The 72,089-nt window shown below is 40.3% G+C and overlaps 1 protein-coding gene and 1 long non-coding RNA gene across 2 annotated transcripts; both read left to right on the top strand.

The window, feature by feature from the left end:
- The first annotated feature begins 36,613 nt into the window (after positions 1-36,613).
- LOC144322978 (olfactory receptor 6C2-like) lies at positions 36,614-37,546 on the top strand. The gene has a single exon (XM_077913190.1). The coding sequence runs from the start codon at positions 36,614-36,616 to the stop codon at positions 37,544-37,546; it is 933 nt and encodes a 310-aa protein (XP_077769316.1).
- A 10,642-nt stretch (positions 37,547-48,188) lies between these two features.
- Positions 48,189-64,052, top strand: LOC144323455 (uncharacterized). Its single transcript, XR_013388883.1, has 5 exons — positions 48,189-48,350; positions 52,364-53,877; positions 60,905-61,069; positions 61,554-61,661; positions 62,814-64,052. It is a non-coding gene; the product is annotated as an uncharacterized LOC144323455 (long non-coding RNA).
- Positions 64,053-72,089: the final 8,037 nt, after the last annotated feature.

Raw genomic sequence — 72,089 nt, 5'->3', positions numbered from 1 at the left:
TGCAAGATGGAGTTAAGATTATCATTACTCCTACAAATAGATATGACATAATAACTACTTAATATTAAATAAACATTATGTATCTAAATAAAATGGCAAAATATGCATTTACATAAAATATACAATAATGAATTTATATAATCAATATTACTAATCACCAATGCAGGACTAAATCACACCCGGGATGAAATTTGTTTGGAACTTACTATAGGAAAAGAATTAGAACAGAGTGTGGTAAAAAGTGGAAGGAAAAGGTAAGGATAATTCAAATTTTTGACTGTGCATACTGTGTTTATTTAACCCAGTTAAAGCAGCTTTTAGTAAAGGAGCACATTGGCATATGTGAAGCTATGTCACAGGGAGTAACTCCCTTGTCTACTGTATTCATATTTTTCTCAGCTTTACTGACATATAATTGACACATAACATTGATTAAGTTTGAAGGGTATGATGTGTTAATTTTATACATTTGTTCATTGTGACATGATTACCATGAAAGGGTTAGTTAACACATTTATCATTTGTATTTTTTATTTATTTTTAATTTTTTACATCTTTATTTTTTATTGGAGTTTGATATGCCAACATGTTGCATATTAACCAGTGCTCAGCCTGTCGAGTGCCCCCCTCAGTGCCCGTCACAGAGACACCCTGTCCTCCCCGAACAACTCCCCTTCCACTACCCCTTGTTTGTTTCCCACAGTTAGGAGACTCTAATGTTCTGTCACCCTCACTGATATTTCCCACTCATTTCCTTTCCTTTCTCCTCGAATCCTATTCACTATATCTTATATTCCCCGTATGAATGAAGCCATATAATGATTGTCCTTCTCTGATTGACTTTCTGCACTCAGCATAATACCCTCCAATTCTACCTACATTGAAGCAAATGGTGGGGATTTGTGTTTCTAATGGCTGAGTAATATTCCATTGAATATATACACCACATCTTTATCCATCATCTTTCGATGGACACCAAGAAGCCTTCCACAGTTTGGCTATTGTGGACATTGCTGCTGTAAACACTGTGGCGCAGGGGTGTCACTCTTTCACTGCACCTGAATCTTTGGGGTAAAACCGAGTAGTGCAATTGCTGGATCATAGGCTAGCTCTATTTTTAACTTGTTAAGGAACCTCCACACAGTTTTCCAGAGTGGCTGCAACATTTCACATTCCCTACAACAGTGTAAGAGGGTTCCCTTTTCTCCGCATCCTCTCCAATATTTGTGGTTTCCTGCCTTGTTAGTTCTCCCCATTCTCACTGGTGTGAGGTGGTATCTCATTGTGGTTTTGATTTGTGTTTCCCTGATGGCCAGTGATGTGGAGCATTTTCTCATGTGCTTGTTGGCCATGTCTATGTCTTCCTCTGTGAGATTTCTGTTTGTGTCTTTTGCCCATTTCATGACTGGACTGTCTGTGTCTTTCCTGTTGAGTTACATAAGTTCTTTATAGATCTTGGATATTAGCCCTTTATTTGATATATCATTTGCAAATATCTTCTCCCACTCTGTAGTTTGTCTTTTTTTGGTGATTGTTTCTCTTGCTATGCAGAAGTTTTTTATCTAATTAAATCCCAACAGTTTATTTTTGCTTTAGATTGCCTTGCCTTCATAGATGTATCTTGCAAGAAGTTGCTGTGCCCAAGTTCAAAAAGGGTGTTGCCTGTGTTCTCCTCTAGGATTTCGATGGAATCTTGTCTCACATTTAGATCTTTCAGCCATTTAGACTTTATCTTTGTATATGGTGTAAGAGAGTGGTCTAGTTTCATTCTTCTGCACGTGGCTGTCCAATTTTCCTAGTACCATTTATTGAACAGACTGTCTTTTTTCAGTGGATAGTCTTTCCTGCTCTGTTGAATACTAGTGGACCATAGAGTTGAGGGGCCATTTCTGGATTTTCTATTCTGTTCCATTGATCTATGTGACTGTTTTTGTGTCAGTACCGCACTGTCTTGATCAGAGCTTTGTAGTACAACCTGAAATCTGGCATTGTGATGTCCCCAGATCTGGTTTTCATTTTCAATATTCGCCTGGCTATTCAGGGCCTTTTCTGATTCCATACAAATCTTAAGATGATTTATTCTAACTCTCTGAAGAAAGTCCATGGCATTTTGATAGGGATTGCATTAAAAGTGAATTGCCCTGGGTAGCACTGACATTTTCACAATACTAATTCTATAGTATTAATATTTTCACAATGTTAACTCTTCCAATCCATAAGCATGGAATATTTTTCCATCTTTTTGTATCTTCCTCAATTTCTTTCAGAAGTGTTCTGTAGTTTTTAGAGTATAGATCCTTTACCTCTTTGGTTAGGTTTATTCCTAGGTATCTGATGCTTTGGGTGAAATTATAAAAGAGAGTGATTCCTTCATTTCTCTTTCTTCAGTCCCATTGTTAGTGTATAGAAATGTCACTGATTTCTGGGCATTGATTTTGTATCCTACCACGCCACCGAATTGCCGTATGAGTTCTAGCAAGTGTTCTAGCAAGTGTATGTACAGCTCTTGTTTCTTTGGAGATGTTGTGCTTAGAGGATCTGTCATTTGCAGAAAGTGCCATGTTGAAATCTCCCAGTATCAGTGTATCTTTATCTAAGAATGTCTTAACTTTCCTTATTAATTGATTGATGTACTTGTCAGCTCTCACATTAAGGACATAAATACTCATGATTGTTAGGTCCTCTTGTTGGATAGATCCTTTAAGTATGATATAGTGTCCCTCTTCATCTCTTACTACAGTCTTTGGAATAAACTTTAATTTATCTGATATGAGGATGACTACCACTGCTTTACTTTGAGGACCAGTTGAATGGCAAAAGTTTCTCCAGTCTTTAATTTTCAGCCTGTAGGTGTCCTTTGGTCTAAAACTAGTCTCTTGTAGACAGCAAATAGATGGGTCTTGCTTTTTATCCAGTCTGAAAGCCTACACCTTTTGATGGGATCATTAAGCCCATTCACGTTCAGAGTTGCTATTGAAAGATGTGAATTTAGTGTCATCATAATACCTATTCATCCCTGTTTTTGTGGATTATTTCTTTGGGATTCCTCTTTTACACGGTCTCCCTTAATATTTCTTGCAGAGATGGTTTGGTGGTCACATATTCTTTAAGTTTCTGCCTTTCTTGGAAGCTCTTTATCTCCACTTCAGTTCTAAATGAGAGCCATGCTGGATAGAGTATCTTGGCTGCATGCTCTTCTCATTTAGGACCCTGAATAGATCCTGCCAGCCCATTCTGGCCCGCCAGGTCTCTGTGGAAAAGTGTGATGTTAATCTAATAGTTCTTCCTATATGAGTTAGGGATCTCTTGTCTCTTGCTGCTTTAAGGATTTTCTCTTTATCTTTGGAATATGCAAGTTTCACCATTAAATGTAGAGATGTTGAACACATTTTATTGATTTGGGGGGAGAACCTCTCTATTTCCTGGATATGAATGCCCGTTTCCCTCCCGAAATTAGGGAAGTTCTCAGCGAGGATTTGTTCAAATATGCTTGCTGGTCCTCTGTCCTTCTCGGCACCCTCTCAACCTCTATTATATGTAGATTTTTCCTTCCGAGGCTGTAATTAATTTCCCTTAACCTTCCCTCATGGTGTTGTTTTTTTATTCTTTTTTCCTCAGCTTCCTTCCTGCCATCAACTTGTCATCTATGTCACTCACTCTTTCTTCAACCTCTTTAATCCTGGTCGTTAGGGCCTCCAGTTTGGATTGCATCTCACTTAATTGAGTTTTCATTTCAGCCTGATTAGATCTAAATTATGCAATCATGAAGTCTTTTGAATCCCTTATGCCTTTTTTCCAGAGCCACCAGTAGATTTATAATTGTACTTCTGACTTGGCTTTCTGACATCGAATTTAATCCAAATTCTGTAACTCTGTGGGAGAGAGTACTGTTTGTGATTCTTTCGTTTGTGGTGAGTTCTTCTTTCTAGTCATTTTTCTCAGTGGAGTGTGGCTCTATGAGTCGCCTGCATCAAGAATATCAACCATGGAGGGGCAGGGCAAGATTGCAGAATAGTAGGGTCCTGAAGTCACCTGTCCAAACATATTATGGTCTCATTCATTTGGGAAGTATAAAAAATAGAGAAAAGGAATAAAGGGGAAAAGAGAAAATGAGTGGGAAATATCAGTGTGGATGACAGAACACAGGAGACTCCTAACTCTGGGAAATGAGCAAGAGTTAATGGAAGGGGAGTTGGATGGGGGATTGGGGTGACTGGATGATGGGCACTGAGGGGGGCACTTGACGGTATCAGCACTGGGTGTTATGCTATATGTTGGCAAATTTAACTCCAATCAAAATAAATAAATAAAGAATGAATATCAAGCATGAAAAGAAGTAAAAGATTAAAAAAAAGAAGAATACCCACTATGGGAGGAGGAGCAAGATGGTGGAAGAGTAGGGCCCCCAAATCACCTGTCCCCACCAAATTACCTAGATAACCTTCAAATCATCCTGAAAATATACGAATTCGGCCTGAGATTTAAGGAGAGAACAGCTGAAACGCTACAGTGAGAAGAGATCGTGCTTCTATAAGGTAGGAAAACGGGGAAAAAGAAATAAAGAAACAAAAGGCATCCAAGGGGGAGGGGCCCCGCGAGGAGCCGGGCTAAGGCTGGGGTGAGTGCCCCCAGGACAGGAGAGCCCCGACCCGGAGAAGCAGGAGCTGCACCAACCTTCCCGGGTGGAAAGGCACCCGCAGGGAGTTAGAGCAGGACCCAGGAGGGCGGGGAGGCCCTCTGGCTCCCTGGGACACTAACACACCTGCGGCGCATGCAGGAGAGTGCGCCGAGCTCCCTAAGGGCTGCAGCACGCTGGGCGGGGCCCGGAGCAGCTCAGAGGGGCTCGGGCGGCGGCTCCGCAGAGGGGGCTGAGCGGCCTGGGAGCAGCTCGGCCGGGGCGGCTCTGGCAGAGGAAGAGACTCCATGCGAAGGGGGCTGCGGGGCAGGAGCAGCTCGGAAGGACTCGGGCAGAGGCTCCTCAGAAGTGGCTGCGTGGCCGGGAGCGCGAATCCAACAGTGGGGCCCCGGAGCACAGGGCGCCGGGACACAGCCCAGGATCCGGCCTCCCCCGGGACAGGCAGAGGCCGGGAGGGCCCAGGACAGCAAGGACGCTCCTGCCCCGAGCTGAGCAGATCAGCGGCCCCGCCCCGGAGCCTCCCGGAGCCTCCAGGCCCTGCAGACAGAGAGCTCAGGAGTTCCTGCGGGAGCTGAATCCAGGTTTCCAGAGCTGCAGCAACCACTGGGGTTGTTCCTCCTACGGCCTCACAGGGTAAACAACCCCCACTGAGCCCTGCACCAGTCAGGGGGCAGAGCAGCTCCCCCAAGAGCTAACACATGACAATCAGCACAACAGGCTCCTCCCCCAGAAGACCAGCTAGACGGACAAGTTCGGGGGGGGGGGCAAGAGACTTAAAGTATACAGAATCAGAAGATACTCCCCCGTGGTTTTTTATTTTTTTTTTTGATTTTTGACTGCTTCCCCCACCATTTTTCCACCTTTCTTTCTTTTTCTTTCTCTTTTTCTTCTCTTTTTTCCTTTTTTTCTTCCTTTTTTCTTTTTCTCTTTTCTTTCCTTCTCTCTCTCTCTTTTTCTCTTTTTACCAATACAACTTGTTTTTGGCCACTCTTCACTGAGCAAAATGACTAGAAGGAAAACCTCACCTCAAAAGAAAGAATCAGAAACAGTCCTCTCTCTCACAGAGTTACAAAATCTGGATTACAATTCAATGTCAGAAAGCCAATTCAGAAGCACTATTATACAGCTACTGGTGGCTCTAGAAAAAAGCATAAAGGACTCAAGAGACTTCATGACTGCAGAATTTAGATCTAATCAGGCAGAAATTAAAAATCAATTGAATGAGATGCAATCCAAACTAGAAGTCCTAACGATGAGGGTTAGCGAGGTGGAAGAAGGAGTGAGTGACATAGAAGACAAGTTGATGGCAAAGAGGGAAACTGAGGAAAAAAGACACAGACAATTAAAAGACCGTGAAGATAGATTAAGGGAAATAAACGACAGCCTGAGGAAGAAAAACCTAGTTTAATTGGGGTTCCCGAGGGCGCCGAAAGGGCCAGAGGGCCAGAATACGTATTTGAACAATTCCTAGTTGAAAACTTTACTAATCTGAGAAAGGAAACAGGCATTCAGATCCAGGAAATAGAGAGGTCGCCCGCTAAAATAAATAAAAACCGTTCAACACCTCGACATTTAATAGTGAAGCTTGCAAATTCCAAAGATAAAGAGAAGATCGTTCAAGCAGCAAAAGACAAGAAAGCCCTGACTTTTATGGGGAGGAATATTAGGGTAACAACAGACCTTTCCACAGAGACCTGGCAGGCCAGAGAGGGCTGGCAGGATATATTCAGGGTCCTAAATGAGAAGAACATGCAACCAAGGATACTTTAAGCAGCAAGGCTCTCATTCAAAATGGAAGGAGAGATAAAGAGCTTCCAAGACAGACAGGAACTGAAAGAATATGTGACCTCCAAACCAGCTCTGCAAGAAATTTTAAGGTGGACTTTTAAAATTCCCCTTTAAGAAGAAGTTCAGTGGAACAATACAGAAAAACAAGGACTGAATAGATATCATGATGACACTAAACTCATATCTGTCAATAGTAACTCTGAACATGAAGGGGCTTAATGACCCCATCAAAAGGCGCAGGGTATCAGACTGGATAAAAAAGCAGGACCCATCTATTTGCTGTCTACAAGAGACTCATTTTAGACAGAAGGACACCTACAACCTGAAAATAAAAGGTTGGAGAACCATTTACCATTCAAATGGTCCTCAAAAGAAAGCAGGGGTAGCCATCCTTATATCAGATAAACTAAAATTTACCCCAAAGACTGTAGTGAGAGATGAAGAGGGACACTATCTCTTACTTAAAGGATCTATCCAACAAGAGGACTTAACAATCATCAATATATATGCCCCGAATGTGGGAGCTGCCAAATATTTAAACCAATTAATAACCAAAGTGAAGAAATACTTAGATAATAATACACTTATACTTGGTGACTTCAATCTAGCTCTTTCTATGCTCGATAGGTCTTCTAAGCACAACATCTCCAAATAAATGAGAGCTTTAAATGACACACTGGACCAGATGGATTTCACAGATATCTACAGAACTTTATATCCAAACTCAACTGAATACACATTCTTCTCAAATGCACATGGAACTTTCTCCAGAATAGACCACATACTGGGTCACAAATCGGGTCTGAACTGATACCAAAAGATTGGGATCATCCCTGCATATTCTCAGACCATAATGCCTTGAAATTAGAACTAAATCACAACAAGAAGTTTGGAAGGACCTCAAACACGTGGAGGTTAAGGACCATCCTGCTAAAAGATGAAAGGGTCAACCAGGAAATTAAGGAAGAATTAAAAAGATTCATGGAAACTAATGAGAATGAAGATACAACCGTTCTAAATCTTTGGAATGCAGCAAAAGCAGTCCTAAGGGGGAAATACATCGCAATACAAACATCCATTCAAAAACTGGAAAGAATTCAAATACAAAAGCTAACCTTACACCTGAAGGAGCTAGAGAAAAAACAGCAGATTGACCCCACACCCAGCAGAAGAAGAGAGTTAATTAAAATTGAGCAGAACTCAACGAAATCGAGACCAGAAGAACTGTGGAACAGATCAACAGAACCAGGAGTTGGTTCTTTGAAAGAATTAATAAGATAGATAAACCATTAGCCAACCTTATTAAAAAGAAGAGAGAGGAGACTCAAATTAATAAAATCTTGAATGAGAATGGAGAGATCACTACCAACACCAAGGAAATACAAACGATTTTAAAAACATATTATGAACAGCTATACGGCAATAAATTAGGCAATCTAGAAGAAATGGATGAATTCCTGGAAAGCCACAAACTACCAAAACTGGAACTGGTAAAAATAGAAAACCTGATCAGGCCAATAACCAGGGAGGAAATTGAAGCAGTCATCAAAAACCTCCCAAGATACAAGAGTCCAGGGCCAGATGGCTTCCCAGGGGAATTATATCAAATGTTTAAAGAAAACATACCTATTCTACTAAAGCTGTTTGGAAAGATAGAAAGAGATGGAGTACTTCCAAATTCGTTCTATGAGGCCAGCATCACCTTAATTCTAAAACCAGACAAAGACGCCACCAAAAAGGAGAATTACAGACCAATATCCCTGATGAACATGGATGCAAAATTTCTCCACAAGACACTAGCCAATAGGATCCAACGGCACATTAAGAAAATTATTCACCATGACCAAGTAGGATTTATCCCTGGGACACAAGGCTGGTTCAACACTCGTAAAACAATCAATGTGATTCATCATATCAGCAAGAGAAAACCCAAGAATCATATGATCCTCTCATTAGATGCAGAGAAAGCATTTGACAAAATACAGCATCCAGTCCTGATCAAAACCCTTCAGAGTGTAGGGATAGAGGGAACTTTTCTCGACATCTTAAAAGCCATATACGAAAAGCCTACAGCAAATATCATTCTCAATGGGGAAGCACTGGGAGCCTTTCCCCTAAGATCAGGAACAAGACAGGGATGTCCACTCTCACCACTGCCATTCAACATAGTGTTGGAAGTCCTAGCCTCAGCAATCAGACAACAAAAAGACATTAAAGGCATTCGAATTGGGAAAGAAGAAATCAAACTCTCCCTCTTCGCCAATGACATGATACTCTACATAGAAAACCCAAAAGCCTCCACCCCAAGATTGCTAGAACTCATACAGCAATTTGGTAGCGTGGCAGGATACAAAATCAATGCCCAGAAATCAATGGCATTTCTATAAACTAACAATGGGACTGAAGAAAGAGAAATTAAGGAGTCAGTCCCATTTACAATTGCATCCAAAAGCATAAAATACCTAGGAATAAACCTAACCAAAGAGGTAAAGGATCTATACCCTAAAAACTATAGAACACTTCTGAAAGAAATTGAGGAAGACACAAAGAATGGAAAAATATTCCATGCTCATGGATTGGCAGAATTAATATTGTGAAAATGTCAATGTTACCCAGAGCAATTTACAGGTTTAATGCAATCCGTATCAAAATATCATGGACTTTCTTCAGAGAGTTAGAACAAATTATTTTAAGATTTGTGTGGAATCAGAAAAGACCCTGAATAGCCAGGGGAATTTTAAAAAAGAAAAACATAGCTGGGGGTATCACAATGCCAGATTTCAGGTTGTACGAGAAAGCTGTGATCATCAAGACAGTGTGGTCATCAAGACAGGTCATCAAGACACAAGACTGTTTTTGTACTGGCACAAAAACAGATACATAGATCAATGGAACAGAATAGAGAACTGAGAAGTGGACCCTGAACTTTATGGCCAACTAATATTTGATAAAGGAGGAAAGACTATCCATTGGAAGAAAGACAGTCTCTTCAATAAATGGTGCTGGGAAAATTGGACATCCACATGCAGAAGAATGAAACTAGACCACTCTCTTTCACCATACACAAAGATAAACTCACAATGGATGAAAGATCTAAATGTGAGACAAGATTCCATCAAAATCCTAGCGGAGAACACAGGCAACACCCTTTTTGAACTCAGCCACAGTAACTTCTTGCAAGATACATCCACGAAGGCAAAAGAAACAAAAGCAAAAATGAAATATTGGGACTTCATCAAGATAAGAAGCTTTTGCACAGCAAAGGATACAGTCAACAAAACTAAAAGACAACCTACAGAATGGGAGAAGATCTTTGCAAATGACGTATCAGATAAAGGGCTAGTTTCCAAGATCTATAAAGAACTTCTTAAACTCAACACCAAAGAAACAAACAATGAAATCATGAAATGGGCAAAAGACATGAAGAGAAATCTCACAGAGGAAGACATAGTCATGGGCCAACATGCACATGAGAAAATGCTCTGTATCCCTTGCCATCAGGGAAATACAAATCAAAACCACAATGAGATAACACCTCACACCAGTGAGAATGGGGCAAATTAACAAGGCAGGAAGCCAAAAATGTTGGAGAGGATGTGGAGAAAAGGGAACCCTCTTAACACTGTTGGTGGGAATGTGAACTGGTGTAGCCACTCTGGAAAACTGTGTGGAGGTTCCTCAAAGAGTTAAAAATATACCTGTCCTACGACCCAGCAATTGCACTGTTGGGGATTTACCCCAAAGATTCAGATGCAATGAAATGCTGGGACACCTGCACCCCGATGTTTCTATCAGCAATGTCCACAATAGCCAAACTATGGACGGAGCCTCAGTGTCCATCAAAAGATGAATGGATAAAGAAGATGTGGTTTATGTATATAATGGAATATTACTCAGCTATTAGAAATGACAAATACCCACCATTTGCCTCAACGTGGATGGAACTGGAGGGTATTATGCTGAGTGAAGTAAGTCAATCGGAGAAGGAGAAACGGTGTATATTCTCATTCATTTGGGGAATATAAATAATAGTGAAAGGGAATATAAGGGAAGGGAGAAGAAATGTGTGGGAAATATCAGAAAGGGAGACAGAACATAAAGACTCCTAATTCTGGGAAACGAACTAGAGGTGATGGAAGAGGAGTAGGGCGGGGGGTAGGGGTGAGTGGGTGACGGGCACTGAGGGGGACACTTGACGGGATGAGCACTGGCTGTTATTCTGTATGTTGGTAAATTGAACACCAATAAAAATTACTTTATTAAAAAAAAAAGAATACCCACTATGACCTAAGTAAATATCACCCTAGATTATTCTACTGAGCTCAGAGACCCGAAATTGAAAACATCAGAAAAAAGTAAACAAAGGACCACTAATGTGGAAAATACAATCCATGAACATGGAATATTTTTCCATCTCTTTGTGTCTTCCTCAATTTCTTTCAGAAGTCTTCTGTAGATTTAAAGGTATAGATCCTTTACCTCTTTCGTTGGGTTTATTCCTAGGTATCTTATGCTTTTGGGTGCAATTGTCAATGGGATTGACTCAATTTCTCTTTCTTCAGTCTTATTGTTAGTGTATAGAAATGCCACTGACTTCTGGGCATTGATTTTGTATCCCACCATGCTGCCAAATTGCTGTATGAGTTCTGGGAATCTTGGGGTGGAACGTTTTGGGTTTTCTATGTAGAGTATCATGTCATTGGCGAAGAGGAAGAGTTTGACTTTTTCTTTGCCAATTTGAATGCCTTTAATTAAAAAACAAATTTTAAAACAAAGTAGTAAAAAACAAAATGCCAGGATTCCTAAAGAAGAAGAGGAAAGAAAAGAAAAAAGAAGAAGAAAAAAGGGGGGACGGGGAGATGGTGGTGGTGAAGAAGTTGTAGTGGAGGGAGAGTACAGTCTACCTGAGGTTTTCTAGAGGGTGATCGTCTTGGTTCTGAGTATATTAAGTTCTGTATGTTAGAAGATGTTCAGTCCAAAATTTATATAAGCCAAAAATACTTGTAGAAGGCCCCAACATTGACCACCAAAACATAAATGAGATAAAAGAGGGGGGCAGAATGGGTTGAGGAATCTCACATGATGAACCAGCATGGTATACCACTTAGTTCTGGGTGCATGTTGGTCATGTTTTAGAAGGTATTATCTTCCCTCATTGTAGAACAAAATGAGGCAGAGAAAACAAAAAACACAAAACAATAAATCATATCTTGTATATCTCCCAAAAGTAAGTTGAGTATGTTGAAGGGAATCTAGAAGTTGAAATATATCTAGGACCTATAATTGTAGAAATGTGAAAGACAAAAAGGAAGAATCTTGAAATTGAAGAGGTGGTAAAATATTGTACTTAGGATAAGAAAAAATGGAAATTTACAGTATGATATAAAAATGAATCATACTGGAAAAAGGAAGAGAAAAAAACGGAGGGGTATCCTCTGGTTCTATATACTGTAACACCTCGACTTCTGCTGGAGCTTTCCAGCGCTGCTGGCTCCAGAACTTGCTCTTCCCCTGTCCTTCCAGCTGGTCTTCTCAGGGAGGGGCTCTTTGCAGATTCTCAGATGTGTGTAACTGGGGGAGCTTCCCTGCCCCCTGCCTGGTGCTGGGCTCACTGAGGCTGTTGACCCCATGAGCCCTCTGTTCCCTGGGGCCCTGCCCCTCCCAGCCACAGGGTGATACCAGGAGGAACAACCACACTGGTGGGGCCAGGTCTCCAGCCCTGGAATCAGCTCCCCCAGTAACCACCGCAGTTTTCCAGTGCACACTGGCCCAGATACTCCAGGGTCGGGGGGCACTGACCTGCACAGCCTGGGGTGCCCAGAGGCAGGAGCATCCTTGCTGTCCTGTGCCCTCCCCACCCCTGCCTGTCCTGGGTGGAAGCACAGGATCCTGGGCTGTGTCCCCTGGCGCCCTGGGCTGCAGGGCCTGTGCTGCTGGAATCATGCTCCCAGGGACCCAGCTCCCAAAGACAGCAGGGCACAGCCCCCTCTGCCCGGAGCCCCGCCTGGCCCACCGGCTTCTCCCCGAGGCCCCTCGAGGTGCATTCCAGCCCTTTACTGAGATCAGCCCACAGTCTGTGGTGCGGCCTCTCCTGAGCGCACCTCTTCTATTAGTGACTCCGGATAACTAGAAGCCTCACTGCCCCACTTGCGGTCCTGCCGGAGTTCCCTGCTGAGAGCCTTTCCATCGGGGAAGAATCCAGTATGGATTTTTAAAATTCCTGCCTCTCTGGGGATGGGCTTTCCTGTCCCCGAGGCTTTGGCTACCCCCCTTGGCCCTGCTCCTCCCCCGCCCCTCACTGACTTGATTCTTTTTTTTTTCCTGCCTTCCTACCATGTTAGAAGTGAAAACCCTTCTCTGTAGCTTTCCAGCTGTTCTCTCTTCAAATCTGAGGTCGAATTTGTAGGTTTTCCAGATAATTTGAAAGTTATCTAGGTAACTTGGTGGGGCCAGGTGATTTGTAGACCCTATTCATCTGCCATCTTACCCTCCCCCACACACACACAAAGAGCATCCATTCCTCATCAAAATTCTTCAGAGTGTAGGAATAGATGGAACATTCCTCAACATCTTAAAAGCCATCTATGAAAAGCCCACAGCAAATATCATTCTCAATGGGGAATCACTGGGAGACTTTCCCCTAAGATCAGGAACAAGACAAGGATGTCCACTCTCACCACTGCTATTCAACATAGTATTAGAAGTCTGGGCCTCAACAATCAGGCAACAAAAAGAAATAAAAGGCATTTAAACTAGCAAAGAAGAAGTCAAACTCCCCTCTTCACAGAAGACATGATTCTATACGTAGAAAACCCAAAAGACTCCACCCCAAGATTGCTAGAACTCATACAGAAATTCAGCAGTGTGGCAGGATGCAAAACCAATGCCCAGAAGTCAGTGGCATTTCTACACACTAACAATGAGACTGAAGAAAGAGAAATTAAGAAGTCAATCCCATTTACAATTGCCCCCAAAAGCATAAGATACCTAGGAATAAACCTAACCAAAGAGGTAAAGGATCTATACCCTAAAAACTATAGAACACTTCTGAAAGAAATTGAGGAAGACACAAAGAGACAGATAAATATTCCATGCTCATAGATTGGAAGAATTAATATTGTGAAAATGTCAATGTTACCCAGGGCAATTTACACGTTTAATGCAAAACCGATCAAAATACCAGGGACTTTCTTCAGAGAGTTAGAACAAATTATTTTAAGATTTGTGTGGAATCAAGATGAATTCATAAAGAAGATGTGGTTTATGTATACGATGGAATATGACTGAGCCATTAGAAATGACAAATATCCACCATTTGCTTCGACATGGATGGAACTGGAGGGTATTATGCTGAGTGAAATAAGTCAGTCAGAGAAGGACAAACATTATATGTTCTCATTCATTTTGGGAATATAAAAAATAGTGAAAGGGAATAAAGGGGAAAGGAGAAAAATGAGTGGGAAATATCAGAAATGGAGACAGAACATGAAAGACTCCTAACTCTGGGAAACGAACTAGGCGTGATGGAAGGGGAGGTGGGTGAGGGGTGGGGGTGACTGGGTGACAGGCACTGAGGTGGACATTTGACAGGATGAGCGCTGGGTGTTGTCTATATGTTGGCAAATTGAACACCAATAAAAAATAAAGTTAAATAAAAAAAGAATCTAGGAATGCAGGCAGAAGTGAATGAGACTTCTAATAAAGATTTTGGAGAAAAAAGTACATTACAGTTTTAAGGTGAGAATCCACTACTATGAGAATGATGATGGTCAGGTTTCCAGTTACACCCAACATGTAGGTGATAAGTAGAAATGTAAAAAATAAGAATCTGTGTTTGAGGGTTATTGGTCAATCCCAGAAGGATGAAACTGCTTATTGATGTATTGTTTCTCAGTCCTGGGTCCTGACTTCTATCCAATCTGCACATAAAACTGAGGGACTCAAGATCTGAGAAGAGGGTGGAAAAAAATATGTCACAATGGACTTGTTTAGAAAAGCCAAGGAATGTATTTTTATATGTATTTTGTTTTCCTTGATAGTAAATATGTTTTTGAAAATTCACACTCTCAGCTCTGCTGACATGTCATTGGATAGCTTTGAAACTCAGCTTTCAAATATTTTGACCACAACAAATGGCAAGATGTACATTTTATATTGTAGTCCAATGTATATGCACACACAAATACATACACACATAAATAGACACATGCATGTTAGTGAAACAAAACATTTCCAAAAAAGAATATTTATCTACCTTGCTCTCTGATGCTTTCTATTCTAATTTATCTCATGAAAAATAAATGCAAATATCATCAAATTGACTTTATACTCTACTAAGTGGTCATGACTTGTATTTTAGAAAAATAATTTTTTAGGGATTCTTTAAATAACATAGTCCAAGTAAAACATATTTTTTGTATGATTTTTAAGTGCACACTATCCTTTTACTGTATATTTTGGACTAGATTTATTCATAGCACACTTCCTTACCCTGGGGGCAGTGAAATCATGAACTTTAAGGTATCCTTTTTTTCTAAGAATATTTCCCTTATCACTAACTGAAACTTTACTCAGTTTCATTATCTGCTTGAAGCTTTTTTTTCCTGGATAAATTGGAACCACATGAGGAGTGGTTATGGCACAAGGTGTTTCTATATCCATCTACCAAAGCAACTGACATGACTTCAACTGCCATGACCAAACCTATAATTCTATAAGACCTTTGCCACATAAAAATCCTTTCCTACTTCTTTCCCAGTATTTTCTCAAATTATTCTTGCCTTCACCTGATTTTTACTGGTTGCCCACTTTGGCACAGAGCAGTTAGCATTTTGATACACAAAAAATGAACATATGAGTGAAAAAATATTCTGTACATAACTGAAGAATATTAGACTTATCATTTTGTAACTTAGGCTGATATTTGTCAGACTGAAAACTTAGAGACCTTCCTATTAAGTCACTGATGTTGTCGTCAGCTCTGTAAGCATTTAATACATTCACAAATCAGACTTCTACCTTTAGATTCTTTTTTTGTATATTTTTTATTAGAGTTCGATTTGCCAACATATAGCGTAACACCTACTGCTCGCTGCATCAAGTGCCCTGTTCAGTGCCCATCACCCAGTCACCCCAACCCCTGCTCACCTCCCCTTCTACTACCCCTTATTCATTTCCAGGAGTTAGGAGTCTCTCATGTTCTGTCACCCTCCCTGATATTTCCCGCTCATTTTCTCTCCATCCCTCCATAATCCCTTTCACTATTTTTTATATTCCCCTATGAATGAAACTGTATAATGTTGTCCATCTCCAATTGACTTACTTCGCTCAGCATAATACCCTCCAGTTCCATCCATGTTGAAGCAAATGGTGGGTATTCATCATTTCTAATGGCTGAGTAATATTCCATTGTATACATAGACCACAGCTGATTTATCCATTCATCTTTCCATGGACACTGAGGCTCCTTCCACAGTTGGCTATTGTGGACATTGCTGCTATAAACATGGGGAGCAGGTGTCCTGCAATTTCACTGCATTTGTATCTATGCGGTAAAACTCAGTAGTGCAATTGCCGGGTCATAGAGTAGCTCTAATTTTAACGTTTTTTAAAGATTTTATTTATTGTTTCATGAGACACACACACACACACAGAGAGAGAGAGAGAGAGAGAGAGAGAGAGGCAGAGACACAAGTAGAGGTAGAAGCAGGCTTGATGCAGGTAGTCTGATTTGGAACTTGATCCTGGGTCCCCAGGATCAGGCCCTGGGCTGGGGACAGTGCTAACCGAGCCAGGCTGGCCTATTTTTAACTCTTTGAGGAACCTTCACACAGTTTCCCTGAGAGGCTGTACCACGTCATATTCCCACCAACAGGGCAAGAGGGTTCTCCTTTCTCCACATCCTCTCCAACATTTGCTGTTTCCTGTCTTGCCAATTTTCCCCATTCTCACCAGTGTGAGGTGGTATCTCATTGTGGTTTTGATTTGTATTTCCCTGATGGCAAGTAATGCGGAGCATTTTCTCATGTGCTTGTTGGCCATGTCTATGTCTTCCTCTGTGAGATTTCTCTTCATGTCTTTTGCCCATTTCATGATTGGATTGTTTGTTTCTTTGGTGTTGAGTTTCAAAAGTTCTTTGTAGATCTTGGAAACTGGCCCTTTATCTGATACATCATTTGCAAATATCTTCTCCCATCTGTAGGTTGTCTTTTAGTTTTGTTGACTGTTTCTTTTGCTGTGCAAAAGCTTCTGATCTTGATGAAGTCTCAATAGTTCATTTTTGCTTTTGTTTCCCTTGCCTTCATGGATGTATCTTACAAGAAGTTGCTGTGGCCAAGTTCAAAAAGCATGTTACCTGTGTTCTTCCCTAGGACTTTGATGTAATCTTGTCTCACATTTAGATCTCTCATCCATTTTGACTTGACCTTAGTGTCGGTGTAAGACAATGGTCCAGTTTCATTCTTCTACATGTCGAATTTTCCCCCCACCATTTATTGAAGAGACTGTCTTTTTTTCCAGTGGACAGTCTTTCCTGCTTTGTCAAATATTAGTCGACCATAAAAATGAGGGTCCAGTTCTGGATCTCTATTCTGTTCCATTGATCTATGTGTCTGTTTTTGTGCCAGTACCACATTGTCTTGATGACAACAGCTTTGTAGTACAAACTGAAATCGGTATTGTGGTGCCCCACGTGCTGGTTTTCTTTTTTAATATTCCTCTGGCTATTCGGGGACTTTTCTGATTCCATACAAATCTTAAGATGGTTTGTTCCAACTCTCTGAAGAAAGTCCATGGTATTTTGATAGAGATTACATTAAACTTGTAAATTGCCCTGGCTAACATTGACATTGTCACAATATTAATTCTGCCAATCCATGAGCATGGAATATTTTTCCATTCTTTGTGTCTTCCTCAATTTCTTTCAGAAGTGTTCTATAGTTTTTAGGGTACAGATCCTTTACCTCTATGGTTAGGTTTATTCCTAGGTATCTTATGCTTTTGGGTGCAATTGTAAATGGGATTTACTTCTTAATTTCTCTTTCTTCAGTCTCATTGTTAGTGTGTAGAAATGCCACTGACTTCTGGGCATTGATTTTGTATCCTGCTATACTGCCAAATTGCCGTATGAGTTCTAGTAATCTTCAGGTGGAAGCTTTTGGGTTTTCTATGTATAGTGTCATGTCATTGGTGAAGACGGAGAGTTTGACTTCTTCTTTGCCAATTTGAATGCCTTTAATGTCTTTTTGTTGTCTGATTGCTGAGGCTAGGACTTCCAATACTATGTTGAATAGCAGTGGTGAGAGTGGACATCCCTGTCTTGTTTCTGATCTTAGGGGAAAGGCTCCCAGTGCTTCCCCATTGAGAATTATATTTGCTGTGGGCTTTTTGTAGATGGCTTTTAAGATGTTGAGGAATGTTCCCTCTATCCCTACATTGTGAAGAGTTTTGATCAGGAATGGATGCTGTATTTTGTCAAATGCTTTCTCTGCATCTAATGAGAGGATCATATGATTCTTGGGTTTTCTCTTGCTGATATGATGAATCACATTGATTGTTTTACAAATGTTGAAGCAGTCTTGTGTCCCAGGAATAAATCCTACTTGGTCATGGTGAATAATTTTCTTAATGTATTGTTGGATCCTATTGGCTAGTATCTTGTTGAGAATTTTTGCATCCTTGTTCATCAGGGATATTGGTCTATAATTCTTCTTTAGGAACGTTTTCAGCTATTATTTGTTCAAATGCATATTCTGGCCCTCTGTCCCTTTCGGCTCCCTCAGGAACCCCAATTAAACATATATTTTTCTTCCTCAGGCTGTCATTCATTCTCCTTAATATATTCTCATGATCTTTTGTTTGTCCTTTTGTCCTCAGTTTCCCTCTTTGCCATCAACTCGTCTTCCATGTCACTCACTCGTTCTTCTACCTCATTAACCCTTGTCGTTAGGACCTCTAGTTTGGATTGCATCTCATTTAATTGATTTTTACTTTCTGCCTGATTAGATCTAAATTCTGCAGTCATGAAGTCTCTTGAGTCCTTTATGCTTTTTTCTAGAGCCACCAGTAGCTTTATAATAATGCTTCTGAATTGGCTTTCTGACACTGAATTGTAATCCAAACTGTAACTCTGTGGGAGAGAGGACTTTTTCTGATTCTTTCTTTTGAGGTGAGGTTTTCCTTCTAGTCATTTTGCTCAGTGCAGAGTGGCCAAAAACAAGTTGTACTGGGAAATGGAGAAAAAGAGAGAAGAGAAAAAAGAAAAAGGAAGAAGAAGAAAAAGAGAAAAAAAGATGGTAAGCAAACAGAAAACAAAAAACAAGGGGGAGTATCCTCTGATTCTATATACTGTAAATCCCTGGACTTCCCCTGGAACTTTCCAGTGCTCCTTGGTCAATAACTCTTTCCCCCCTGTCCGTCTTGCTGGTCTTCTGGGGGAGGGTCCTGCTGTGTTGATTCTCAGGTGTGTGCACCTGGGGAGCTGCTCAGCCTCCTGCCTGGTGCACGAGGCTGGGAGTGCGCTCAGTGGGAGTTGTTTATCCTGTTCTCCTGTGAGGCCGCTGTGAGGCTTTTGGGGGATGTTTATCCTTTGAGGCCCCAGGAGGAACAACTACAGTGGCAGCGACCAGTTCCCCAGTCCTGGAGTCAGTTCTCGCAGTAACTACTGCAGCTCCCATTCCCAGGGGCCTGGATGCTCAGGAGGCGGGGGCGCAGATTTGCACAGCTGGGGGCCATCCAGCGGCAGGAGCGTCCTCGCTGTCCTGCTATGCCCTCCCGTGCCCTCCCGGCCTCTGCCTGTCCGGGGGGAGTGCGCCGGATCCTGGGCTGTGTCCCCCACGCCCTGGGCTCGCCGGCGCGGCAGCCTCTTCTGTGGAGCCTCCACCCGAGCCCCTCCCAGCTGTTCCCCGCCCCGCGGTGCGCGCTGCAGCCCTGTAGGGAGCTCCGCCTTGGGGTGTGGTGCGCTCTCCCCAGGGCGAAGGTGTCTGTTTGTGCCCCTAGGATCCTGAGGGCATCCCCGCCCTCCTGGGGTCCTGCTCCAACTCCCTGCGAGCACCTTTCCCTTCGGGAAGGTTGGTGACGCTCCTGCTTCTCCTGGACTGTGCTTTCCTGTCCTGGGGACACTCGCCCTGGCCTTAGCCCGGCTCCTCGCAGGCCTCCTCCCCCTTGGAGGCCTTTTATTTCTTTATTTCTTTTTCCCCGTCTTCCTACCTTGATAGAAGCATGAACTCTTCTCACTGTAGCATTCCAGCTCTTCTGTCTTTAAATCTCAGGCCGAATTCATAAGTTTTCCGGATGGTTTGAAAGTTATCTAGGCAATTTGGTGGGGACAGGTGACTTGGGGACCCTACTCTCCCGCCATCTTGCCCTGCCTCCCATACTTGCTGATTTTGACCTATACCTGTTTCTTAGTGACTTTGCTGGTTATATCTTTAAAGAAGTCTTCCCAAATTATTACCAACTACATTATAACCCTTCTATGTGTTTTGTTTCACCCTATGCTTAACAGAAGACGTAAAAAAAAATTGTTGGGGGCATTTGAGTGGCTCAGCGGTTGAGCATCTGACTTTGGCTCAGGGCCTGATCCCAGATTCCTGGGATCAAGTCCCACATCAGGCTCCTGCATGGAGCCTGCTTCTCCTTCCTCTGCCTATGTCTCTGCCTCTGTGTGTGTGTCTCTCATGAGTAAATAAATTTTTTTAAAAATTGCTGAAAATATGGTTTTTATGTTGTCTAATGTAATAACCAAAAAGCGGGAAGAATATGACATATAGAGTTAATTCAAGACTATATGCTCTCAGATCTACAGCAAATTATATTGTTTATTATGTTGATTCAATTTTAAAACTAATCTCACACCTCTTATCTTTTCCATATTCCTTACTCTAATTTAGGGAATTTTTGTTGGCTTTTATGTTTGGTGGAGGAAATGTTCTGAGTGACTCTTAAATCACACCATAATCTGACTGTCAGCCTGTATATACCTTGCCTTAAGGCAAAAATTGATCTCACTATGTCTGACAGTGAACAGGATAGCTTTCCTTTTATGGTTTCCATTCATGCTGCCTCAATCCACCTATCAGAAACATATTAACACCAGACACTAAAGACTCTTGAGGGAGGCCTGGGTGGCTCAGTGCTTGAGTGTCTGCCTTTGGCTCAGGGCCTGATCCCAGTGTCCTCAGATCGAGTTCCACTCTGGGCTCCTTGCATGGAGCCTGCTTCTCCCTCTGCCTGTGTCTCTGCTTCTCTGTGTGTCTCTCACGAACAAATAAATAAAATCTTTAAAAAGATAAAAAAATAAAGACTCTTGATTTCTGTATTTGGACCAATAGCTGCTCTGGGATTGTTCCTCAGCCAATACCAATTAACTACACCATCAGCTGAAATGATTTCACTCTCCAAAGCTTGCTCAAGGCCATCAATAAATTGAAGGGAAAAAACACAATTTCTTTTAGAAATTCCAAGTAACTAAGTGAAAATTTTATTTGATTGCTTTAAAATATTCTTTTCCTCTAGAAGCGAGAGATACTCTCCATCCATCACCTGCCCATCCCCCATAGTAAATCTCCCAGTGTTTACAGGCTACAGAGGAATCTTATAATGTTTTACAATGAGCTGGGGGCACTCACAAGAATGTATCACACAAGTAACAATAAATTAAATAAATATTAACAATAGATTCAGTATCTAAAATAATTAAATAGAATATTAGACTCCAGATAGAAAAGGATTGTATATACCCACCTCTCTTTTCTTCAGTCTTGAGACATCTAATTGATGCTCACACAACTCTGGAAACTAGACTATGTCCTTGCTCCTAAATATCTTGAAAATTAAATGGACACTCTCGTTTGGTTGATATGTTTACTTTTTAGCTCTTTTAGACAACAGAACATTTTAAAGAGTGAAGGGTAAACTTAATTATATCAGCAGATAATTTCCAATTCAGGGTTGCTTCTAGAAGTCCTTTATGTCACATATTTTAGGTGACCTGGTATTCAATGATGGACAAACCCAGCCTATTCAATATCTTCAATCAATTAAAAGATTATGAACTCTTGTTTCTTTTAATTCAACTATTCACATTTCTCTAATTTTGGCAAGTTATAAGAAAGTTTCTAAGGGAATGACTTTCTAAGTCTCTCAAAAACTACAGACATAGTTGTTTCAGTTGATTATCCCTGAGCTCCTGCGGATCATAAAAATGAAGAGGAGAATTTTTGCACAGGCTTGTATATGGACTTATGGTCACTCTTACTCATGGATCCACACTCACCTCATAGCACTAAGATGACATTGATATATCTGATCATTTCTAACATATGGCCAAGACCTTCCTATCAAGGTATTTGTGTTATTTTGAAAGGGAAATGCTACTCCAAAGTCTGGGAGAATAAACCTGAAACCCTCTTCTGGTTTAGAGAGACCTGATATTTGGACATTCCTAGACAAAATGAGAATTTTTTACAATAACAAGACTGATGTTTGTTTTATGTGCCAAAATGAAACCAAGTGAATAAACACAAATTCTAGGTGAATTGGGTTACAAAGTTATTAATGAATCTCTTGTGTAATCTTTTGGCAAAGATCCTGAATCATGCAGGACTGGGGATTGTGTCCTCAGGGAACTGAAGATTCCACAAAGACATTCAACACAGGACTTTTACACAAAATTAAACCAAATTATAAAGGACAAGCCTACCATTTTTCCCCTTTACTCAATAACATCTATAGCTGCTAATAGCTGCTAACAGAACACAGTTACCCCTTTTCTCCCTCTGGGGCATACTATTACCTTAAGTAATTACTACTCATTATAAACCAAAATTAAGACAACATAAATAGATTAAACTTACATGTAATAACCACCCTTAATATCTCAGATTATAACCTTCCAGAAATTTCCTAGGTAAATATATTAATATTATTATATTTTCAAATATGAAACATTCTTTACATGTTGTTTTTCAAATTACTCTGATAATTAAAACAAAACGAACTTTTTATCTTAATAATTATAAATTTGCATCATCTTTTGGATATTTCTTTTTGGAGCATTCCGTCAGAATTTGAAATCAATCCTAACAGTTGAAACTTTGTGATTTCTCAAAAAAAACCTTTCACCATTATAGAAAAATGGCTACTTTGAACTGATCGTATGGTTCTACATTTTTTATTATAAATTTGTATTGTTTCATTTTAAATGAACCATTAGCTGTGATCCAACATGCTTTTTGTACAAATACCTTTGTCTGTTTACAGTGTCCTAGAAGTGAGCATTAGTGTTATTACTTGTATAGATATTAACAACTTGATTGTTATGTATGTTACAAATATTTTCCCCAGTTTTTTATTAGTCTTCATTTGTGTGTATGCCAGGCTATTTTTTTGACATAGAATTTCCTGATATATTAAGAAAAAAATTATCTGAATAGCTCTTGCATATTTTTCTTTTTCCATTCTTCATACTTCATAGTTTTAAAATGAGTCATACTATTTTATTTTTCAAATTTGTTTAATAACTGTTAAATACTGCAATACTAACTTTAATAGTTTTCTCTCATTATGTTTGACTTTTTAAAGAGATTTACCTATGTTTTTGTATTATTTGTGGTTACTCTCAAATTTTGTTTGTTTTGTTTATACTCTCTTATTTTATTTTTTATAATTTTTGTAAATTATATATAACAAAATTTACCACCAACTTTAAGAGTATAGTTCAGTAGGTTAAGTACATTTTCATTATGTATATTATCCCCAATACTTTAGCATACATATTTAATTCTGGTTTTTATTGTATTATCTAGGAATTGATATCTAGACCCTTGTTCCCATTAAGACATGTCACTCTGATTTTTTCACTCTTCCTCTTCCTTTGGATCATTTTTCAGGATGCTATTGTCTAGAGTTTTTTTAATTTTTTAAGTATTTTATTTATTTATTCATGAGAGACACAGAGAGGCAGAGACATAGGCAGAGGGAATAGGAATAGCCTGATGCAAGACTCAATTCCAGATCCCAGGATCACACCCTGAGCCAAAGGGAGATGCTCAACCATTGAGCCACACAGGCATGCCTCTAGATTTTATTCTGATATGGTAATTATTTTTATTGTCAATATTGCCTCTGATTTAAGAATAAATGTTACTCATCTCTGTCACTATCCAACTTCTGTTACCCTACAGTAGTTTCCTTTCTTGGATTAAAACATTTTTTTTCTTGTATACCATTTAGTAATTTTTTAGTTGTAATAAAACCTAAACATTTTGAGTCCATTAATTTCTTAAATTAAATAGATTTTTAATCACAATTGAACGATACCTATCTGGGGTGTATAAATCTCTATTAGAAGTAATTTTCCTGGATTAATTTTACCTTGTATCTAATATTTCCAATGAAGTGTCTGTTTTTATCTATTTGTACATTGAGAGATAATTATTCTTGGAAAGTGTTTAAATTTTTTCAATTTATTTATACTATTCTTAAGTTTACTACTATGTATTTAATTCATTTTGATTTTTTATCTTGATTCCCACTCAGTGATTAAAATCTTATTGACCACAAAGAAAATTTTTTTCTATAATTTCATCTAATTTCCCTTTCCAACTATTCTTTAACTATAGCACACTATATGGATGTTAGAATTAATTGATCCATCAGTTATGGCACAACTTTTATTTATTATTTCTCTACTCTCTCTTTGTTTTCAGAAAAAGTTACCTATTCTAAATTTTCAGCATAATGATCATTCTTTACTTGATTATACTTGATTATATTATTCAATCACTATTTCTAGCACTTAAAATTTCAATTAAGTATTTTCAATCCTTAAAAAATTTTCAATTTTAAAAAATTATTAAACTTGAATTTAAAAAGTTTTTTTGCAAAAGTCAATTACTTTATAGAATAAATTTCTCACTTATGACCAATGCCCAATTGTGATCCTCTCTTCTGAGTGGATAATTAAATAAAAATCTGATATTTACTCTTCCTGATAATTCATTGTATATATATATATATATATATTTGCCTGTAGAATTATTCTTTTTATTAATATTATTTAATTATTAATAGTTAAGTAAAATGTATTTCATATTATTATTATTTTGCTTCTCCATACAAATTATAAAATGATTTTGTCCATATACGTAAAAAAATCTTGCTGGATAAATCTATCAAATCACTACACTGTATGTCTAAAACCAATGTAACATTGAGTGTCAACTATACTCAAATTTAAAAAGAATTTTAATCTTGCTGGCATTCTGATAGAAATTGTTTGTAGCAGCAATGTCTACAATAGCCAAAATATGGAAAGAGCTCAGATGTCCATCAACAGATGAGTGTGTAAAGAAGATGTGGTATCTGTATACATTGGAATTATTACTCAGCAATCAAAAAGAAAGAAATCTTGCCATTTGCAATGACATGGATGAAACTAGAGAATATTGTGCTAAGGGAAATAAGTCAATCAGAGAAAGACAAATACCCTACGATTTCACGCATGTGAAAATTCCAGTTACGTGGAATTTAAGAAACAAAACAGATGAAAACAGAGAGGGAGGGAAACCATAAAAATCTCTAGGAAACAAACTGAGGGTTGCTGGAGGGGAGGTGGGCAGGTGGATGGAGTAATTGGGTGATGGATATTAAGGGGGGCACTTGATGTAATGAGCACTTGATGTTATCAAACTGATGAATCACTGGATTCTACCCCTGAAACTGTAAATACAGTATATATAAACTAATTTTTAAAAGAAATTGTATTGGCGAGCTGGGCTCAGGCTGCATGGCGAGTGACATCAGGACAGGAAAGGCCAAGCCCAGAGAAGCAGAAGCTTTAACAATCTTCCTGGACAAAAACGCGCTTGCAGGGAGTTGAAGCAGGATCCCAGGAGGGGCAGGGATGCCTTCAGGCACCCAGGGATACTAACAGAGCGCCTGAGCCCTGGGGAGAGTGCCACACCCTGCGGCTGAGCTCACTAAAGGGCTGCAGCGGTGCACCGCGGGGCCCAGGAGGAGCTCCAACAGCGGGTCTGCGGCAGCCCTGAGGGCGCGATTCCAGCCACGCATGGCCCGGGGGCCCAGGGCGCTGAGGGACACAGCCCATGATCCGGCGCTCCCCCCCGGGATAGCCAGAGGCCAGGAGGGCCCAGGACAGCCAGGATGCTCCTGCAGCCCGGCGCCCTGAGCTGTGCAGATCGGCGCACCACCCCCCCACCCCCCGAGGATCCAGGCCCCTGCTGACTGAGAGCTGCAATAGTTACTGCAGGAGCTGACTCCAGAGCTGGAAAGCTGGCTGCCACCACTGTTGTTGTTCCTCCTGGTGTCACCTTGTACCTGGGATTGAGCAGGGGCCTCACAAGACAAGCAACTCCCACTGCGCGGCGCACCTGGCAGGGGGCTGGGCAGCTCCCACAGGTGCACACACCTGAAAATCAGCACAACTGGCCCCTACCCCAGGAGACCACTTAGAAGGACAGGGGAAAAACAAGTTATTGACTAAGCCGCACTAGAAAGCTTCAGGGGAAGTCGAGGGATTTACAGTATATAAAATCAGAGGATACTCCGCCTTGTTTTTTGTTTTCTCTTGGTTACCCCCCTCCCTGTTTTTTTCCCTTCTTTTTTTTTCTCTTTTTCTCCTTTTTTCCAGTGCAACTTCTTTTTGGCCACTCTCCACTGAGGAAAATGATTAGAAGGAAAAACTCACCTCAAAACAAAGAATCAGAAATAGTCCTCTCTCCCACAGAGTTAAAAAATTTGGATTACAATTCAATGTCAGAAATCCAATTCAGAAGCACAATTATAAAGCTACTGGTGGCTCCAGAAAAAATTATAAAGGACTCAAGAGACTTCATTACTGCAGAATTTAGATCTAATCAGGCAGAAATAAAAAATCAATTAAATGAGATGCAATCAAAACTAGAGGTCCTAATGACAAGGGTTAACGAGGTAGAAGAACAAGTGAGTGACATAGAAGACAAGATCATGGCAAAGAAGGAGACTGATGAAAAAAAGAGAAAAACAATTAAAGATCATGAGGATAGATTAAGGGGAATAAATGACAGCGACAGGAAGAAATATCTATGTTTAATTGAGGTTCCCGAGGGTGCCAAAAAGGGACAGAGGTCCAGAATATGTATTTGAACAAATAATAGCTGAAAACATTCCTAATCTGGGAAGGAAAACAGGCATTCAGATCCAGGAAATAGAGAGATCCCCCCCTAAAATCAATAAAAACTGAACAACACCTCAACATTTAATAGTGAAGCTTGCAAATTCTAAAGATAAAGAGAAGATTCTTAAAGAAGCAACAGACAAGAAAGCTCTAACTTTTATAGGGAGAAGCATTTGGATAACAGCAGACCACTTCACAAGAACTGTCAGGCCAGAATGGGCTGGCAGGATCTATCTAGGGTCCTAAATGAGGAGAACCTGCAGCCAAGAAACTTTATTCAGTAAGACTCTCATTCAGAATAGAAGGAGAGATAAAGATCTTCCAAGACAGGCAAAAACTGAAAGAATATGGGACCACCAAACCGGCTCTCCAAGAAATATTAAGGGGGACTCTGTAAAAGAAAGATGAAGTCCAAGAAAACAATCCACAAATGCAGGGACTGAAAAGGCATCATGATGACATAAAATTCATCTTTTAATAGTAACTCTGAATGTGAATGGGCTTAATGACCCCATCAAAGGCACAGGGATTCAGACTGGATAAAAAAGCAAGACCCATCTATTTGTTGTCTACAAGAGACTCATTTTACACCTAAGGACACCTACAGGCTGAAAATAAAAGGTTAGAGAACCATTTACCATTCAAATTGTCCTCAAAAGAAAGCAGTGGTAGCCATCCTTATATCAGATAAACTAAAGTTTATCTAGAAGACTGTAGTAAGAGATGAAGAGAGACACTACATCATACTTAAAGTGTCTATCCAACAAGAGGACCTAACAATCATCAATAATTATGCCTCTAAGGTGTGAGCTGCCAAATATATCAATCAATTAATAACCAAAGTTAAGACATACTTACATAATAATACATTTATACTTGGTGACTTGAATGTAGCGCTTTCTAAAATCGACAGATCTTCTAAGCACAACATCTCCAAAGAAACAAGAGCTTTATGATATACTGGACCAGATGGATTTCACAGATATTTACAGAACTTTACATCCAAACGCAACTGAATGCACATTCTTCTCAAGTGCACATGGAACTTTCGCCAGAATAGACCACATACTGGGTCACAAATCAAGTCTTAACTGATACCAAAAGATTGGGATCGTCCCTGTATATTTTCAGACCATAAGGCCTTGAAATTAGAACTAAGTCACAAGAAGAAGTTTGGAAGGATTTCAAACACGTGGAGTTTAAGGACCATCCTGCTAAAAGATGAATGGGTCAACCAGGACATTAGAGAAGAATGAAAAAGATTCATGGAAACTAATGAGAATGAAGATACAACCGTTTAAATCTTTGGGATATAGCAAAAGCAGTCCTGAGGGGGAAATATATCGCAATACAAGCAGCCATCCAAAAACTGGAAAGAACTCAAATACAAAAGCTAACCTTGCACTTCAAGGAGATGGAGAAAAAACAACAAATAGACCCTACATCCAGCAGAAGAAGAGAGATAATAAAGATTCAAGCAGAACTCATTAAAATAGAGACCAGAAGAACTGTAGAACAGATCAACAACACCAGGAGTTGGTTCTTTGAAAGAATTAATAAGATAGATAAGCCATTAGTCAGCCTTATTAAAAAGAAGAGAGAAAAGACTCAAATTGATAAAATCTAATCATGAATGAGAAAAGAGAGATCACTACCAACACCAAGGAAATACAAAAGATCTTAAAAACCGAGAATGAGCAGCTTTACACCAGTAAATTAGGCTATCTAGAAGAAATGGACGCATTTCTGGAAAACCACAAACTACCAAAAATGGAACAGGAAGAAATAGAAAACCTGAACAGGCTGAAAACCAGGGAGGAAATTGAGGCAGTCATCAAAAACCGCCCAAGACACAAAACTCCGGGCCAAATGGCTTCCCTGGGGAATTCTATCAAACGTTTAAAGAAGAAACCATACCTATTCTACTAAAGGTTTTCAGAAAGATAGAGAGGGAATAATTCCAAACTCGTTCTATGAGGCCAGCATCACCTTAATACCAAAACCAGACAAAGACCCCACCAAAACGGAGTTTTATAGACCAATATCCCTGATGAACATGTATGCAAAAATTCTAAACAAGATACTAGCCAATAGGATACAACAATACATTAAGAAGATTATGCAACATGACCAAGTGGGATTTATCCACTGGATGGAAGGCTGGTTCAACACACATAAATCAATCAATGTAGTTTATCATAAGCAAGAGAAAAAAACAAGAACCATAGTATCCTCTCAATAGATGCAGAGAAGGCATTTGACAAAATACAGCATCCATGCCTGATCAAAACTCTTCAGAGTGTAGGGATGCAGGGAACATTCCTCAGCATCTTAAAAGCCATCTATGAAAAGACTGCAGCAAATATTCTCAATGGGGAAACACTGGGAGCCTTTCCCCTAAGATCAGGAACAAGACAGGGATGTCCACTCTCACCACTGCCATTCAACATAATCCTAGTATTCCTAGCTTCAGCAATCAGGCAACAAAAAAATAAAAGACATTCAAATTGTCAAAGAAGAAGTCAAAGTCTCTGTCTTCACAGATGACATGATACTGTACATAGAAAACTCAAAAGACTCCACCCCAATATTGCTAGAACTCATACAGCAATTTGGTAGCACGGCAGGATGCAAAATCAATGCCCAGAAGTCAGTGGCATTTCTAGACACTAACAATGAGACTGAAGAAAGAGAACTGAAGGAGTCAATCCCATTTACAATTGGACCAAAAAGCATCAGATACCTAGGAATAAACCTAACCAAAGAGGTAAGGATCTGTACCCTAAAAACTATAGAACACTTCTGAAAGAAATGGAGGAAGACACAAAGAGATGGAAAAATATTCCGTGCTCATGGATTGGAAGAATTAATATTGTGAAAATATCCATGCTACCCAGGGCAATTTACACATTCAATGCAATCCGTATCAAAATACCATGGACTTTCTTCAGATAGTTAGAACAAATTATTTTAAGATTTGTGTGGAATCAGAAAAGACCCCAAATAGCCAGGGGAATATTAAAAAGAAAACTATAGCTGGAGGCAATACAATGCCAGATTTCAGGTTGTACTACAAAGCTGTGGTTATCAAGACAGTGTGGTACTGGCACAAAAACAGACACATAGATCAAAGGAACATAATAGAGAATCCAGAAGTGGCCCTTCAACTTCATGGTCAACTAATATTCGACAAAGCAGGAAAGACTATATCCACTGGAAAAAAGACAGTCTCTTCAATAAATAGTGCTGGGAAAATTGGACACCCACATGCAGAAGAATGCAATTGGACCATTCTATTACACCATACACAAAGACAAACTCAAAATGGATGAAAGATCTAAATGTGAGACAAGATTCCATCAAAATCCTAGAGGAGAACACAGGCAACACCGTTTTTGAACTTGGCCACAGCAACTTCCTGCAAGATACATCCATGAAGGCAAGAGAAACTAAAGCTAAATGAACTATTGGGACTTCATCAAGACAAAAAGCTTCTGCACAGAAAAAAAAGAAACCGGTCAACAAAACTCAAAGACAACCTGGGAGAATGGGAGAAGATATTTGCAAATCACCCATCTGATAAAGGGCTAGTATCCAAGATCTATAAAGAACTTATGAAACTCAACAGCAAAGAAACAAACAATCCATCCATTAAATGGGCAAAAAACATGAGCAGAAATTTCACAGAGGAAGACCTAGCCTTGGCCAACAAGCACATGAGAAAATGCTCTGCATCACTGGCTATCAGAGAAACACAAATCAAAACCACAATGAGATACCACCTCACACCAGTGGGAATGGTGAAAATTAACAAGACAGCAAACAACAAATGTTGGAGAGGATGTGGAGAAAGGGTCACCCTCCTGCACTGTTGGTGGGAATGTGAACTGGTGCAGCCCCTCTGGAAAACTGTGTGGAGGTTCCTCAAAGACTTAAAAATAGATCTGCCCCACAACCCAGCAATTTCCCTGCTGGGGATTTACCCCAAAGATACAGGTGCAGTGACATGCTGGGACACCTGCACCCCGATGTTTATAGCAGCAATGTCCATAGTAGCCAAACTGCAGAAGGTGCCTCGGTGTCCATTGAAAGATGAATGGATAAAGAAGATGTGGTCTATGTATACAATGGAATATTACTCAGCCATTAAAAACGACAAATACCGACCATTTGTCTTCGACATGGATGGACTTGAAGCGTATTATGCTGAGTGAAATAAGTCAATTGGAGAAGGACAAACATTATATGGTCTCATTCATTTGGGAAATATAAAAAATAGTGAAAGGGAATAAACGGTAAAGGAGAGAAAATGAGTAGGAAATATCAAAGAGGGAGACAGAATATGAGGGACTCCTATCTCTGGGAATTGAAAAAGGGGTGGTGAAAAGGGAGGTGGGCGGTGTGTTGGGGTGACTGGGTGATGGGCACTGAGGGGGGCACTTGATATGATGAGTACTGGGTGTTATGCTATATGTTGGCAAGTTGAACTCCAAGAAAAAATTTTAAAAAATAAACAACAAAAAAAGCAGACAGATCAATTTTACAGAAAACACCTTTCTAGTGGTTTCCAGAAAATATATGGGCAAAATGAATGAAGGTCAGTGGGAGTTATAGATTTCCAGTTATAGAATGAATACGTCATGAGTACAAAAGGTAGAACACAGGGAATATAGTCAATGATGTTGTCATACCATTATATGGTGACAGATGTTAGCTACTTTTGTGTTGAGCTTGGCACGACATATAGAGTTGTTGAATCACTATGCTGTACACCTGAAACCAGTGTAACATTGTATGTCATCTATACTTCAATAAAACAAAAATTTGGGGCGAGACTTCTGCTACTTCAAATGCAAAAAAAAAATCTATTCAAAACTTCGAGGAACATGAAATTTCAAGAAAACATGTCATCACAAAAGATAACAATAACTACTCAATAACTGAACTCAAAGGCATGGAATCTAGTGATCTAACAGATAGAGAAATCAAAATACTGCTTTTAAGGTAACTCACTGAGCTATGAGAAAACATAAGATAGAAATGAAATGAAATCAGTGAAATCAGGGGGAAAAATTCATGAGCAAAATAAGAAATTTACAAAGAGATAGAAATCATGAAAGAAAACAAACTGAAGAATATCAAGTAAATACTAACAGATCTGAAGTGAAAAATAGCAATACAATAATCATAGTGGACTTCAATGCCCTACTTTCAGCAAAGGAGAGAACTTCCAGACAGATAACCAGCAAGGAAACATTGTACTTGAGCCATATATTACACCAAATGAACCTAACAGACATCCATAGAACACTCCATCCAACAGCAGCAGAATACATATTTCTCTCAGAGGCATACAGCATATTCTGCAGGATAGTTCTCATATTAGGGGTAAGAGCCACCAAGTCAGTTACATGTATGTGTTGATCCTCCAACTTCATCTCACATTTCTCAGTTCTCAGCTACTGGGCTTTATGGAAATCTGGCACTGCTGAGTATTGTAGAAAGGTAGGGGTGATCTCTGGACTTATAAAATGGTGGATACTAAGCACAAAACACTCAGATCCCACATTCCTCATAAGCAGAATGACATCATTCAGTTTACCAAGTTCTGTTCATGTTTTGAGTATGAAAGAGCAGTAGTGGACTTATGAAATAGCAGTGATTAATGAATATATGAATGATAATTAGTTCTACCTTAATAGGACCCATGGATGAACTACATGATTAGTAGAACAAAATAAACTTTCGTTCTTCTAATGATTAAAAGAAAGCATTTAAGAATAATTAGATAGATGGGGAAGACTAACAAGTAGATCATACAAGTATGCCCTACAACAGAAATCATCAGATGACCCCCAGCATTTCAACAATATAAAAAGAACATAGTGAGAATCTGATTGCCATTTTATCATCAGACTTTTTTTCCCCTGCCACTAATACTATTATGATTGCATGATTGCATTTCTTACCTGGGGACATTGGCCCACAGGTGCTGGTTAAATTTTTTTATTTGTTTTTCTCTATTTTGTTTTGTTTGCCAAAGTTAAATCTACTGTAGATTCACTAGCGGTTCTGATATAGTCACTAAGGACATTTTCACTGTTCACTTAATTGTTCCCTGTGCACCAATAAGGCCATGCCATTTCTATTAATGAAAATTTATAGAGCAAATCATTTCTTTGCACAGAGAGGTCAAACCATTTTGATTTTCATAGTCAGGGAGAGTTGCTAGCATTTGCTTGCCATGTTTGTCCATCCTTTCAGTTAAAGAATTCAGGAAAATATTATTTCATAGCTCAATGAAAGATAGGAACTCTCATTGACCCATGTTAGGCTTGGCGATGATAAGAGCAAAGGATGCTATTCTCTATGCCCTTGCGTATTACCTTGCATTTGCAGCCACTCCTACCCAGAAGAGCATGTGGAGTTTCAAAGTATACCAAAGTTAACTCAAAATTTTAACCACTAGCACCCAGTGTTTCTCAGATTCAAGAAACAACTTTAGATTAAATTTCCCAAAAAGTGATGAGGAACCACCAGAAAGTAAGTATGAAGTGTTTGTCATTTTTGTGCCTAAATGTTTGGGAGCTGGACTCATGGAAGGTGTATAAAATCTGTCCCTGAAAAAAGGCAGTGAGTTTATATATTTCTACTAAAAAATCTGAATACAAGACGTGCTTAAATTTTCAGAGAGGATTCGAAAAGTAATTGCTGAGTTTCCATTTTGTTCTATATAACATAATAATGAATCTGAACATGATTTTTAAGCAGTGCTCTTGGAAAATATCAGAATTAAGAACAAGACTAGCTACAAACACAACTGGAGAGTGTAGTCACTGTTGTGCTATAATGAGAAGGGCCAAAACAAGGATATCAAAAATTATTTCTCCCTTTTTCATAAGATGTTAGAATATGAGGGCTACAAATAACTTCAAAGATGCATCTAAAACATCCTGTTGAATGATTATTTAACTTATCCTTGAACATTTCCAGTCCATCTTGAGCTGCTTCAGTCCTAAAAAAGAATCCATAATAATAATAATTAATGTCATGCTGATTAGATTAAACTACATTGTAGGATTTGGAGACTCTGATATTCATTGTTTCTTTACCAATACGTTCAATCAAATAGCACAAAAATGTAAAAATAAGTACATTTGTTACTAATTTAAAATATTATAAGGTTTAGAAAATGTGGGACTCCTGGGTGGCTCAGTGGTTGAGCATCTGACTTGGGCTCAGGGCGTGATCCTGGAGTCCCAGGTTGGAGTCCCACATCAGGCTCCTTAGTGTAAAGTTGAGTCTTTCTAATAAAGGTCATGTGGAAGCTGCCAAAAAAACTGTTACTTTTATCATTTTGTTCCTTATATGTTGAGATATGACAAGCAAGTAAAATTGAATTTTGAAGAATATTTAATAACATGAGGAAAATACATCATAAGTGCTTGAAAACAATTGAATGGATAAAGTGAGGTTAAATGAGAAAAGCATCAAATGCTATTTTCAATATAAAATATAATAAAACAAGTAAATATTCATTTACTAGGCTCATATTTTATTATGGAGGATTCAGACAAGTAATGTTTGAAGGAAACATTTAAGGAAAAAATAATGGGGCAATGGGTAGCCCAGTTGGTCAAGTATCTGACTTGATTTCAGCTCAGGTCATGGTCTTGGGGTCCTAGGATCAAGCCTCAGTAGAGCTCTATGCTCAGTGGGAAGTCTGCTTGAGAATTCTCCCTCTCCTTCTCCCTCTGTTCCTCCCCCTGCTTGCTCACTCTCTGTCTAAAATAAATAAATACTTTTTTAATAAGTAAAGGGAAAAATAATAAATAACAACTCTCCATAATTTAAAATTATCCTTGATAGCAGAAAGTAAACTAGACATGGCCTAAAACTTCAATATTTAATATAATTTCTTTGTACTAGTCCTTCTTCTTAAAGTAGTCATCCAATGATGTGAAGGTATTTACAAATTTTATTTCAGCCATTTCTTCTGAATTTGGGGCACAAGATTATATATTTTTATGATACGTAATGGTGCGCCATCCAGTGATATTAATTGGGGTGTCAGTGTATTGGCCAACATGAAAAATATGTGTGGCTCTTAGGAAATTTTCATGTCTTAGTCCAAGAAAGCAATCTTGAATCAGCATGCATTATTTATTTGCTGACACTCTTTATCACATAAGTCTAGGTCAGCAGCCTTCTATTATGGTGCATCTATAATGCCTGTCACACTGTGGCAATGCTTCTCAATGGAAAAAAAATGATGCCTTCTCTAAGCACAAAGGGAAACAATGCTTAAGACATTTTGTGAGCAATATCTTAGAGCAGCACACTAAAAGAACATTTATATTACAATATAATTGGTGACTCATGAGATTTCATTCTAGTCATTTATTGAAGAAACCCAGATGCCCCAGACATACTTTTTGGCTAGGAAACATTTTAAAAAACCTAACATTTTAATTAACTTGTGATTATTAGAATGCTCTGAAGATAAGCAATTGCCCAAAATCCTAAAATTATCGATTTCCTGGAAACACTTTAATTTTAATCTGGTTTGACCTGGGTCAGTAATTCCAGCTCTGACACTTCTTAGTATTGCCACAATTGCTGGGAAAGGTACATGAATAGGTAGGGAATGTGAGAAATGAGAAAGTACTCAGTGGCTTCCTGGTAGGTGGTGACAACAGTTTCTTTGACAGGATCTTCAAAAGAAGCGTCACAGGGAGACAGTTTTGTAGGGAAACTCAAAAAGATGGTTATTTTTCAGTTTTTAAGAATATCCACACCTAATAACCAGATTTCTTTATTCTCCGTGTCATATTTAAGCCTTCTTAAGCATTAATGCCTGATAATAAATGTCCTTTGGGGAAATAAGTACAGGCTGAGTCTACCCTTGGGCCAGAGTGCTGAGGACCAACAATAGGGATAGCAATTCCCTTGGCATTCCCAAGTCTTCAGAGAATGGAACAAAGGCAAAGAAGTCAACTCCTCACCCAAGTGGTATTCCCTTATGTCAGATCACCTTGAAGGATCTAGATTTTATGTTATTAATGTAGATGGGAAGTAGACTTAGAAGGCATTTGGAAGCTGAAACATCTATGTGTAAGCTACACAACCCCAATATGGATCATGGAAGCCTAAGGACTGGACTCTGTTCTCTGGGAAAGACATCAGAACATCTTACTTGTCATTATTCTGGGAAGGCTTGGGATGGGTGGGATGCTAGAGAACAGATGGATGTTGAAAGTGGAATTCAGGAGAGGAAACAAAAGAAGACTGATCAAACTGATACAGGGGAAGGACAAAGACTCGAATATTTCAGTCTATTATAAAAAGAGAGCAAAGAAGAAATTCTGGAGAAATATGAGACTCAAGAAATTTCATGGTAACTCTGTAATACTGCTCCCAGTTCACCCACACAGTAGAGACTTTTCCAGGATTTTGGGGAGATTAAGTAATTATTTGAAGGAACGAGTGTTGCAAAGCATGGAAATAATACAACTAAGCCACTGGTGGTATTATACTATTATAGCCTATGAGAATGACTTGCTGATATGCTGTCCTGACAGGTGGAAAATAAAAATTGTATACATATTTTTTCTATTTATTAACATTTATGAATTTCCTACTCTACACTGAGGACTAGAGATACCAAGATGGCTGGCCCTAATCTCAGAAGACTGTGAAATCCTTGTGGTATTTTCTGTATACTTTAAAATTGGTCCTATAACTGGAGTGGAAATTAAATTTCAGAGAGATTTTTTCTATAAACCATATTCTGAAGACCAAGGTAAAGCAGAGTCCAGGGAAATGAAGCATGATGCAATCACTTCTACACCAGATTACTGACAATCAAATAAAAGTTCTAAAATACGCTTCTACTAGCTTGCTGGACTACTTTTCTCTAAATAGCTTATTGATATATTACTTTTATATTCTATTCCTCAGATTCAAGGTTTGTAACTTAATAATACAGACTCATTATATATCTGAAGTCAGTAATGAAAAATCATTCTGCAATAACATTCATCCTACTAGGATTAACAGATGATCCACGATTACAGGTTTTTCTTTCATTATTTCTGTTTTTCACCTACATTTTCACTGTTGCTGGAAATCTAATCATTATCCTCCTCACTCTTGTAGACTCTCACCTCAAAACACCCATGTACTTTTTCCTTCGGAATTTTTCCATCTTAGAAATAATATTTACAACTGTCTGTGTTCCTCGATTCTTATACAGCCTGACAACTGGGGACAAAAGTATTACCTATAATGTTTGTGTCATCCAATTATTTTTTGTTATCCTCATTGGAGCAACAGAATTTTTTCTTCTAACCGCCATGTGCTATGACTGCTATGTCGCCATCTGCAAGCCCTTGCACTACACTATCATCATGAATGAAAGGGTATGCACAATTCTTGTCCTTTGCTGTTGGCTGATTGGGTTAATTGTCATACTTCCACCACTTAGCCTGGGAGTTCAGCTAGATTTCTGTAACTCCAATCTCATTGACCATTTTGGTTGTGATGCATCTCCTCTCCTGAAGATTGTATGCTCAGACACTCAATTTGTAGAGCAACTTGTTTTAATCATGGCTGTGTTGATGATCATAGTCACATTAGTCTGTGTATTTGTGTCATACACATATATTGTCAAGACCATTTTAAGACTCCCTTCAGCTCAGCAAAGGAAAAAGCCTTTCTCCACTTGTTCTTCCCATATGATTGTAGTTTCTATCACCTATGGAAGTTGCATATTCATCTATATCAAACCTGCAAAGGAAGGAGTGGCTCTTAATAAGGTAGTGTCATTGCTCAATACCTCAATCATCCCTTTGATAAACCCTTTCATTTATACACTATGGAATAAGCAAGTCAAACAAGCCTTTAAGGACTCAATTAAAAAGATGGCATTTCTTTCAAAGGATTAGAAAACTAAAAATATTTTTATATTAAAAACATCCATTGTTACTTCTCATTTTACCATGATTACATAACTCTTATGATCTATTCCCATAGATGTTTCATAGGTTTTAGTTGATATAAATTAGCTGTCATGAAATTCTTTTAGTGTGCATGTTACTTCCTTCTATATCATAATGTGTATCCAACACCCTGGAGTCTGTTTGAACTTGAGTCTGTTATTAGGTATCAAGTAATGAGAGAAGGTGGGGTGAGTCTTGACCAAGTTCAGCATTATCCTGCAAGAAAATTACTTCAAAACTTATATATTTTTCAAGGAAGAGGAGATCAAACCCTTAAGAAGGATAATAAATGTCTGCTTTTCTGAGGCTTTCAGTAAAATCTACTCACATGTGTCCTCAAGTAACCCCTGGAGATTATGAATTCAATTTGCAACCACATGATTAGACTTGGGTTGGTTTCAAAAAGTTTCAATCCTGTAGTTATAGGAGATATAGGATTTATTTCAAGGAAGTCAGAGTTTTCTAACTCATTTTTTCATACCTTGAGATGGAAATTTAAAATTGTGAGACAATCACTTCTCTTTCTCCAAGTTCTCCAGATATTTCAAAATAACCAAAGATATAGCTCTCATATCCCACTAAAATATTCAATGATAGTAGCTACTTGATAAAAGCAAGCCATAGGGATCCCTGGGTGGCGCAGCGGTTTAGCGCCTGCCTTTGGCCCGGGGCATGATCCTGGAGACCCAGGATCAAATCCCCCGTCGGGCTCCCGGTGCATGGAGCCTGCTTCTCCCTCTGCCTATGTCTCTGCTTCTCTCTCTCTGTGTGTGACTATCATAAATAAATAAAAATTTATAAAAAAAAGCAAGCCATAATGGAAGTACACACTCAAGAGATGACAAAACCCATCTACTAATATGAGGACAGCAAAGTATTATGGATATTTCTACAAATCGGCATTTAATGGGTGTCTGACTTGTCTAAGTTAGACTGCAAGATCTTGGATAGCATTTCATCTCCTACCTTCCCTCCTATTCCTGCCATCAATATCTACCCCAAATAATAATAATAATAATAATAATAATAATAATAATAATAAATGTCTATTAGGTAGCAAACAGTATTACTCATTTTGTAAGGTGAGGGACAAAACATACAATATACCCAAATAAAAAGAATTATAAGAGAAAATAAAATTTAACCATAACTAAAGAAAATAAATGTTTACAGGAATATTTAGAATAAGCAAAGAAGCAAGTTATGATTATTAATCACTCTAGATTTTCAAAAATCTAGAACTTTACAAAGTGTTTTATATTGAGGAAAAGAGCACAAAAATATAATAAGCTCAAGATAAAATGGAGTAACTGGGAGCATATATTCTCTTCCAATTCAAACCACTATAAATTTAAGCCAACATTTTCCAGAAAACTGACATCAGTCAAAAAAGGGAAGTGATACCTGAGAGGTGATTACTTCAGCTTGCTTTCTGAAGATAGTGGTGGGCAGACCCATGCAAAGTCCATCAGTCTGGCAGAGTTAAGAAGATGTAGGTGGTACTTCAGAAAGTACCAAGAGATACCACTCTAAAGTTCATGAGAAAGAATACCAAGAGGTGGAATAGGCATACAAAAAGATATCTGGTGATCTACAGATGGCTCCATCATGATCATTCAGCTGACTACTGGTCAGGAGACCCGGGATCAAGTACCATGTCAGGCTCTCTGCACAGAGCCTGCTTCTCTCTCTCTTTCTCTCTCTAATGAATAAATAAATAAAATCTTTTAAAAAAGAAAAACAAAATGTCATAATTTACTGGGTATTATTCAGAAAGATTTGCCTCAGTTTGGGGAAGGAAATGCTAGGCTAAATGCTACTCTAGTCCAATTGAACACATATGAACACAGAATCTGAAAGGACTAAACTGTTTCAAAGCGATTCAAGTGATACCAGAATAAAGCTAAAGAATCTTCATAGGGATAAAAATACATCCAGCATTCAAGAAGGCAAATTCGTAAAGCCTGACACAATTAAAATTCACCAGGCATGCAAATAAGCAGGAAGATGCAACTTATAATGAGACCAAGCTATACAAATAGAACTCAAATGTAAAAGATAATATAATTAAAACAAAATACAGTTAAAACAGTAATTACTATACTTTGTATATTGAAGAAGAGTGAAGAAAGATTGAACATATTAAGTAAAAAAAAGAAAAATATTAAAAGGATCCAAATCAAACTTATAGAGATGAACACTATACTTTATAAGAAAAATATAGATAGAATAGTTATAGCAATTAGAATAATAAATGAATAAATAAATAAATAAATAAATCTTAAAAAAAAGACTCCATGAAATACAGACCAGAACTGTGGAACAGATGAAAAAAACCAGGAGTTGGTTCCTTGAAAGAATTAAGATAGATAAACCATTAGCCAGGCTTATTAAAAAGAAGAGAGAAAAGACTCAAATTAATAAAATCATGAATGAGAAAGGAGAGAGCACCACCAATACCAAGGAAATACAAATGATATTAAAAACTGATTATGAGCAGCTTTACGCCGATAAGTTAGGCAATCTAAAAGAAATGGATGCATTTCTAGAAAACCACAAACTACCAAAACTGGAACAGGGAAGAAATAGAAAACCTGAACAGGCTGATAAGTGGGGAGGAAATTGAAGCAGTCATCAAAAGCCTCCCAAGACACAAAAGTTCAAGGCCAGATGGCTTCCCAGGGGAATTCTATCAAATGTTTAAAGAAGATACAATACCTATTCTACTAAAGCTTTTTGGAAAGATAGAAAGAGATGGAATACTTCCAAACTCGTTCTATGAGGCCAACATCACAATTCCAAAACCAGACAAAGACACCACCAAAAAGAATTATAGATCAATATCCATGATGAACACACATACAAAAATTCTCAAGAAGATACTAGCCAAAAGGATCCAACAATACATTAAGAAGATTATTCACCATGACCAAGTGGGATTTATCCCCGGGATGCAAGGCTGGCTCAACACTCGTAAAGCAATCAATGTGACTGATCATATCAGTAAGAAAAAAAAAAAGAACCATAGGATCCTCTCAAATATGCAGAGAAAGGATTTGACAAAATACAGCATCCATTCCTGATCAAAACTCTTCAGAGTGTAGGGATAGAGGGAACATTCCTCAGCATCTTAAAAGCCATCTATGAAAAGCCCACAGAAAATATCATTCTCAATGGGGAAACACTGGGAGCCTTTTCCCTAAGATCAGCAACAAGACAGGGATGTCCACTCCCACCACTGCTATTCAAGATAATACTAGAAGTCCTAGCCTCAACAATCATACAACAAAAAGAAATAAAAGGCATTGAAACTGGCAAAGAAGAAGTCAAAGTCGGGATCCCTGGGTGGCGCAGCGGTTTGGCGCCTGCCTTTGGCCCAGGGCGTGATCCTGGAGACCCGGGATCGAATCCCACATTAGGCTCCCGGTGCATGGAGCCTGCTTCTCCCTCTGCTTATGTCTCTGTCTCTCTCTCTCTCTCTCTGTGACTATCATAAATAAATAAAAAAATTTAAAAAAAAAGAAGTCAAAGTCTCCCTCTTTGCAGATGATATGATACTGTACATAGAAAACCCAAAAGACTCCACCCCAAGATTGCTAGTACTCATACACCAATTCAGCTGTGTGGCAGGATACAAAATCAATGCCCAGAAGTCAGTGGCATTTCTATATACTAACAATGAGACTAAAGAAAGAGAACTTAAGGAGTCAATCCCATTTATGATTGCACCCAAAGCATAAGATACCTGGGAGTAAACCTAACCAAAGAGGTAAAGGATCTCTACTCTAGAAACTACAGAACACTTCTGAAAGAAATTGAGGAAGACACAAAGAGATGGAAAAATATTCCATGCTTATGGATTGGAAGAATTAATATTGTGACAATGTCACTGTTACCCAGGGCAATTTACACATTTAATGCAATCCCTATCAAAATACCGTGGACTTTCTTCAGAGCACTGGAACAAATCATCTTAAGATTTGTGTGGAATCAGAAAAAACCTCGAATGGCCAGGGGAAGAGTAGCAAAGAAAACCACAGCTGGGGGCATCACAATTCCAGATTTCAGGTTGTACTACAAAGATGTGGTCATCAAGACAGTGTGGTGCTGACACAAAAACAGACACATAGATCAATGGAACAGAATAGAGAATCCAGAAGTGGACCCTCAACTTTATGGTCAACTAATATTCGACAAAGGAGGAAAGACTATCCACTGGAAAAAAAAAACAGTTGCTTCAGTAAATGGTGCTGGGAAAATTGGGCATGCACATGGAGAAGAATGCAATTGGACCATTCTCTTACAACATACACAAAGATAAACTCAAAATGGATGAAAGATACAAATGTGAGACAAGATTCCGTCAAAATCCTAGAGGAGAACGCAGGCAACACCCTTTTTGAACTTGGCCACAGCAACTTCCTGCAAGATACATCCACGAAGGCAAAGGAAACAAAAGCAAAAATGAACTATTGGGACTTCATCAAGATAAAAAGCTTCTGCACAGCAAAAGAAACTCTCAACAAAACTAAAAGACAACCTACAGAATGGGAAAACACATTTGCAAATGACGTATCAGATAAAGGGCTAGTTTCCAAGATATATAAAGACCTGCTTAAACTCAACACCAAAGAAACAAACAATCCAATCATGAAATGGGCAAAAGACATGAACAGAAATTTCACAGAGGAAGACATAGACATGGCCAACAAGCACATGAGAAAATATTCTGCATCACTGGCCATCAGGGAAATACAAATCAAAACCAGAATGAGATACCACCTCACACACAATGGGGAAAATTAACAAGGCAGTAAACCACAAATTTTGGAGAGGATGTGGAGAAAGGGGAACCCTCTTGCACTGTTCGTGGGAATGTGAACTGGTGCAGCCACTCTGGAAAACTGTGTGGAGGTTCCTCAAAGAATTAAAAATATATCTGCCCTACGACCCAGCCATTGCACTGCTGGGTATTTACCCAAAGATACAGATGCAGCGAAACGCCGGGACACCTGCACCCCGATATTTATAGCAGCAACGTCCACAATAGTCAAACTGTGAAAGGAGCCTCAGTGTCCACTGAAAGATGAATGGATAAAGAAGATGTGGTCTATGAATACAATGGAATATTACTTAGCCATTAGAAACGACAAATACCCACCATTTGCTTCAACGTGGATGGAACTGGAGGGTATTATGTTGAGTGAAATAAGTCAGTTGGAGAAGGACAAACATTATATGGTCTCATTCATTTGGAGAATATAAAGAATAGTTAAAGGGAATAAAGGGGAAAGGAGAAAAAATAAGTGAGAAATATCAGAAAAGGAGACAGAACATGAAAGACTCCTACCTCTGGGAAATGAACTAGGGGTGGTGGAAGGGGAGGTGGGCGGGGGATGGGGGTGACTGGGTAGCAGACACTGAGGTGGACACTTGACGGGATGAGTCCTGGGTGTTATTCTGTATTTTGACAAATTGAACACCAATTAAAAATAAATTTATTAGAAATAAATAATAAATAAAATAAAAATAGTGAAAGGGAATTAAGGGGAAAGGAGAGAAAATGATTGGGAAATATCAGAGAGGGTGACAGAACATGAAAGACTCCTAACTCTGGGAAATGAACAAGGGGTGGTGGAAAGGGAGGTCGGTGGGGAGTTGGGGTGACTGGGTGACAGGCACTGACGGGGGCACTTGATGGGATGAGCATTGGGTGTTATATTATATGTTGGCAAATTGAACTCCAATAAAAGACATTTTTTTTAAAAAGGCAATGGGTGTCAGGAGTTTCTTAGGTGGCTTCCTAGAATATTTTATGTATACAATGGAATATTCTCAGCCATTAGAAATGACAAATACCCACCATTTGCTTCAACGTGGATGGAACTGGAGGGAATTATGCTGAGTGAAATGAGTCAATCGGAGAAAGACAAACATTATATGTTCTCATTCATTTGGGGAATATAAATAATAGTGAAAGGGAATAGAAGGGAAGGGAGAAGAAATGGGTAGGAAATATCAGAAAGGGAGACAGAACATAAAGACTCCTAACTCTGGGAAATGACCTAGGGGTGGTGGAAGAGGAGGAAGGTGGGGGATGGCGATGAATGGGTGACGGGCACTGAGGGGGGCACTTGACAGGATGAGCACTGGGTGTTATTCTGTATGTTGGCAAATTGAACACCAATAAAATGAGTTTATTATTTAAAAAAAGAATATTTTATGCAAATACAATAATATGTTTATACATGCATAGGCATTTATATCTTTGCCCTTAGATTTGTATAATCTTGTGTAAGTATATGCATTTTTGACTGTGTAGGGAATAGTTCACATTTGTGCAAAGTTTCCCTATTGTGTAAATATATTATAACTTTCTATATCCATATTTCTAATTGTGAAAAGAAGAGTACCAAAAATGATAACAACTTGGGTAAATATTGAAGTATTTTCTTATTCAGGTAACCAAATTTATAATTGAGAGTTTAAAGTCCAAATAAAATATTTTATGGTGTGTTTGATCATTTTGTTTTTTAACATTTACTTTTCTATTGTCGTAAAATAGACAAAAGGTAAAATTTGCCATTTTTACTATTTTTAAGTATCCAGTTCATTGGCATTAGGAACATGCACGTCACCATCATCACCAACATCTACCTCCAGAGCTTTCAAAAAAATTTTTTTTCAGTATCGTTTGACATACAATAGTACTTTAGTTTTAGGTGTACAACATAGTAATTTGACAAGCTTATACATTATGCTATACTCATCACAAGTACACCTACCATCTGCACCATATAAGACTTTTACAATATCATTGACTATATTCTTTATGCTGTACGTTTCATTCTCATGACACTCATTCTGTTAATGAAAGCCTGTATCTCCCACTCCCCTTCACCATCTGCCCATCATCTGGCAACCATCGGTCTGTTCTCTGTATTTATAGGTCTGACTCTGCTCTTCTTGTTTTTTCATTTGCTTGTTTTAGATTTTACTTATGAGTGAAATCATATGGCATTTGTTTTTCACGGTCTGACTTTTCACTTAGCATAATACCCTCTAGTTCCATCCATGTTGTCTCAAATGCCACAATGTCATCCAAGGATACATCTCATACAAGGATGTCCACTCTCACCACTTTTATTTAGTGTAGTACTGGAAATCCTATCCACAACAAGCAGACAAGAAAAAGATATAAGAGGCATCCACATTGGTAAAGAAGCTAAACTGTCACTCATCATAAACAACATGATACTACACAAAAAAATCCTAAAGCCTCCACCAAAAAACTACCCTGAGTAATAAATGAATCCAGTAAGGTGGCAGGACACAAAATTAATACCCAGAGAGAGGTAGTGTTTCTATGCACTAATAATGAAGTAGCAGAAAGAGAATTAAGAAAACTTCATTTAGGGATCCCTGGGTGGTGCAGCGGTTTGGCGCCTGCCTTCGGCCCAGGGCGCGATCCTGGAGACCCGGGATCGAATCCCACGTCCGGCTCCCGATGCATGGAGCCTGGTTCTCCCTCTGCCTGTGTCTCTGCGCCTCTGTGTGTGTATGTGTGATGACTATCATAAATAAATAAAAATTTAAAAAAAAAAGAAAACTTCATTTACAGTTGCACCAAAATAACAAAATACCTCAGAATAAACTTAACTAAAGAGGTTTACCCTGAAAACTCTAAAACATTGTTGAAAGACATTGAAGATGGCACAAAAAATGGAAAAAAATTCCATTCTCATGGACTGGGAGAATTAATATTGTTTAATTTTTTTTCATTTATTTATGATAGTCACAGAGAGATTGAGAGAGAGAGAGAGAGAGAGAGGCAGAGACACAGGCAGATGGAGAAGCAGGCTCCATGCACCAGGAGACCGATGTGGGATTCAATCCTGGGTCTCCAGGATCGCGCCCTGGGCCAAAGGCAGGCGCTAAACCGCTGCGCCACCCAGGGTTCCCTGTTTAAATGTCATATTGCCCAAAGCAATGTACAGATTCAATGCAATCCCTATCAAAATACCAACAGAATTTTTTAATAGTACAAACAAAATTAAAATTTGTATGGAATCACAAAATACCTCAAATAGCCAAAGCAATCTTATAAAGAAAAACAAAGCTATATATGCTACAAAGCTGTAGTAATCAAAACAATATGATACAGGCACAAAAGTAGACACACAGATCAATAGAACAGAATAAAGAGCTCTGAAATAAACTCACAATATAAGTCAATTAATTTATGACAAAGGAAGCAAGTATATCCAATGGGGGAAAAGACAGTCTCTTCAAGAAATGATGTTGGGAGAACTGGATCAGCTACATGTAAAAGAATGAAACTGGACCACTTGCTAACACTATGACAAAAATAAATTCAAAATGTATCAAAGACCTAAATGTGAGACCTGAAACCAAAAAAGTTCTAAATAAAAGTGCAGAGAATGATGTATTTGACATCAGCCAAAGCAATATTTTTCTCCAGAAGTTTTTCATCTTCCCAAACTTAAATTCTGTACCCATTAGACAATAACACCCATTCACTCCTGGGTCCCATCTCTTCTGAAGGGAATTGTGCTCCTGGCCCAGTTCATCTCTGACCTCAGTGTCACAGCCATCCAACAGCTTCTCTGTCTCCTTCAAGAGCCAGCCACTGTGCACCACCAAAGATGGGCAGGTCCAGGGCCTTGGGGAGGATGCTCAGTAGGGCATCCCACTCCTCAACCCAAAACCCAAGTCCAGACTTTCATTTGCAAAGACACCAAAGGCTTCATCTGAAGCCAGGCAACTCTGGGGGGCCCCAATGCACCCAGTGTCCCCTGCCAATGGATAGGCACCTTGCAGACCAACTTCTGTACCAGCAACCTGGTGGTGACTGCAACAGTGAAGTCCATGGTTTGGGGCTCAGGGGAAGCCCTCAAGGTCTCTGTCAGTCTTATTGGTGCTTACAAAACCAGAAGCCTGGACCTGTACTCTCCACTCACTGACACCCCCCTGAAGTTTTACATTCCCTACCAGCAATGCCTCCCCATGAAAAAGGAACCTGATGGGCAGCCCTGATGGTTCAGCGGTTTAGCACCACCACCTAGAGACCTAGGATTGAGCCTCACATCAGGCTTCCTGCATGGAGCCTGCTTTTCCCTCTCTTTTCCCTCTGCCTGTGTCTCTGCCTCTCTCTCTTTCTCTCTCTCTCATAAATAAATAAAATCTTAAAAAAAAAGAGAGGAACCAGCTATCTGATGATGGGCCAATTGGAAGAGAACAGAGGTTCTATCCTTCCGCCAGAGGCCTTTGTGGTTCTCTACTGGTCCAACGAGAACCAGAGCTTCATCACCTGCAGCAAGAGGACGTGCCCCTCCTAGCCTATTGGGACTGCTGGGTCCCAGGCCTAAAACCGAGGCCAGCCTCCCAGGCCCAAGCCCTAGGGACTCCTTTCTTATCTAAATAAATGTTTCTTGACTGGAGAAAAAAAAGAAAAAAGAAGATGTCACAAGGGAGGGAAAAATAAGTAACTCTTTACTGCCTAAAGAAAAGTAACCTAAAAAAAGGCAAACCAGGAAATAAATCCTTAACTACACAGAGCAAACTGTTACTGGAAAGGAGGTGGGCAAGCAAATTGGTTAAATTGTTGATAGGTGTAAAGGAAGGCTCTAACACCTGCACCCCAATGTTTATAGCAGCAATGTACACAATAGCCAAACTGTGGAAGGAGTCTTGGTGTCCACTGACAGATGAATGGATAAAGAAGATGTAGTCTATATAGACAATGGAATATTACTCAGCCAGTAGAAAGGACAAATACCCACCATTTGCTTCAAAGTGGATGGAACTGGAGGGTATTATGCTGAGTGAAGTAAGTCACTTGGAGAAGGACAAACAATACATGGTTTCACTCATATGGGGAATATAAGAAATAGTGAAAGGGATCATAGGGAAAAGGAGAGAAATGAGTGAAAATATCAATGAGGGTGACAAAACATGAGAGACACCTAACTCTGGGAAATAAACAAGGGGTAGTGGAAAGGTAGGTGGGAAGGGGGTTGGGGTGACTGGGTGATGGGCACTGAGGGGAGCACTTGGCCAGATGAGCACTGGGTATTATGCTATATGTTGGCAAATAGAACTCCAATAAAAAATAAATAAATAAATAAATAAATAAATAAATAAATAAATAAGAAATAAATAAGAAAAAAATAAATAGGGACAGCTTAGTTGTCTCTAGTTTGGGTGATCCTAAATAAAACTGATTTTATTTGCAAAACAAACTTGAATACCTTGCAAAAAGACAGGCTTTATGGACTACCATCCTGATTCAGTTTGGATTAGGCCCGTTAAAAAACATATTTTAGATGGATGGAAGATGGTAGAATAGAATTCCTCATGTCAGCTGGTCCCCTAAATTTAGCTACATAACTATCAAGCTATCCTAAACAGCAGTGAATTCAAGCTGAGATGTACGGAAGAATGCCTGACTCTACAAATCAAAAGATACACCCCTGTTGAGACAGCAAGTGATTGCTGTGCAGCTGCATTCACTTTGAAAGCACTATGATGTCACACATTGCCATAGTAACGAGAAATATACCTCTGCCTTTCTTCCCAACTGTCACTCTTTGAGCTGAGCAGTTCATAGTTGATATTGAGTGAGTTGTCAGCTCTCTACCTAGCGTCTTTGACAATGGACAACCTCAATTGTTGCTGCTGCAATGATGTTGCCAAGGCTGTGGTGCCAGATTTTGTCCACCGAAACTCAGTGAGTGACTCTCCACCCACTTCTATGATTCACCCTTCATAATGAGAAGGTTCATAAAAAATATTAATGCGGAAGAACAAATAAATATTGTCAAGGTGGCCTCAGGAAATTTGAAAGTGATTGGGTGGTGGAGAACATTGAGGATGACTTTACTGACGAGGAATCCTCACAGAGAGAGAAGGAGTACAGGAATGGCAAAGGAAGAGGGATATGCAGACCCTGAACTGAACAGGGAGCCTGACATGATCTTGGGATCATGATGCAAGCTGCAGTCAGACACGTAACCTATTGAGCCAAGAAGGCCACTGCATCCCGATTCCTATGCTGCTTCACAAGGAAGATTATTTTGGTCACTGTGAAGACTCAGATCCTTAAATCAACATCCTTCTAGGGCACTTTGTTAGCATTTTGTTCTTCCCACTTGAATTCTGGCTTTCATGATGTGGCTACAGAAGTTACACCATGGCTGGTGGAACAGAACCAAAGATAGCACATTGTAGGCATTGATTTCCTACAGCCTCAGAAGCTGATTCTGTCTCATGCTGGGAGAAATCAGGTCTCCTGAGGTGTGTCCTTCATCTCCAATCAACTGTACTCTGCATAAATACTGTAAAAATTAGCCTGAAAGCCTCCTCCCCATGAGGTCATGTGACCACAGACCTTGGCTCTTTAGGCATCTTGAGTGGTAACGTCCGAAGACAACACACATGGAACATTGTCTAATGTATGGAAGTGTTGAATCACTATGCCGTATAACTGGAACTAATACAACATTGTATGTTGACTACAAAAAAAATTCAGTAATAAACCATAGTAAAACCAGAAACCTATCCCAGAACCAGGCTATTTTTTATTGCGTATTTGGGATGCAAAACTCCATTGCTTCAAATACCAAAAGTAGTTTCAATGCCTCCCTGAAAAGTCTTAAGTGGAAGGAGAAATGATGAAAATAAAGGCCAGGTGGCATTAAGAGAACATCAAATTTGAAAATTAAATGTCAGTAAGCCTCTTAAATATTGGGACAAATAGCTAAGGTAGAATGGAGGAAGAAGAAGGATCTTTGTATTTTAATAAACTCTGATCCAAAATCTGCACCACCTCAGAGGGGCATTTTGATAAGTCATTTCTCTGCTCCTCAGTTACTTCTTCTGTAAAATGAGGAAAATTTGGGATTTTTTTTTATTTTTTAAGATTTGTGTCAAAGATAAATAATACATAATATATATAAAGTGCCAGAATGTATAACTCTGGGAAAAATGTAAAGATTCAACAGAGAAATCCAAACAGAATTCAGATGGCATCAGACCATCCCCAGTGTCCCTGAGGACATTGTTCCCACTGTTACATGTGTTTTTATGCTGTTGACTAGGCTGCCATGGATTCATTAGTAACTTTTGAAACTTGGTCACCAAGGACTATTTTGTTATTCACTCAGATGTTCCCTGTGCACTGGTAACAAACTAAACATATAAAAGAAATGTTGCTGTTATAGAATTTGCAGGGAAGCCTGCCTCCCTGTCCAAGATCAGATATGCCTCTCTGACAAAACTAGAGAGAAACTTCCTTACCTCTGCATTTTTTTTCTTCTTTCAAGAAATCCAGTATCTGTGCCAGTTTAGACTTGGTGAGAGAAGCAGAGACTGTACCCAGGCTCCTTATATCAGTCATGGATGTCTAATGAAGGTCTGTCAAGTGTCAGGCTTGCCTGTGTGTGTGCATGTGCTTGTGTGGAGGGTGAGGTTGGAGGCTGTGATAAATAGAATATGAGAGTGGGAACAGAAGAACACATGCCAACTCCTGACCAACTAAATGCTGCTCAAGTTGCAGTTCCCTCAAGGGCCACTAATAAAGAACCATCAAAAAGTAATTGTCATGATATGTTTTTCCAAATTCTCCAAACATAGGCAGAGGGTGAGCACAGTTTTTAAAATCTGGAATTCAGTTCATTATAATTGATACTGCAGAAAAGTATTCAACAATCATTTCTTATAAGTCGTTATCCTAAAGGAACACGAAATTAGAATTTTCTGCCATGGTTATTTTATGAGTTCAGGAAGCTTTATTTGGGGGGTGGCAGAGGGAGAGGGAGACAGAGAGTCTTAGACGGGCTCCACACTGGGTATGGAGGGGGCTTAATCTCATGATCCTGAGATCATGACCCAAGCTGAAACCAAGAGTTGGAGGTTCAACCAGGTGAGCTGCCCAGGCACCTGAAATTGATGAACCTTAATAAAGAGATAAAAAATAAAAAGGCAATAGAAAGACACTGCCATCGAATAAGATCCACTAGGGTCACAGATGTCAAATAATATCAGTATTATAAATTACATTGCAGGGAACCTCCCCTTATTCTCTGTTATTTAGGTCCTTTTTACCACTTTTCCTTGGAGGAGGGAGAGATGGTGGTGGTGGCAACATTTACTCTTCTTGCATCTCTTCTTTCTAGTCCATAGGCATCCTCTGTCCCAAATGAAGACTGAGAGTTTTGTTCCAAACATACAGAAGGTCAAAGTGTCTCAAATATATTCACTAAAGAGGAGTCAATGAAGGAATAAACTGACTGTCACTCATCTAACTCCCGAAGTGACAGTGAGAACAGGTAGTTTTGCATAGGTAAGTCCTGGAGGCCTACCTGTGAACATTAAATGAAAACATTACTTACACAAAGGGGGTGGTAAATTTTATTATTTGATGAAATGGTTTCAAATTTTAATTGATCTGAATTCAAATTAAATAAATAAATAAATAAATAAATAAATAAATAAATAAATAACTTTAGTCTCCCAGAAAAATTTTTCCAGTATAACAGAGAGTGTGAGTATGATTGCTGGTAAAAGCCAAAATGAAGCAGTCTTATATCCAAAGGATCTGCCCCCATAGGCTTAACTGCATTATCAAGAGTAGAATTTATTTAACAAGCTTCCTAAATTAAAAAACAGTGTCACTGAAGGTCAACACATTATATTAAGTATTTTAAACATTAAATTCATGATCAAATGCTAATATGACTGAGTTCATCAGTCTTTCCTAATATAGAAGAATTAATGTTTTGATAAGACAAGAGGAAATAATTTTAGATCCTAAGAACTTCATAGGAGAGGAAGAACTAGAGTTACAATACCAATAATCAGTACAAGGATTTAAACTCTCCTACAGTGGAAGGGAGAGGGGGAAGAAAATTAAGAATGCCGAAATAAACCTGACTCATCATTCAGTTTGGCCTATCAGAGTCTTCCCCTGGCAAGTACATGACAAGATACTATCTCTCCAGTGAGTCATTTCTCCCAGGAGGTAAGGGGGGAGGGCTTGTCTGTATTTCAAAATCATGTCTGTGAATGCTGAGCAATAAACCTGCTAATTCAACTTATGAGGACAGATGTCATGGCCAAAATTAGTAAAAATAAAAAAATAACTAGAGAAACTGGGTGAACATAAAAAAATTTAAATAGCTATTAATATAAATAGCTATCTAATAGCTAAGATCAATTACCAAGGAACAAGCATGGAATAGTTGTCATCTGAAATCCACAGCTACATTTTCACTGTTATCTTGTGTTACTATGTCACTGAGTATGCACCAAAATGAAATACTATCTTCTACAGGCAGCCAGAAAGCTCCTTGAGGGAGCTCAACCTGCAAATGATTGGAGCTCCACTCTCTCATATTATGTTCTTTAAATAACAGAGGCTTATTAGATATTTATTTTAATGAATAAATGTAGATTATTTACTTGAGCAATGCAAGAGTAACCTAACATAGTTTTGATTCTCTATTCAGAAAACATATACTGGATACAACTAGGACAATTTTTTGAAACATAAAAAAAGTAGTTTTCACTCTCATGTACAAGTGTATAGGATTTCCCTACAAACACTGAGTTATGCCTAAAGTTGCTCATTAACAATCATTTACCCCCAATAAAACCCTAAGACATATTATTGGACAATATATCAAGTTATTGTTAACTATTGATATTCCCAGTGAGGTTGCACTTACCGATTTTTTTTTACAGGATGGATACCTGGATACCTTCAAGCAGCTGCTTGAAACACAAACCTCAATGAGGCTAAGTTTTGACATGAAGGAGGGGAGGGAATTTCCTGAGCATCTATCTAAAGAGATTTCTGGGGGGAAGAAATGTACATTGGGTATAGGGAGGCTTAACACTCCTTGGAGGTGCAGAAATGGACAGTGACAAATGTCACTGAGAAAGGTAGGTACTTTATACTATGGCTACAAAGATTGGCTCATATTGTGTCCATTTGTTTCTGGATGTTGTTTGGGCAAGTTACATATATCAAAACTCAGAGAACATAAGCTGTAGGGTTAGGGAGCTGATTTACTAGTGAGGAAAGTTGAATTGAAGCAGGCAAGAACACAAATTGTTCAAAGAGGTCACTAAGATAAACCCTAAGACAGATTCTGAAGGCTAAGTGCTGTGAAGAACACTGAGTTGGTCAGGCCAATCAGGCTGGCAAAGAGCAAATTGGACAGATCATCCCTTCTGGACTCCATCCAGGACCCAAAACATCACAACAGGACTTATATATAAAGTACAGATAAATTGGGTTTATATTTAAGTTCCAGAAAAAAAATTTCATTATACCACTTCAGGAAACCCCTGCCTAAGCAGTCCCAGCCTGGCTTAAAAATACTTTCATTTGCCTAAACATGGGGTGAAAAACAAAACTACATCTTTGTATTTTAAAGTTTTTATCTCCCTATTTAGAAATAATTCAAAGTACAGAGAGCAGAACTAACTATAAATGACTTCTCTAGTGTTAAAATTCTGCATACGACAAAATATGATCAATATACTAAATATCTGTCCAAATCCATAGAATGTACAACATGAGTGAACCATAATGTAAATTATGTACTTTGACGTGTCCATATAAGTTCATAATTTGTAACAAAGGAACCACTCTGGTGGGGGGTGTTAGTAACAGGAGAGGTTATGCCTTTGTAAAGAAATATTTCTCTACCTTCCCCTCAATTTTGCTGTGATGCTAAGATTGCTCCAAAAAATGTTTTAATTTTAAAACACAAAAAAATACAAAATAACAGATCCTTCTTGGTTTTGAAAATGGAGCATTTCAGTATGGTGTGAAAAAAACTAAAGAAAATAAGGATGGGGGGCTGAAAACTGACATAACTGCCTCCAGGATAAAGACAAATAAAATCTGTACAAAACGAAATATTGCTGAGAAACTGCAAATCAGACATAAGATTTATGTTTTGTTTTCTGTTTATTTGACATCTTTGGAAATATGCTTTCTAGTTAAAAGCACAAGATCCATACTAAACCTTTCCCATAGAATTCTCTGTGTTAACAAATTAAATTAACTGAAAGAAGACAGTGGAGGAAGGGCAAGATGGCGGAAGAGTAGGGTCCCCAAATCACCTGTCCCCACCAAATTACCTAGATAACCTTCAAATCCTCCTGAAAATCTACGAATTCGGCCTGAGATTTAAAGAGAGAACAGCTGGAACACTACCGTGAGAAGATTTCACGCTTCTATCAAGGTAGGAAGACGGGGAAAAAAGAAATAAAAAAACAAAAGGCATCCAAGGGGGAGGGGCCCCACAAGGAGCCGGGCTGAGGACGGGGCGAGTGCCCCCAGGACAGGAAAGCACCATCCGGGAGAAGCAGGAGCTTCACCAATCTTCCCGGGTGGAAAGGCGATGGCAGGGAGTTAGAGCAGGACCCCAGGAGGGGGGGGATGCCCTCAGGCTCCCTGGGACACTAACAGACACCTATGCCTCGGGGAGAGTGCATGGAGCTCCCGAAAGGGATGCAGAGACCACGGCTGGACCCTGGAGCAACTGGGGGGCTGGGGTGGCACCACCGCAGAGGGGGCTGTGCCACCCCAGGAGCACGAATCCAAGAGCACAGGCCCAGGAGCATAGGGCAACGGGACACAGCCCAGGATCCGGCCTCCCCCTGGGACAGGCTGAGGCCGTGAGGGCCCAGGACAGCAAGGACACTCCTGCCCAAGCTGAGCAGATCAGCGGCCCTGCCCCCAGAGCCTCCAGGCCCTGCAGACGGAGAGCTCCGTTGTTACTGCGGGAGCTGAATCCACAGCTCCAGAGCTGGCCGCCGCCACTGGGGTTGTTCCTCCTGGGGCCTCACAGGGTATACAACCCCAACTGAGCCCTGCACCAGGCAGGGGCACAGCAGCTCCCGCAAATGCTAACACCTGAAAATTAGCACAACAGGCGCCTCCCACAGAAGACCAGCTAGACGGACAAGATCAGGGGAAGTCAGAGACTTAAAGCATGCAGAATCAGAAGATACTCCCCTGTGGTTTTTTTTTTTTTTGCTTTTTGATTTCTGTTTGCTACCCCACCCCCTTTTTTCCCTTTCTTTTTCTTTCTCTTTTTCTTCTTTCTTTTTTTTCTTTCTTCTTCCTTTCTTCTACTTTTTTCTTTTTTTCTGTTTCTTTCCTTCTTTCTCTTCTTTATCTCCTTTTCCCAACAACTTGTTTTTCACCACTCTGCACTGAGCAAAATGACTAGAAGGAAAACCTCACCTCAAAAGAAAGAAGCAGAAACAGTCCTCTTTCTCTAGGGTTACAAAATATGGATTACAATTCCATGTGAAAGCCACTTCAGAAGCACTATTATAAAGCTACTGGTGGCTCTAGAAAAAAGCATAAAGGACTCAAGAGACTTAATGACTGCAGAATTTAGATCCAATCAGGCAGAAATTAAAAATCAATTGAATGACATGCAATCCAAACTAGAAGTCCTAATGACGAGGTTAACGAGGTGGAAGAACGAGTGAGTGACATAGAAGACAAGTTGATGGCAAAGAGGGAACCCGAGGAAAAAAGAGACAAACAATTAAAAGACCATGAAGATAGATTAAGGGAAATAAACGACAGCCTGAGGAAGAAAAACCTACGTTTAATTGAGGTTCCCGAGGGCGCAGAAAGGGCCAGAGGGCCAGAATATGTATTTGAACAAATTATAGCTGAAAACTATCCTAATCTGGGAAGGGAAACAGGCATTCAGATCCAGGAAATAGAGAGATCCCCCCCTAAAATCAATAAAAAATGTTCAACTCCTCATCATTTAATAGTGAAGCTTGCAAATTCCAAAGATAAAGAGAAGATCCTTAAAACAGCAAGAGACAAGAAATCCCTGACTTTTATCAGGTGGAGTATTACAGCAGATCTCTCCACAGAGACCTGGCAGGCCAGAAAGGGGTGGCAGGATATATTCAGGGTCCTCAATGAGAAGAACATGCAACCAAGAATACTTTATCCAGCATGGCTCTCATTCAAAATGGAAGGAAAGATAAAGAGCTTCCAAGACAGGCAGGAACTGAAAGAATATGTGACCTCCAAACCAGGTCTGCAAGAAATTTTAAGGGGGAATCTTAAAATTGCCCTTTAAGAAGAAGTCCAGTAGAACAATCCACAAAAAAAAGGACTGAATAGATATCATGGTGACACTAAACTCATATCTTTCAATAGTAACTCTGAAGGTGAATGGGCTTAATGACCCCATCAAAAGTCACAGGGTGTCAGACTGGATAAAAAACCAGGACTCAAATATTTGCTGTCTACAAGAGACTCATTTTAGACAGAAGGACACCAACAGCCTGAAAATAAAAGGTTTTGGAGAACCATTTACCATTCGAATGGTCCTCAAAAGAAAGCAGGGGTAGCCATCCTTATATCAGATCAACTAAAATTTACCCCGAAGATTGTAGTGAGAATGAAGAGGGACACTACATCGTACTTAAAGGATCTATCCAACAAGAGGACTTAACAATCCTCAATATATATGCCCCGACTGTGGGAGCTGCTAAATATATCAATTAATTAATAACCAAAGTAAAGACATACTTAGATAATAATAGCCATATACTTGGTGACTTCAATCTAGCTCTTTCTATCCTCTATAGGTTCTAAACACAAAATCTCCAAAGAAACGAGAGCTTCAAATTATACACTGGACCAGATGGATTTCACAGATATCTATAGAATTTTACATCCAAACTCAACTGAAAACACATTCTTCTCAAGTGCACATGGAACTTTCTTCATAATAGACCACATACTGGGTCACAAATTGGATCTCAACGGATACCAAAATATTGGGATCATCCCCTGCATAATCGCAGACTATAATACCTTGAAATAAGAACTAAATGACAACAAGAAGTATGGAAGGACCTCAAACACGTGGAGGTTAAGGACCATCCTGCTAAAAGATGAAAGGGTCAACCAGGAAACTAAGAATGAATTTAAAAGATTTATGGAAACTAAAGAGAATGAAGATACAACCGTTCAAAATCTTTGGGATGCAGCAAAAGCAGTCCTAAGGGGGAAATACATCGCAATACAAGCATCCATTCAAAAACTGGAAAGAACTCAAATACGAAAGCTAACCTTACACATAAAGGAGCTAGAGAAAAAACAACAGATAGATCCTACACCCAGCAGAAGAAGAGATATAATTAAGATTCGAGCAGAACTCAACGAATTCGAGACCAGAAGAAATGTGGAACAGATCAACAAAACCAGGAGTTGGTTCTTTGAAAGCATTAATAAGATACATAAATCATTAGCCAGGCTTATTAACAAGAAGATAGAGGAGACTCAAAATAATAAAATCATGAATGAGAAAGGAGAGATCACTACCAACACCAAGGGAATACAAACGATTTTCAAAACATTTTATGAACAGCTATACGCCAATAAATTCGGCAATCTAGAAGAAATGGACACATTCCTGGAAAGCCACAAATTAACAAAACTGGAACAGGAAGAAATGGAAAACCTGAACAGGCCAATAACCAGGGAGGAAATTGAAGCAGTCATCAAAAACCTCCCAAGACACAAGAGTCAAGGGCCAGATGGCTTCCCAGGGGAATTCTATCAAATGTTTAAAGAGGAAACCATACCTATTCTACTAAAGCTGCTTGGAAAGATAGAAAGTGATGGAGTACTTCCAAATTCGTTCTATGAGGCCAGCATCACATTAATTCCAGAACCAGACAAAGACCCCACCAAAAAGGAGAATTACAGACCAATATCCCTGATGAACATGGATGCAAAAATTATCAACCAGATACTAGCCAATAGGATCCAACAGTACATTAAGAAAATTGTTCACCATGAACAAGTAGGATTTATCCCCAGGACACAAGGCTGCTCAAACACTGGTAAAATTATCAATGTGATTGATCATATCAGCAAGAGAAAAACCAAATGCTGAGAAAGCATTTGACAAAATACAGCATCCATTCCTGATCAAAACTCTTCAGAACGTAGGGATAGAGGGAACATTCCTCATCATCGTAAAAGCCATCGACGAAAACCTTACAGAAAATATTCTCAACGGGGAAGCACAGGGAGCCTTTCCCTAAGATCAGGAACAAGATGGGGGATGTCCACTCTCACCCCTGCTATTCAACATAGTATTGGAAGTCCTAGGCTCAGTAATCAGACAACAAAAAGACATTAAGGGCACTCAAATTTGCAAAGAAAAAGTCAAACTCCCCCTCTTCTCTGATGACATGATACTCTACATAGAAAACTCAAAAGCCTCCACCACAAGATTGCTAGAACTCATACAGCAATTTGGTAGCATGGCATAATACAAAATCAATGCCCACAAATCAGTGGCATTTCTATACACTAACAATGAGACTGAAGAAAGAGAAATTAAGGAGTCAATCCCATTTACAATTACACCCAAAAGCATAAGATACCTAGGAATAAACCTAACCAAAGAGGTAAAGGATCTGTACCCTAAAAACTATAGAACACTTCTGAAAGAAATTGAGGAAGACACAAAGAGATGGAAAAATATTCCATGCTCATGGTTTGGCAGAATTAATATTGTGAAAATGTCAATGTTACCAGGGCAATTTACACGTTTAATGCAATACCTATCAAAATACCATGGACTTTCTTCAGAGAGTTAGAACAAATTATTTTAAGATTTGTGTGGAATCAGAAAAGACCCCGAATAGCCAGAGGAATTTTAAACAAGAAAACCATAACTGGGGGCATCACAATGCCAGATTTCAGGTTGTAATACAAAGCTGTGGTCATCAAGACAGTGTGGTACTGGCACAAAAACAGACACATAGACAAATGGAAAAGAATAGAGAACCCAGAAGTGGAACCCTGAACTTTGTGGTCAACTAATATTTGATAATGGATGAAAGAATATCCATCAGAAGTAAGGCAGTCTCTTCAATAAATGGTGCTCGGAAAATTGGACATCCACATGCAGAAGAATGAAACTAGACCACTCTCTTTCACCATACACAAAGATAAAATCAAAATGGAGGAAAGATCTAAATGTGAGACAAGATTCCATCAAAATCCTAGAGGAGAACACAGGCAACACCCTTTTTGACCTTGGCCACAGTAACTTCTTGCAAGATACATCCATGAAGCAAAAGAAACAAAAGAAAAATGAACTATTGAGTCTTCATCAAGATAAGAAGCTTTTGCACAGCAAAGGATACTGTCAACAAAACTAAAAGACAACCTGCAGAATGGGAGAAGATATTGCAAATGACGTATCAGATAAAGGGCTAGTGTCCAATATCTGTAAAGAACTTATTAAACTCAACAGCAAAGAAACAAACAATGCAATCATGAAATGGGCAAAAGACATGAAGAGAAATCTCACAGAGGTAGACATCGACATGGCCAACATGCACTTGAGAAAATGCTTTGCATCACTTGCCATCAGGGAAATACAAATCAAAACTACAATGAGATACCACCTCACACCAGTGAGAATGGGGATAATTAACATGTCAGGAAACCACAAATGTTGGAGAGGATGCAGAGAAAAGGGAACCCTCTTACACTGTTGGTGGGAATGTGAACTGGTGCAGCCACTCTGGAAAACTGTGTGGAGGATCCTCAAAGAGTTAAAAATAGACATGCCCTATGACCCAGCAATTGCACTATTGGGGATTTAACCCAAAGATACAGATGCAATCAAACACTGGGCCACATGCACCCTGATGTTTCTAGCAGCAATGTCCACAATAGCCAAACTGTGGAAGGAGCCTTGGTGTCCATCAAAAGATGAATGGATAAAGAAGATGTGGTTTATGTATACAATGGAATATTACTCAGCCTTTAGAAACAACAAATACGGGACCCCTGGGTGGCGCAACGGTTTGGAGACTGCCTTTGGCCCAGGGCCCGATCCTGGAGACCTGGGATCAAATCCCACGTCAGGCTCCCGGTGCATGGAGCCTGCTTTTCCCTCTGTCTGTGTCTCTGCCTCTCTCTCTCTCTCTCTCTCTCTCTCTCGTTGTGTGATTACCATAAATAAATAAAAATTAAAAAAAAAGAAATGACAAATACCCACCATTTGTTTCAAAGTGGATGGATCTGGGGATCCCTGGGTGGCGCAGTGGTTTGGCGCCTGCCTTTGGCCCAGGGCGCGATCCTGGAGACCCGGCATCGAGTCCCACGTCGGGCTCCCGGTGCATGGAGCCTGCTTCTCCCTCTGTGTCTCTGCCTCTCTCTCTCTCTGTGACTATCATAAATAAATAAAAATTAAAAAAAAAAAACAAAGTGGATGGATCAGGAAGGTATTATGCTGAGTGAAGTAAGTCAATCAGAGAAGGATAAACATTGTTCTCATTCATTTGGGGAATACAAATAATAGTGAAAGGGAATATAAGGGATGGGAGAAGAAATGTGTGGGAAATATAAAGGGTGACAGAACATAAAGACTCCTAAATCTGGGAAACAAACTAGGGGCGATGGAAGGGGAGGAAGGCGGGGGGTGGGGGACACTGAGGGAGGCACTTGACACGATGAGCACTGGGTGTTATTCTGTATGTTGGTAAAATGAACACCAATAAAAAATTAATGTATTATGAAAAAAAATCAGGGCACAATTAGACGGTTTCACAACAGAAGATGACCATGGCTGCATCTTGTATCATTCCCACCCCATCTTGCTGGCCCCATTGAAATGAGGCCGGAGGTAAAGTGACTATTGTGATATTACGTTGCTGGTACCCAGGCCACTTTCAAGTGGTACCCCATGCCACATCTCACCCCTTCATGTCAATGCACCATCCTTAAAATTGCACCTCAGTTACACTGGGCACCAGCTCACGTGTATTACAAATATCATCCATAGACCCCTGATGATGTCCCTAAGAAAGAGATTCTGCCTCTTCTATCACCGTGCAGGGTGGGAACCTGGGGACTATGTGAGAGACACGGTGGGTCAGATAGGTCACAGATCTGGGAAATCAAACACAGAAAGAGAGGTATGAAATCAGCTCCATCTCCAGAAAAGTAGGACCTTCCTTGCATTTTCAGAGAGTTGTGGCTATGGCATTTTTGGCTCCTGATGTACAGTTAAGGAGATGGCATGAGGTTAGCAGTCATCTGCCAAGAAGGGGCTCTGGATAGGTCTGACTGAAGGGAGGGGCCCAAGGGCTGGGATCTTGATAAAGTGACGTCAGTTATTCGGGGACAAGCGTGTAATGGATTTAGAACTCTGGTAAACAGGAAGCTGCATTGAACAATGTCCCTCTTTCCAGATCACTTAACTGGAACCGGTCAAGAGAACAAGATGTTCTTTTGTTGCCCTACATTCAGTGGCTCTGGGCTTCAGGGAGACCAGACAGAGAGATGTTCATGTGGCTATGGACGTCAGCTCAGACTCTTCGCCGAAGCTTCTGGTTATGTGCGTGAGACCTCAACAGGTACCGCAAGGCACCTGGGGGAAGCCACTGGCTAGCAGGCCACACTGTAATCTCAGCTGAGGGGGTTCGCACCTCTTTCACCCTCATTGGGTGTGTGTCCGTTTGTGTATGTGTAAGAGGGTGTGTTAGTGTGAGTCTGTGTGTATGTGTGTGTGTGTGTAGAGGGGACAGAGGAGAAGAACATGCCCTTCCTTGGCAGAACCAGCTGCCACGGTTTGGAAGCCTGACACATCTTTGATGTTCAGACGCCAGGTCATAGCAGGCAAGATGAGAAGTTGAGTGCTGAGGACCAAGCTCAACTTCAAGTAAGTCATAATTGCAAGAGTCTCTTTCATCTGGCTTCTCCTTGCCCGATTTCCCTTCAGCTGCCCCTGTGATGTGAAGTGGAGAACATGATTTCTAAACGGGATATCCCCTTGTTGTGTTCTGGAGGGAGTAACCTAATGTCTCTTGGCCGTGTACATACGGGGCATTGTATTTGCAGAGCTGCACCCAGGAAATCTTGGAGGAGATGTTCTGTGGCTTCAACACTTCTAACTCCCTAGACAATGATCGGGTGCACCAGGCAAACAAGGAGCAGTGCTGTTCTGAGGTGAGAATGGGAAGAGGGTTCTCCACACACAAATGGCCCCCACACAAACATGGAGAGAAACCTGGGGCCCTGCCGTAGTTTTTCCACATGAGTGCCACACAGGTCTAAACACAAAGAGTCCTGAACCTCCAATCCTAACCTCTGGCTATGTCTGAGGTGATAAGACACTGTTTCCCTAGATTAGAATGGTGCAGAATAGATTTCATGCTTTTGAGGAGTGGGGGTGGTTAGTTTTTTTCACTCAGAGCAATGAGTGTCTTTGCGTTTCACTACCATTTTCCTTAATTCACCCACGCGCCTCAGGTATCCTGTGTAGAACGCAGCTGCACTGTCATTGCTCGACGTCTGCAGGCAAGATCACAAAAGATCACACGAAAGAGGGTGATTTAAGACAAAAGGAAGGGTGGGATGAAGCGATTCTCTAGGTTTATCTCTAAGGTGTCATTTGCCAGAACACATCAGATCATTGTAGGCCCAACAGATCATGAGCTGTGTCCTTAGAGGTCCTCGTAGTACTCAATCAATGGGACCGTCTGCCACAGTGATTCAGCGATTCAAGGCCCTTGGCACTTGATATGATGCCATTCTCTCGCCATGTCTGCCGTGCTGCAAGGAGCAATGAGTGTGTCCCCACAGACTGTTTAAATAGCTTGATCTGCCATAACCTGGAATCCCAGTTTGGGTGGAAGCCCTGTGATGCCTCTTGACCCAGATAGCTGGCTCCATCTTTTTTGTAGAGATTCACACAGATCTTGATGAGTTGCTCCAAGGGTTCAATTACTCCATCTCCCCCCGAGAAGCACAGGTGCATCAGACCACCGACTACAAGCATGGCCGGTCTGGGCTGTGAACAATCCCATTCATGGTGGAAGGACCCAAAGATGATCAGGGCAAGCCAAGAGCCCAGAGTAGAAAAAAAATGGCACCCCTGGGGCCTGCCAAAGAAGGTGCTCTCCCCTGACCCTTCCTCCCTAGGTCAGGAACAGACCAAGGGACATCAGCTTAGGGGAAATGCCACGCAGCCCATGATTTGGTCTCTTCTCAGGTCCCATCTGTGGGATCTTGAGCAGTGTTTGAGGTGCTAACCCTCTGTGTTCTATCTGCATTGGGATGTTTACGGATGACTCCATGGCATACTGGTCTTCCTAACAGGTCTGAGTTGAGAGAAATGCGGGTGTTGCTCAACTACTTGAATGTATTGAAGTTGCCAATGCTGTGCCCTGCGTCCCAACCAACCAATGGTATTTTGAAGCCTAGATCCTTTTTCTGTGAGGGCCCTGAAGTCCTTTGTCCTCCAAAACTTCCTGAGGGGATGGGTATCTCTGGGCTGAGCGCCAGACCCTGTTCTTCCCAGTGGCCCGTGGTTTGAAAGCTGACCACAGCGCCCCTCCTTGTGTCTCTGGTGTGTAAAGGAAACATCCACCCTGACCCTGGGTGAGGCCTGGACCATGCGTATGCTCCGAGAAGGCAGAATAGATACTTTGTTATTTTTTTAACAACTTTATTTTTTATTGGTGTTCAATTTACGAACATACAGATTAACACCCAGTGCTCATCCCGTCAAGTGCCCGCCTCAGTGTCGTCACCCATTCACCCCCACCCCACGCCCTCCTCCCCTTCCACCTATGCTAGTTCGTTTCCGAGAGTTAGGAGCCTTTATGTTCTGTCTCCCTTTCTGATATTTCCCACACATTTCCTCTCCCTTAACTTATATTCCCTTTCACTATTATTTATACTCCCCAAATGAATGAGTACCTATAATGTTTGTTCTTCTTCAATTGACTTACCAAACTCAGCATAATACCCTCCAGTTCCACCCACATTGAAGCAAATGGTGGGTAATTGTCATTTCTAATGGCTGAGTAATATTCCATTGTGTACATAAACCACATCTTCTTTATCAATTCATCTTTCTATGGACACCGAGGCTTCTTACACAGTTTGGCTATTGTGGCCATTGTTGATATAAACATCGGGGTGCAGATGTCCCAGCGTTTCATTGCATCTGTATCTATGGGGTAAATCCCCAACAGTGCAATTGCTGGGTCATAGGGTATATCTATTTTTAACTCTTTGAGGAACCTCGACACAGTATTCCAGAGTGGCTGCACCAGTTCACATTACCACCAACAGTGTAAGAGGGTTCCCTTTTCTCTGCATCTTCTCCAACATTTGTGGTTTCGTGCCTTGTTAATTTTCCCCATTCTCACTGGTGGGAGGTGGTATCACATTGTGGTTTTGATTTGTATTTCCCTGATGGCAAGTGATGTAGAGCGTTTTCTCATGTGCATGTTGGCTATGTGTATGTCTTCCTCTGTGAGATTTCTCTTCATGTCTTTTGCCCATTTCATGATTGGATTGTTTGTTTCTTTGGTGTTGAGTTTATTTTTTTAATAAATTAATTTTTTATTGGTGTTCAATTTACCAACATACAGAATAACACCCAGTGCTCATCCTGTCAAGTGTTCCCTTCAGTGCCCGTCACCCACTCACCCCCACCCCCCGAACTCCTCCCATTCCACCACCCCTAGTTCGTTTCCCAGAGTTAGGAGCCTTTATTTTCTGTCTCCCTTTCTGATATTTCCCACACATTTCTTCTCCCTTACCTTATATTCCCTTTCACTATTATTTATATTCCCCAAATGAATGAGAACATATAATGTTCGTCCATCTCCGATTGACTTACTTCACTCAGCATAATACCCTCCAGTTCCATTCACGTTGAAGCGAATGGTGGGTAATTGTCATTTCTAATGGCTGAGTAATATTCCATTGTATACATAAACCACATCTTCTTTATCCATTCATCTTTCGATGGACACTGAGGCTCCTTCCACAGTTTGGCTATTGTGGACATTGCTGTTAGAAACATCACGGTGCAGGTGTCCCGGCATTTCATTGCATCTGTATCTTTGGGGTAAATCCCCAACAGTGCGATTGCTGGGTTGTAGGGCAGGTCTATTTTTAAATCTTTGAGGTACCTTGACACAGTTTTCTAGAGTGGCTGCACCAGTTCACATTCCCACCAACAGTGTAAGAGGGTTCCCTTTTCTCCGCATCCTCTCCAACATTTGTTGTTTTCTGCCTTGTTAATGTTTCCCATTCTCACTTGTGTGAGGTGGTATCTCATTGTGGTTTTGATTTGTATTTCCCTGATGGCAAGTGATGCAGAGCATTTACTCATGTGCATGTTGGCCATGTCTATGTCTACCTCTGTGCTATTTCTCTTCATGTCTTTTGCCCATTTCATGATTGGATTGTTTGTTTCTTTGGTGTTGAGTTTAAGCAGGTCTTTATAGCTCTTGGAAACTAGCCCTTTATCAGATACGTCATTTGCAAATATCTTCTCCCATTCTGTAGGTTGTCTCTTAGTTTTGTTCATTGTATCCTTTGCTGTGCAAAAGCTTCTTATCTTGATGAAGTCCCAATAGTTCATTTTTGCTTTTGTTTCTTTTGCCTTCATGGATGTATCTTGCAAGAGGTTACTGTGGCCGAGTTCAAAAAGGGTGTTGCCTGTGTTCTCCTCTAGGATTTTGATGGAATCTTGTCTCACATTTAGATCTTTCATCCATTTTGAGTTTATCTTTGTGTATGGTGAAAGAGAGTGGTCTAGTTTCATTCTTCTGCATGTGGATGTCCAATTTTCCCAGCACCATTTATTTTATTTTATTTTTTTAAATAATTTTTTTAAATTTTTATTTATTTTTGATAGTCACACAGAGAGAGAGAGAGAGGCAGAGACATAGGCAGAGGGAGAAGCAGGCTCCATGCACCGGGAGCCCGACGTGGGATTCGATCCCGGGTCTCCAGTATCGCGCCCTGGGCCAAAGGCAGGCGCCAAACCGCTGCGCCACCCAGGGATCCCCCCAGCACCATTTATTGAAGAGACTGTCTTTCTTCCAATGGATAGTCTTTCCTCCTTTATCGAATATTAGTTGGCCATGAAGTTCAGGGTCCACTTCTGGGTTCTCTATTCTGTTCCATTGATCTATGTATCTGTTTTTGTGCCAGTACCACACTGTCTTGATGACCACAGCTTTGTAGTACAACCTGAAATCTGGCATTGTGATACCCCCAGCTATGGTTTTCTTTTTTAAAATTCCCCTGGCTATTCGGGGTCTTTTCTGATTCCACACAATCTTAAAATAATTTGTTCTAACTCTCTGAAGAAAGTCCATGGTATTTTGATAGGGATTGCATTAAACGTGTAAATTGCCCTGGGTAACATTGACATTTTCACAATATTAATTATGGCAATCCATGAGTATGGAATGTTTTTCCATCTCTTTGTGTCTTCCTCAATTTCTTTCAGAAGTGTTCTATAGTTTTGAGGGTATAGATCCTTTACCTCTTTGGTTAGGTTTATTCCTAGGTATCTTACGCTTTTGGGTGCAATTGTAAATAGGATTGACTCCTTCATTTTTTTTTCTTCAGTCTCATTGTTAGTGTATAGAAATGCCATTGATTTCTGGGCATTGGTTTTGTATCATGCCATGCTACCAAATTGGTGTATGAGTTCTAGCAATCTTGCGGTTGAGGCTTTTGGGTTTTTTTATGTAGTGTATCAAGTCATCGGTGAAGAGGAAGTGTTTGACTTCTCTGCCAATTTGAATGCCTTTAATATCTTTTTGTTGTCTGATTGCTGAGGCTAGGATTTCCAATACTATGTTGAATAGCAGTGGTGAGAGTGGACATCCCTGTCTTGTTCCTGATCTTAGGGGAAAGGCTCCCAGTGCTTCCCCATTGAGAATGATATTTGCTGTGGGGTTTTCGTAGATGGTTCTTAAGATGTCAAGGAAAGTTCCCTCTATCCCTACACTCTGAAGAGTTTTGATCAGGAATGGATGCTGTATTTTGTCAAATGCTTTCTCTGCATCTAATGTGAGGATCATATGGTTCTTGGTTTTTCTCTTGCTGATATGATGAATCACATTGATTTTTCTACAGTGTTGAACCAGCCCTGTGTCTCGGGGATAAATCCTACTTGGTCGTGGTGAATATATTTCTTTATGTGCTGTTGGATCCTATTGGCTAGTATCTTGTTGAGAGTTTTTGCATCCACGTTCATCAGGGATATTGGTCTGTAATTCTCCTTTTGGTGGGGTCTTTGTCTGGTTTTGGAATTAAGGTGATGCTGGCCTCATAGAATGAATTTGGAAGTACTCCATCTCTTTCTATCTTTCCAAAGAGCTTTAGTAGAATAGGTATGATTTCTTTAAACGTTTGATAGAATTCTCCTGGGAAGCCATCTGGCCCTGGACTCTTGTGTCTTGGGAGGTTTTTGATGACTGTTTCAATTTCCTCCCTGGTTATTGGCCTGTTCAGGTTTTCTATTTCTTCCTGTTCCAGTTTTGGTAGTTTGTGGCTTTCCAGGAATGCGTCCATTTCTTCTAGATTGCCTAATTTATTGGCGTATAGCTGTTCATAATATGTTTTTAAAATCGTTTGTATTTCCTTGGTGTTGGTAGTGATCTCTCCTTTCTCATTCATGATTTTATTAATTTGAGTCTTCTCTATCGTCTTTTTAATAAGGGTGGCTAATCATTTACCTATCTTATAAATTCTTTCAAAGAACCAGCTCCTGGTTTTGTTGATCTGTTCCACAGTTCTTCTGGTCTCGATTTCGTTGCGTTCTGTTTGGATCTTTATTAACTCTCTTCTTCTGCTGAGTGTAGGATCTATTTGCTGTTTTTTTCTCTAGCTTCTTTACGTGTTTAGGTTTAAGGTTAGCTTTTGTATTTGAGTTCTTTCCATTTTTGAATGGATGCTTATATTGAGATGTATTTCCCCCTTAGGACTGCTTTTGCTGCATCCCAAAGATTTTGAACGGTTTTATCTTCATTCTCATTAGTTTCCATGAATCTTTTAAATTCGTCCTTAATTTCCTGGTTGACCCTTTCATCTTTTAGCAGGATGGTCCTTAACCTCCACGTGTTTGAGGTCCTTCCATACTTCTTGTTGTCATTTAGTTCTAATTTCAAGGCATTATGGTCTGCGAATATGCAGGGGACGATCCCAATCTTTTGGTATCTGTTCAGACCCGATTTGTGTCCCAGTATGTGGTCTATTCTGGAGAAAGTTCCATGTGCACTTAAGAAGAATGTGTATTCAGTTGAGTTTGGATATAAAGTTCTGTAGACATTGTGAAATCCATCTTCTGGATCATGTAAAGCTCTCGTTTCTTTGAAGATGTTGTGCTTAAAAGACCTTTTGAGTATAGAAAGAGCTAGATTGCCGTCATCAAGTATAAGTGTATTATTATCTAAGTATATCTTCACTTTGGTTATTAATTGATTGATATGTTTGGCAGCTCCCACATTCGGGGCATATATATTGAGGATTGTTTAGTCCTTTTGTTGGATAGATCTTTAAGTATGATATAGTGTCCCTCTTCACCTCTCACTACAGTCTTCGGGGTAAATTTTAGTTTATCTGATATAAGGATGGCTTCCCCTGCTTTCTTTTGAGGACCATTTGAATGGGAAATGGTTCTCCAACCTTTTATGTTTAGGCTATAGGTGTTCTTCTGTCTAAAATGAGTCTCTTGTAGACAGCAAATAGATGGGTCCTGATTTTTTATCAAATCTAGAACCCTGCGCTTTTTATGGGTTCATTAATCCGTTCATGTTCAGAGTTACTATTCGGAGATATGAGTTTAGTGTCACCATGATATCTATTCAGTCCTTGTTTTTCTGTATTGTTCCACTGGACTTCTTCTTAAAGAGGAATTTTAAGCCTCCCCCTTAAAATTTCTTGCAGAGCTGGTTTGGAGGTAACATATTCTTTCAGTTCCTGCCTGTCTTGGAAGCTCTTTATCTCTCCTTCCATTTTGAATGAGAGCCTTGCTGGATAATGTACTCTTGGTTGCATGTTCTTCTCATTTAGGACCCTGAATATATCCTGCCAGCCCTTTCTGGCCTGCCAGGTCTCTGTGGAGAGGTCTGCTGTTACCCTAATATTCCTCCTGATAAAAGTCAGGGATTTCTTGTCTCTCGCTGCTGTAATGATCTTCTCTTTATCTTTGGAATTTGCAAGCTTCACTATTAAATGTCGTGGTGTTGAAGAGTTTTTATTGATTTTCGGGTGAGATCTCTCTATTTCCTGGATCTAAATGCCTGTTTCCCTTCCCAGATTAGGAAAGTTTTCAGCTAAGATTTGTTCAAATACATATTCTGGATCTCTGTCCCATTTGGCACCCTTGGAAACCCCAATTAAATGTAGGTTTTGAGGTCCCTGGGTGGCTCAGTGGTTTGGCGCCTGCTTTTGGCCCAGGGCACGATCCTGGAGACCCGGGATCGAATCCCACATAGGGCTCCTGGTGCATGGAGCCTGCTTCTCCCTCTGCCTGTGTCTCTGCCTCTCTCTCTCTCTCTCTGTGACTATCATTTATAAATAAATTCAAAAAAATTTTTTAAAAAAACGTAGGTTTTTCATCCTCAGGCTGTCGTTTATTTCCCTTAATCTATCCTCATTGTGTTTTAATTTTTTGTCTCTTTTTTCTTCAGTTTCACTCTTTGCCATCAACTTGTCTTCTATGTCACTCACTCTTTCGTCCACCCGTTAACCCTTGTCATTAGGACTTCTAGTTTGGATTGCATCTCATTCAATTTATTTTTAATTTCTGCCTGATTAGCTCTAAATTCTGCAGTCATGAAGTCTTTTGAGTTCTTTATGCTTTTTTCTAGAGCCACCAGTAGCTGTATGATAGTGCTTCTAAATTGGCTTTCTGACATTGAATTGTAATCCAGATTTTGTAACTCTGTGGAAGAGAGGACTGTTTGTGATTCTTTCTTTTGAGGTGTGGTTTTCCTTCTCGTCATTTTGCTCAGTGCAGAGTGACCAAAAGCAAGTTGTATTGGGAAAATGTGAAAAAGAGAGGAGATAAAGAAGGAATTAAAAGAAAAAAGCAAAAAGAAAAAAGGAAGTAAAAAAGAAATAAAAGGGAATAAAAAGAGAAAGAAAAAGAAAGAAAGGAATAAAGGTGGGGGAAGTATAAAATCAAAAAGAAAAAAAGAAAAAAAAAGACACAGGGGAGTAGCTTCTGATTCTGTATACTTTAAGTCCCTTGACTTCCCCTGGAACTTGTCTGTCTAGCTGGTCTTCTGGGGGAGGGGCCTGTTGTGCTGATTTTCAGGTGTTACCCCTTGGGGGAGCTGCTCTGTCCCCTGCCTGGTGCAGGGCTCAGTGGGGGTTGTTTACCCATGAGGCCCCAGGAGGACCAACCACAGTGGTGGTGGCCAGCTGTGGAGCCCTGGATTCAGCTTCTGCAGTAACTACAGAGCTCTGTCTGCAGGGCCTGGAGGCTCTGGGGGCAGTGCCGCTGATCTGCTCAGATCAGGCAGGAGCGTCCTTGCTGTCCTGTGTCCTCCCGGCCTCTGCCTGTCCCGGGGGAAGGCCAGATCCTGGGCTGTGTCCCCTGTGCCTAGTTCTCCCGGGCCTGTGCTGTTGGATTCGGGCTCCAGGTCACGCAGCCCCCTCCTCGGAGCTGTCGTCGGAGCCCCTCCAAACTGCTCCCGGATCTGTGCACGCCCTCCGCTCGGAGCCTCTTCCTCTGCCCGAGTCCCTCCGAGCTGCTCTCAGCCATGCAGCCCCCTCTCCGTGAAGCCTCCGCCCGAGTCCCTCTGAGCTGCTGCCGGGACATGCAGCTCCCTCCTCATGGAGCCTCTTCCTCTGCCCAAGCCCCTACTTGCTCCCGGGCTGTGCAGCTGCCTCACCGCGGAGCTGTAGCCCGAGCCCCTCTGAGCTGCTCCCAGGTCCAGCCGTGTGTGCTGCAGGCCTTCCGGGCGCTTGGCACACTCTCTGTGGAGCGCACTTCCTCTGTTACTGTCCCAGGTAGCCAGAAGGCAACCCCGCCATCCTGGGGTCCTGCTCTAAATCCCTGCAAGGCCTTTCTGCTGGGGAAGATTGGTGCAGCTCCTGTTTCTACAACGGAGCTCTACTGTCCTGGGGGCACTCGCTCCCGCCTTAGCCTGGCTCCTCGCAGGGCCCCTCCCCCTTGGATGCCTTTTGTTTCATTTCTTTTTTCCCCCCTCTTCCTACCTAGACAGAAGCACGAATTCTTCTCACTGTAGCATTCCAGCTGTTCTCTCTTTAAATCTCAGGCCAAATTCATAGATTTTCAGGATAATTTGGAGGTTATCTAGATAAACTGGTGGGGACAGGTGATTTGGAGACCCTACACTTCCACCATCTTGCCCCTCCTCCGAATGGATACTTTTCTACAGTCCCTGTTGCGATCCTTCCAGGAGAGGAGCCTCAAGAAAACTCAGTCATTTCCCGTCTCTACCAGGAGTTCAGCACAGCCCAAAGGGTCCTGGGCCAGCAGCTCCACAAGTGAGTGACCACCGCATACACAGCACAGGGCCTGAGGCTCGCCTCTACTACCGGCATGTTTTGGGAATGTCACTGCACCTCTCTGAGCTTCCTTTGCCTCCTCTGAGAAGGGCTGTGGAAGAGGATGAACCTCATGGGGCTACTGTGGGCAATCCTGGCAGAAAACAAGGCCTAGACTTCTCTGCTGCCTGGCCCTGTTGAAAGGGCTGCTGGACATCTTCCTGTGGAGCAGCTGTCTCTCCCCAGCAAAGAAGCTCTCCACATCAAGCCTCATGGGCCTGTGGCACCCTGGGAATACAGAAGCACGTGGAAAGCAGGCTGTTTTCCTGTTTGCAAAAGACTTCTGGGATTCCATCTAATTGGTCCTGCTCCTTGTCCTTCATGTGCCCAAGCAGAAGTCACTGGGGAAGGCAGAGCAGCTCATGGTCCACTCAGTAGACGGAAAGTGCTGGTTGGGATTCCTTTCTCCAAGAATAGAGATAAAGCACCTAGGATTGCAGACACATTTCTAAGAACTAAGATCATAAAGAAAACAGTAGATACACTGTCTCGGTCTTAAGTCTAATCAGAGTGTCAGACAGTCAATCACCAAACCTGTTATAGACACGCATGTCCACAGTTGGTTAGATGTGACATGTTCATGGCCGCCGCATGGGATGAATGGATCCACCCACATTTCGACTGCTCACATGGACGATAAGATCAAGGAAGGGCACTGGGTGGCTCAGACAGTGAGGCCCCTGCTTTCAGGTCAGGCCATGATCCCAGGGACCTGGCTTTGAGACCTCCATTGGGCTCCCTGCTCAGTAGGGAGCCTGCTTGGCCCTCTCCCCCTGCAGCTCACTCTGCTTATTCTCTTTCCCTCTCTCCAAGAATTTAAAATACTTCCTTAAAAGTGTTTGTAAATTATCAAGTAAACCTCGGATTGGTCTTTGGATCCAGAAGGAGAACTTTGATGCCTCCACAGAGCAGGTTGGGAGACTACAGGGGTTGTCGCTGGGGAGTGATGGTCAGCCCAGGATCACATAGATCTCTTGATTTATAATGGGAGGTCTTTGGGTCGGGGTGTTCTTTTGAAGAGACAAAAGAGTCAAA

This window comes from Canis aureus, chromosome 11 (genome assembly GCF_053574225.1).
Source record: "Canis aureus isolate CA01 chromosome 11, VMU_Caureus_v.1.0, whole genome shotgun sequence".
Lineage (NCBI taxonomy): Eukaryota > Metazoa > Chordata > Mammalia > Carnivora > Canidae > Canis > Canis aureus.
This window is presented reverse-complemented; position numbering and strand designations above follow the sequence as displayed.

Coding starts and splice junctions, on each gene's coding strand:
- LOC144322978 (XM_077913190.1), top strand. CDS start 36,614: ATGAAAAATCATTCTGCAATAACATTCATCCTACTAGGATTAACAGAT.